The 72089-nt window shown below is 45.0% G+C and overlaps 3 protein-coding genes and 1 pseudogene across 3 annotated transcripts; 3 read left to right on the forward strand and 1 right to left on the reverse strand.

The window, feature by feature from the left end:
* Window positions 1-10526: 10526 nt before the first annotated feature.
* Window positions 10527-12634, forward strand: LOC138200644 (integumentary mucin C.1-like; the record flags this gene model as incomplete). The annotated part of the gene is made up of 2 exons (XM_069153524.1): window positions 10527-11861; window positions 12419-12634. Coding segments are annotated over 2 exons (1551 nt in total), but the record flags the coding sequence as incomplete, so codon positions are not given.
* A 13315-nt stretch (window positions 12635-25949) lies between these two features.
* LOC138200645 (mucin-2-like) lies at window positions 25950-32403 on the forward strand (annotated as a pseudogene).
* Window positions 32404-33440: 1037 nt separating this feature from the next.
* On the reverse strand, window positions 33441-36796 carry gpx7 (glutathione peroxidase 7). The gene is made up of 3 exons (XM_069152919.1): window positions 36612-36796; window positions 34860-35121; window positions 33441-33881 (listed from the first exon to the last, which is right to left on the reverse strand). Exons 1-3 carry the CDS (start codon window positions 36741-36743, stop codon window positions 33718-33720), a joined length of 558 nt encoding a protein of 185 aa, XP_069009020.1. The 5' UTR covers window positions 36744-36796; the 3' UTR covers window positions 33441-33717.
* A 1888-nt stretch (window positions 36797-38684) lies between these two features.
* On the forward strand, window positions 38685-55581 carry tut4 (terminal uridylyl transferase 4). Its single transcript, XM_069152916.1, has 30 exons — window positions 38685-38801; window positions 39037-39248; window positions 40927-41456; window positions 41544-41695; window positions 42349-42465; window positions 42557-42734; window positions 42903-42991; window positions 43119-43170; window positions 43434-43503; window positions 43891-44017; window positions 44301-44420; window positions 46313-46507; window positions 46627-46801; window positions 47423-47961; window positions 48328-48478; window positions 49018-49104; window positions 49333-49436; window positions 49556-49717; window positions 49822-49911; window positions 50839-50952; window positions 51036-51113; window positions 51221-51398; window positions 51477-51524; window positions 52091-52173; window positions 52262-52377; window positions 52968-53122; window positions 53276-53373; window positions 53681-54224; window positions 54755-54925; window positions 55032-55581. The coding sequence occupies exons 3-30, from the start codon at window positions 41006-41008 to the stop codon at window positions 55118-55120; spliced, it is 4533 nt and encodes a 1510-aa protein (XP_069009017.1). The 5' UTR covers window positions 38685-38801; window positions 39037-39248; window positions 40927-41005; the 3' UTR covers window positions 55121-55581.
* The last annotated feature ends 16508 nt before the right edge of the window (window positions 55582-72089 follow it).

The following is a 72089-nucleotide window of genomic DNA, read 5'->3' on the forward strand; positions in this document are numbered from 1 at the left end:
CGACAACTGCTGCCACAACAACCACTGCTGCTCCAGCTACAACAACTGCTGCAACAACAGTTGCTGCCACAACAACTGCTGCTCCACCTACAACAACTGTTGCCCCGACAACTGCCGCCACAACAACCACTGCTGCTCCAACTACAACAACTGCTGCCACAACACCTTCTGCTCCAACTACAACAACTGCTGCAACAACAGCTGCTGTCACAATAACTGCTGCTCCAACTACAACAACTGCTGCAACAACAGCTACTGCCACAACAGCTGCTGCCACAACAACTGCTGCTCCAACTACAACAACTTCTGCAACAACAGCTGCTCCAACTACAACAAGTGTTACCCCGACAACAACTGCTGCCACAACAACCACTGCTACACCAACTACAACAACTGCTGCCCCAACAACACCTATTGTCCCAACCACAACTGCGGCCATAACAACAAGAACTGCAGCAACAAATGCAGCCACAACAACTGCTGCTCCAACTACAACAACTGTTGCCCCGACAAATGCTGCCACAACAACCACTGCTGCTCCAACTACAACAACTGCTGCCACAACCACAACATTGGCCTCAACAGCAACAACTGCTGCAACAACAGCTGCTGCCACAACAACTGCTGCTCCAACTACAACAACTGTTGCCCCGACAACAGCTGCTGCCACAACAACTGCTGCTCCAACTACAACAACTCCTGCCACCACACCTTCTGCTCCTACTACAACTTCTGCAACAACAGCTGCTGCCACAACAACTGCTGCTCCAACTACAACAACTGTTGCCCCGACAACAACTGCTGCCACAAAAACTTCTGCTCTAACGACAACAACTGCTGCAACAACAGCTGCTGCCAAAATAACTGCTGCTCCAACTACAACAACTGTTGCCTCGACATCTGCTGCCACAACACCCACTACTGCAACAACAACAACTGCTGCAACAGCAGCTGCTGCCACAACAACTGCTGCTCCAACTACAACAACTGTTGCCCCGACAACTGCTGCCACAACAACCACTGCTGCTCCAACTTCAACAACTGCTGCCCCAACAACAACACTGGCCTCAACAGCAACAACTGTAGCCACAACAACAACTGCTGCTGCGAGCACCACCACTGTTGCCCCAACAACTGCTGCCACAACACCTTCTGCTCCAACGACAACAACTGCTGCAACAACAGCTGCTGCCACAACAACTGCTGCTCCAACTACAACAACTGTTGCCCCGACAACTGCTGCCACAACAACCACTGCTGCTCCAGCTACAACTGCTGCAACAACAGTTGCTGCCACAACAACTGCTGCTCCAACTACAACAACTGTTGCCCCAACAACTGCTGCCACAACAACCACTGCTGCTCCAACTACAACAACTGCTGCAACAACAGCTGCTGCCACAACAACCACTGCTGCTCCAGCTACAACAACTGCTGTAACAACAGTTGCTGCCACAACAACTGCTGCTCCACCTACAACAACTGTTGCCCCGACAACTGCCGCCACAACAACCACTGCTGCTCCAACTACAACAACTGCTGCCACAACACCTTCTGCTCCAACTACAACAACTGCTGCAACAACAGCTGCTGTCACAATAACTGCTGCTCCAACTACAACAACTGCTGCAACAACAGCTACTGCCACAACAGCTGCTGCCACAACAACTGCTGCTCCAACTACAACAACTTCTGCAACAACAGCTGCTCCAACTACAACAAGTGTTACCCCGACAACAACTGCTGCCACAACAACCACTGCTACACCAACTACAACAACTGCTGCCCCAACAACACCTATTGTCCCAACCACAACTGCGGCCATAACAACAAGAACTGCAGCAACAAATGCAGCCACAACAACTGCTGCTCCAACTACAACAACTGTTGCCCCGACAAATGCTGCCACAACAACCACTGCTGCTCCAACTACAACAACTGCTGCCACAACCACAACATTGGCCTCAACAGCAACAACTGCTGCAACAACAGCTGCTGCCACAACAACTGCTGCTCCAACTACAACAACTGTTGCCCCGACAACAGCTGCTGCCACAACAACTGCTGCTCCAACTACAACAACTCCTGCCACCACACCTTCTGCTCCTACTACAACTTCTGCAACAACAGCTGCTGCCACAACAACTGCTGCTCCAACTACAACAACTGTTGCCCCGACAACAACTGCTGCCACAAAAACTTCTGCTCTAACGACAACAACTGCTGCAACAACAGCTGCTGCCAAAATAACTGCTGCTCCAACTACAACAACTGTTGCCTCGACATCTGCTGCCACAACACCCACTACTGCAACAACAACAACTGCTGCAACAGCAGCTGCTGCCACAACAACTGCTGCTCCAACTACAACAACTGTTGCCCCGACAACTGCTGCCACAACAACCACTGCTGCTCCAACTTCAACAACTGCTGCCCCAACAACAACACTGGCCTCAACAGCAACAACTGTAGCCACAACAACAACTGCTGCTGCGAGCACCACCACTGTTGCCCCAACAACTGCTGCCACAACACCTTCTGCTCCAACGACAACAACTGCTGCAACAACAGCTGCTGCCACAACAACTGCTGCTCCAACTACAACAACTGTTGCCCCGACAACTGCTGCCACAACAACCACTGCTGCTCCAGCTACAACTGCTGCAACAACAGTTGCTGCCACAACAACTGCTGCTCCAACTACAACAACTGTTGCCCCAACAACTGCTGCCACAACAACCACTGCTGCTCCAACTACAACAACTGCTGCAACAACAGCTGCTGCCACAACAACTGCTGCTCCAACTACAACAACTGTTGCTCCGACAACAGCTGCTGCCACAACAACTGCTGCTCCAACTACAACAACTGCTGCCACAACACCTTCTGCTCCAACTACAACAACTGCTGCCACCACACCTTCTGCTCCTACTACAACAACTTCTGCAACAACAGCTGCTGCCACAACAACTGCTGGTCCAACTACAACAACTGTTGCCCCGACAACAACTGCTGCCACAAAAACTTCTGCTCTAACGACAACAACTGCTGCAACAACAGCTGCTGCCAAAACAACTGCTGCTCCAACTACAACAACTGCTTCAACAACAGCTGCTGCCAAAATAACTGCTGCTCCAACTACAACAACTGTTGTCTCGACAACTGCTGCCACAACACCCACTACTGCAACAACAACAACTGCTGCAACAGCAGCTGCTGCCACAACAACTGCTGCTCCAACTACAACAACTGTTGCCCCGACAACTGCTGCCACAACAACCACTGCTGCTCCAACTACAACAACTGCTGCCCCAACCACAACACTGGCCTCAACAGTAACAACTGTTGCCACAACAACAACTGCTGCTGCCAGCACCACCACTGTTGCCCCGACAACAACTGCTGCCACAACACCTTCTGCTCCAACTACAACAACTGCTGCAACAACAGCTGCTGCCACAACAACTGCTGCTCCAACTACAACAACTGCTGCCACAACCACAACAGTGGCCTCAACAGCAACAACTGCAGCAACAACTGTAGCCACAACAACAACTGCTGCTGCGAGCACCACCACTGTTGCCCCGACAACAACTGCTGCCACAACACCTTCTGCTCCAACTACAACAACTTCTGCAACAACAGCTGCTGCCACAACAACTGCTGCTCCAACTTCAACTACTGTTACACCGACAACAACTTCTGCTCCAACTACAACAACTGCTGCAACAACAGCTGCTGCCACAACAACTGCTGCTTCAACTACCACAACGGCTGCCACAACACCTTCTGCTCCAACTACAACAACTTCTGCAACAACAGTTGCTGCCACAACAACTGCTGCTCCAACTACAACAGCTGTTGCCCCGACAACTGCTGCCACAACAACCACTGCTGCTCCAACTACAACAACTGCTGCCCCAACAACAACACTGGCCTCAACATCAACAACTGCAGCAACAACTGTAGCCACAACAACAACTGCTGCTGCGAGAACCACCACTGTTGCCCCAACAACAACTGCTGCCACAACAACTGCTGCTCCAACTACAACAACTGTTGCCCCGACAACAGCTGCTCCCACAACAACTGCTGCTCCAACTACAACAACTGCTGCCACCACACCTTCTGCTCCTACTACAACAACTTCTGCAACAACAGCTGCTGCCACAACAACTGCTGCTCCAACTACAACAACTGTTGCCCCGACAACAACTGCTGCCACAAAAACTTCTGCTCTAACGACAACAACTGCTGCAACAACAGCTGCTGCCAAAACAACTGCTGCTCCAACTACAACAACTGCTGCAACAACAGCTGCTGCCAAAATAACTGCTGCTCCAACTACAACAACTGTTGCCCCGACAACTGCTGCCACAACAACCACTGCTGCTCCAACTACAACAACTGCTGCCCCAACCACAACACTGGCCTCAACAGTAACAACTGTTGCCACAACAACAACTGCTGCTGCCAGCACCACCACTGTTGCCCCGACAACAACTGCTGCCACAACACCTTCTGCTCCAACTACAACAACTGCTGCAACAACAGCTGCTGCCACAACAACTGCTGCTCCAACAACAACAACTGCTGCCACAACCACAACAGTGGCCTCAACAGCAACAACTGCAGCAACAACTGTAGCCACAACAACAACTGCTGCTGTGAGCACCACCACTGTTGCCCCGACAACAACTGCTGCCACAACACCTTCTGCTCCAACTACAACAACTTCTGCAACAACAATAGCTGCTGCCACAACAACTGCTGCTCCAACTTCAACTACTGTTACACCGACAACAACTACTGCTCCAACGACAACAACTGCTACAACAACAGCTGCTGCCACAACAACTGTTGCTCCAACTACAACAACTGTTGCCCCGACAACTGCTGCCACAACAACCACTGCTACTCCAACTACAACAACTGCTGCCCCAACAACAACTATTGTCCCAACCACAACTGCGGCCATAACAACAAGAACTGCAGCAACAAATGCAGCCACCACAACTTCTGCTCCAACGACAACAACTGCTGCAACAACAGCTGCTGCCAAAACAACTGCTGCTCCAACAGCAACTATTGTCCCAACCACAACTGCGGCCATGACAACAACAACTGCAGCAACAAATGCTGCCACCACGACAACTGCTGCTACAACTACAACAGTTGCTGCCACAACAGCTGCTGCTCCAACTACAACAACTGCTGCAACAACAGCTGCTCCAACTACAACAACTGCTGCAACAACAGCTGCTGCCACAACAACTGCTGCTCCATTTACAACAACTGCTGCCACAACACCTTCTGCTCCAACTACAACAACTGCTGCAACAACAGCTGCTGCCACAACAACTGCTGCTTCAACTACCACAACTGCTGCCACAACACCTTCTGCTCCAACTACAACAACTTCTGCCACAACAACTGCTGCTCCAACTACAACAACTGTTGCCCCGACAACAACTGCTGCCACAACAACTTCTGTTCCAATGACAACAACTGCTGCAACAACAGCTGTTGCCCCGACAACTGCTGCCACAACAACCACTGCTGCTCCAACTACAACAACTGCTGCCCCAACAACAACACTGGCCTCAACATCAACAACTGCAGCAACAACTGTAGCCACAACAACAACTGCTGCTGGGAGAACCACCACTGTTGCCCCAACAACAACTCCTGCCATAACAACTGCTGCTCCAACTACAACAACTGTTGCAACAACAGCTGCTGCCACAACAACTGCTGCCCAGACAACTGCTGCCACAACAACCACTGCTGCAACAACAACAACTGCTGCAACAACAGCTGCTGTCACAATAAATGCTGCTCCAACTACAACAACTGCTGCAACAACAGCTGCTGCCACAACAACTGCTGCTCCAACTACAACAACTGTTGCCCCGACAACAACTGCTGCCACAAAAACTTCTGCTCTAACGACAACAACTGCTGCAACAACAGCTGCTGCCAAAATAACTGCTGCACCAACTACAACAACTGTTGCATCAACAACTGCTGCCACAACAACCACTGCTGCTCCAACTACAACAACTGCTGCCCCAACAACAACACTGGCCTCAACAGCAACAACTGTATCCACAACAACAACTGCTGCTGCGAGCACCACCACTGTTGCCCCAACAACAACTGCTGCCACAACACCTTCTGCTCCAACGACAACAACTGCTGCAACAACAGCTGCTGCCACAACAACTGCTGCTCCAACTACAACAACTGTTGCCCCGACAACTGCTGCCACAACAACCACTGCTGCTCCAGCTACAACAACTGCTGCAACAACAGTTGCTGCCACAACAACTGCTGCTCCACCTACAACAACTGTTGCCCCGACAACTGCCGCCACAACAACCACTGCTGCTCCAACTACAACAACTGCTGCCACAACACCTTCTGCTCCAACTACAACAACTGCTGCAACAACAGCTGCTGTCACAATAACTGCTGCTCCAACTACAACAACTGCTGCAACAACAGCTACTGCCACAACAGCTGCTGCCACAACAACTGCTGCTCCAACTACAACAACTTCTGCAACAACAGCTGCTCCAACTACAACAAGTGTTACCCCGACAACAACTGCTGCCACAACAACCACTGCTACACCAACTACAACAACTGCTGCCCCAACAACACCTATTGTCCCAACCACAATTGCGGCCATAACAACAAGAACTGCAGCAACAAATGCAGCCACAACAACTGCTGCTCCAACTACAACAACTGTTGCCCCGACAAATGCTGCCACAACAACCACTGCTGCTCCAACTACAACAACTGCTGCCACAACCACAACATTGGCCTCAACAGCAACAACTGCTGCAACAACAGCTGCTGCCACAACAACTGCTGCTCCAACTACAACAACTGTTGCCCCGACAACAGCTGCTGCCACAACAACTGCTGCTCCAACTACAACAACTGCTGCCACCACACCTTCTGCTCCTACTACAACTTCTGCAACAACAGCTGCTGCCACAACAACTGCTGCTCCAACTACAACAACTGTTGCCCCGACAACAACTGCTGCCACAAAAACTTCTGCTCTAACGACAACAACTGCTGCAACAACAGCTGCTGCCAAAATAACTGCTGCTCCAACTACAACAACTGTTGCCTCGACATCTGCTGCCACAACACCCACTACTGCAACAACAACAACTGCTGCAACAGCAGCTGCTGCCACAACAACTGCTGCTCCAACTACAACAACTGTTGCCCCGACAACTGCTGCCACAACAACCACTGCTGCTCCAACTTCAACAACTGCTGCCCCAACAACAACACTGGCCTCAACAGCAACAACTGTAGCCACAACAACAACTGCTGCTGCGAGCACCACCACTGTTGCCCCAACAACTGCTGCCACAACACCTTCTGCTCCAACGACAACAACTGCTGCAACAACAGCTGCTGCCACAACAACTGCTGCTCCAACTACAACAACTGTTGCCCCGACAACTGCTGCCACAACAACCACTGCTGCTCCAGCTACAACTGCTGCAACAACAGTTGCTGCCACAACAACTGCTGCTCCAACTACAACAACTGTTGCCCCAACAACTGCTGCCACAACAACCACTGCTGCTCCAACTACAACAACTGCTGCAACAACAGCTGCTGCCACAACAACTGCTGCTCCAACTACAACAACTGTTGCTCCGACAACAGCTGCTGCCACAACAACTGCTGCTCCAACTACAACAACTGCTGCCACAACACCTTCTGCTCCAACTACAACAACTGCTGCCACCACACCTTCTGCTCCTACTACAACAACTTCTGCAACAACAGCTGCTGCCACAACAACTGCTGGTCCAACTACAACAACTGTTGCCCCGACAACAACTGCTGCCACAAAAACTTCTGCTCTAACGACAACAACTGCTGCAACAACAGCTGCTGCCAAAACAACTGCTGCTCCAACTACAACAACTGCTTCAACAACAGCTGCTGCCAAAATAACTGCTGCTCCAACTACAACAACTGTTGTCTCGACAACTGCTGCCACAACACCCACTACTGCAACAACAACAACTGCTGCAACAGCAGCTGCTGCCACAACAACTGCTGCTCCAACTACAACAACTGTTGCCCCGACAACTGCTGCCACAACAACCACTGCTGCTCCAACTACAACAACTGCTGCCCCAACCACAACACTGGCCTCAACAGTAACAACTGTTGCCACAACAACAACTGCTGCTGCCAGCACCACCACTGTTGCCCCGACAACAACTGCTGCCACAACACCTTCTGCTCCAACTACAACAACTGCTGCAACAACAGCTGCTGCCACAACAACTGCTGCTCCAACTACAACAACTGCTGCCACAACCACAACAGTGGCCTCAACAGCAACAACTGCAGCAACAACTGTAGCCACAACAACAACTGCTGCTGTGAGCACCACCACTGTTGCCCCGACAACAACTGCTGCCACAACACCTTCTGCTCCAACTACAACAACTTCTGCAACAACAGCTGCTGCCACAACAACTGCTGCTCCAACTTCAACTACTGTTACACCGACAACAACTTCTGCTCCAACTACAACAACTGCTGCAACAACAGCTGCTGCCACAACAACTGCTGCTTCAACTACCACAACGGCTGCCACAACACCTTCTGCTCCAACTACAACAACTTCTGCAACAACAGTTGCTGCCACAACAACTGCTGCTCCAACTACAACAGCTGTTGCCCCGACAACTGCTGCCACAACAACCACTGCTGCTCCAACTACAACAACTGCTGCCCCAACAACAACACTGGCCTCAACATCAACAACTGCAGCAACAACTGTAGCCACAACAACAACTGCTGCTGCGAGAACCACCACTGTTGCCCCAACAACAACTGCTGCCACAACAACTGCTGCTCCAACTACAACAACTGTTGCCCCGACAACAGCTGCTCCCACAACAACTGCTGCTCCAACTACAACAACTGCTGCCACCACACCTTCTGCTCCTACTACAACAACTTCTGCAACAACAGCTGCTGCCACAACAACTGCTGCTCCAACTACAACAACTGTTGCCCCGACAACAACTGCTGCCACAAAAACTTCTGCTCTAACGACAACAACTGCTGCAACAACAGCTGCTGCCAAAACAACTGCTGCTCCAACTACAACAACTGCTGCAACAACAGCTGCTGCCAAAATAACTGCTGCTCCAACTACAACAACTGTTGCCCCGACAACTGCTGCCACAACAACCACTGCTGCTCCAACTACAACAACTGCTGCCCCAACCACAACACTGGCCTCAACAGTAACAACTGTTGCCACAACAACAACTGCTGCTGCCAGCACCACCACTGTTGCCCCGACAACAACTGCTGCCACAACACCTTCTGCTCCAACTACAACAACTGCTGCAACAACAGCTGCTGCCACAACAACTGCTGCTCCAACTACAACAACTGCTGCCACAACCACAACAGTGGCCTCAACAGCAACAACTGCAGCAACAACTGTAGCCACAACAACAACTGCTGCTGTGAGCACCACCACTGTTGCCCCGACAACAACTGCTGCCACAACACCTTCTGCTCCAACTACAACAACTTCTGCAACAACAATAGCTGCTGCCACAACAACTGCTGCTCCAACTTCAACTACTGTTACACCGACAACAACTTCTGCTCCAACGACAACAACTGCTACAACAACAGCTGCTGCCACAACAACTGTTGCTCCAACTACAACAACTGTTGCCCCGACAACTGCTGCCACAACAACCACTGCTACTCCAACTACAACAACTGCTGCCCCAACAACAACTATTGTCCCAACCACAACTGCGGCCATAACAACAAGAACTGCAGTAACAAATGCAGCCACCACAACTTCTGCTCCAACGACAACAACTGCTGCAACAACAGCTGCTGCCAAAACAACTGCTGCTCCAACAGCAACTATTGTCCCAACCACAACTGCGGCCATGACAACAACAACTGCAGCAACAAATGCTGCCACAACGACAACTGCTGCTACAACTACAACAGTTGCTGCCACAACAGCTGCTGCTCCAACTACAACAACTGCTGCAACAACAGCTGCTCCAACTACAACAACTGCTGCAACAACAGCTGCTGCCACAACAACTGCTGCTCCATTTACAACAACTGCTGCCACAACACCTTCTGCTCCAACTACAACAACTGCTGCAACAACAGCTGCTGCCACAACAACTGCTGCTTCAACTACCACAACTGCTGCCACAACACCTTCTGCTCCAACTACAACAACTTCTGCCACAACAACTGCTGCTCCAACTACAACAACTGTTGCCCCGACAACAACTGCTGCCACAACAACTTCTGTTCCAATGACAACAACTGCTGCAACAACAGCTGTTGCCCCGACAACTGCTGCCACAACAACCACTGCTGCTCCAACTACAACAACTGCTGCCCCAACAACAACACTGGCCTCAACATCAACAACTGCAGCAACAACTGTAGCCACAACAACAACTGCTGCTGGGAGAACCACCACTGTTGCCCCAACAACAACTGCTGCCATAACAACTGCTGCTCCAACTACAACAACTGTTGCCCCGACAACAGCTGCTCCCACAACAACTGCTGCTCCAACTACAACAACTGCTGCCACCACACCTTCTGCTCCTACTACAACAACTTCTGCAACAACAGCTGCTGCCACAACAACTGCTGCTCCAACTACAACAACTGTTGCCCCGACAACAACTGCTGCCACAAAAACTTCTGCTCTAACGACAACAACTGCTGCAACAACAGCTGCTGCCAAAACAACTGCTGCTCCAATTACAACAACTGCTGCAACAACAGCTGCTGCCAAAATAACTGTTGCTCCAACTACAACTACTGTTGCCTCGACAACTGCTGCCACAACACCCACTACTGCAACAACAACAACTGCTGCCACAACAACTGTTGCTCCAACTACAACAACTGTTGCCCCGACAACTGCTGCCACAACAACCACTGCTACTCCAACTACAACAACTGCTGCCCCAACAACAACACTGGCCTCAACAGCAACAACTGTAGCCACAACAACAACTGCTGCTGCGAGCACCACCACTGTTGCCCCAACAACAACTGCAGCCACAACACCTTCTGCTCCAACGACAACAACTGCTGCTACAACAGCTGCTGCCACAACAACTGCTGCTCCAACTACAACAACTGTTGCCCCGACAACTGCTGCCACAACAACCACTGCTGCTCCAACTACAACAACTGCTGCCCCAACCACAACACTGGCCTCAACAGTAACAACTGTTGCCACAACAACAACTGCTGCTGCCAGCACCACCACTGTTGCCCCGACAACAACTGCTGCCACAACACCTTCTGCTCCAACTACAACAACTTCTGCAACCACAGCTGCTGCCACAACAACTGCTGCTCCAACTTCAACTACTGTTACACCGACAACAACTTCTGCTCCAACGACAACAACTGCTACAACAACAGCTGCTGCCACAACAACTGTTGCTCCAACTACAACAACTGTTGCCCCGACAACTGCTGCCACAACAACCACTGCTACTCCAACTACAACAACTGCTGCCCCAACAACAACACTGGCCTCAACAGCAACAACTGTAGCCACAACAACAACTGCTGCTGCGAGCACCACCACTGTTGCCCCAACAACAACTGCAGCCACAACACCTTCTGCTCCAACGACAACAACTGCTGCTACAACAGCTGCTGCCACAACAACTGCTGCTCCAACTACAACAACTGTTGCCCCGACAACTGCTGCCACAACAACCACTGCTGCTCCAACTACAACAACTGCTGCCCCAACCACAACACTGGCCTCAACAGTAACAACTGTTGCCACAACAACAACTGCTGCTGCCAGCACCACCACTGTTGCCCCGACAACAACTGCTGCCACAACACCTTCTGCTCCAACTACAACAACTTCTGCAACAACAGCTGCTGCCACAACAACTGCTGCTCCAACTTCAACTACTGTTACACCGACAACAACTTCTGCTCCAACGACAACAACTGCTACAACAACAGCTGCTGCCACAACAACTGTTGCTCCAACTACAACAACTGTTGCCCCGACAACTGCTGCCACAACAACCACTGCTACTCCAACTACAACAACTGCTGCCCCAACAACAAATGCTGCCACAACAACAACTGCTCCAACGACAACAACTGCTGCAACAACAGCTGCTGCCAAAACAACTGCTGCTCCAACAACAACTATTGTCCCAACCACAACTGCAGCCATGACAACAACAACTGCAGTAACAAATGCTGCCACAACGACAACTGCTGCTCCAACTACAACAACTGCTGCAACAACAGCTTCTGCCACAACAACTGCTGCTCCAACTACAACAACTGTTGCCCCGTCAACAAGTGCTGCCACAACAACAACTGCTGCCCCAACTCCAACAACTGCAGCAACAACTGTGGCCTCAGTTGCCATTACTACGACAACTGCAGCACCAACAGCAACAACAACAACAAAAACCGCTGCAACAACCACAACACCTGCGTCATCAACTGCGGTTCAAACTACCACAACTACAACAGTTTCTACTACAACAACTTCTCCCACATCATTATCAACTAAACCAACCTCCAGACCAGCAACGGTATCCTCCAACGAAGCTCTCCAACCAGCCACAGTTACAACCACAACTACAACTGCTACTACTGCCAATGATGCCAACTCTTTCAGACTGGGCGTTATCCATCTTTTGCTCGGACTCCTCATCTTTGCATTCATTTAGAAAACATATTGGAAAAGACAAAACACCTTTCAACCAGAGAAATCTAATTTAGCCTGGAATCTTATTTGCTGACTCCTGCCATTCATGTGCTGAGGCGCAACAAAAAAAAAAAAAAAAATGGCAGCAATTGAATAGACATAGACACAGCTAATCAAAAAAACGTTTTCACAAATTGAACATACTTCCTAAATATTTCATGGGGATTTTCTCTCCAATGACTTTGCATTGGACTGATTGTTGCATTTTTATTTAATGGAGTTTTTTTGTGAAATGTGCGAATATGATACTGCACTCAGAAAAAAAATCACACTGACGAGGAAAATTGACCCTTCTTTTGAAAGAATTTTTTTTTTTTATGGCATTGTTTCAAAAGTGAACTCGTAGTCATCTGATAACAAATTTACAAGCTGAATGTGATTTTTCTCATCTCCTCTCATCAAGCTGGTGGACCAGTCAAATTTCATTGACTTATTGGCATCACAGCAAAAAAATCACAAAACATTATTCTGGTGTTATTAATATTATAATCTACACTGTTGTTGTTAATTTATCTAATATCTTAAATTATTGTAATGTATAATTAATTTGAATCATTTTATGTTTTTCATCAAATTGGCACATGCCAATTATGAGCTTTCTGGTGGGTTATTTTAGTGACAGTATTTGCAATGGATCTGTTGGTGCTGTCTGAAACATCAGGAATAAGAATCCAATAGCCTCCTGCAGCACAATCTACTGTCACGCAATGTTATATGTTGTTCTATATATTCATATTTACGTTTTGGATGAATGTACAATTCACAAACAATGATAATTTACCCAACTTGTGACAATAAACTCTGAAATCTGTCAAGCTACAAGGATCCCGTGTTTTGTGTTTGTTTAGTTTATTTGCTCGTAATGTTACTGAAATACTGAACTACTGAAAAAGTCCTCCATGCGAAAAGAAAGAGAGGACGGAAGGCTGACTAGAGTTTCATTTTCTTTATGTTGACCGCATGTTTCTAAAATTACTTTATTTAGCTACTTGCATTTTACTGCCTTTCCATCATTCTATTCCAGAGATTTTATACGTGACATCATTGGCTTAAGATCACAGGGATGTTACAAAATTCAATCTACAGCAGCAGACATGTCATACAAATATAATAATGCAGACAATGCATTTTGAAAAGGTTGCTTTATTTTATTAATCAATAAATATATTGTCATATAAAAATAAAGAAAAGCGGATGTTCGTAAAAGAGCTTATGGAGAATCTGTTTTGAGAAAGGACATCATGAGTCAAACTGTCTTTGTATCTACTTGTGATGTCTGTTCCTAAATATTGCTGCGGTTCCTTTGACGGCTTCTGACGATCTTCCAGTCTTTCCTGAAGCACCACCCTTGTTTCACTGAATTTCTAGTCGCACGCAAGACAATGTCGTGACAACACCTACCTTATTCTTTTAACACCGTGACTCACACTCGGCACCTAAATGCCACTGTTTTTGTTGTTGTGTTATGGAATCAGATATTACGATGCTACCTGTTCTACTGGTACGGCTCCAATAATAGCAACATGATTGACATGCTAATAAACTCTTAACAACTTGCTTGTCAGGTTTGGGGTTCCACAGGTTATGCCAGTACTTGAAATAAAGGTGAGGATATGAAAAGGCACGCAATCGGCCTTCTGACTTCCCCTCCACCTCAGAAAAGGGTTTTAAGCAGGGTTTGTTTTGACGTGTAAACGTCTCTGTGTTTGTTCCAACCTAAACCAATGAGTCACTTCAGTTTTAAATCAGTGCTTATGGCGTGTGTTTGTTGAGATCAGTTGTACTTGTTGACTGTTTAGGATCCAACAGACTCTACTGCTGTATGCATAAAAATGTAAATAATACCTGTAAATTAACCTCTTTTTTTAAGGTGTTAGCTTTTCTTCAAATTTTGTTATTTTGTGACTATTAAAATCTATATACGTTTTAAGTGACAACTCTTTTTTTTGATGAAGCAAACAAAATGTCAGAATAAAACCTTTTTGTTTTATATGCTTTATAGTTTGCATATGAAAAAATATATACAGAGTTTTTGTTTGCTAAATAGTCCTTCAAAAACAAACAAATACAAAGTGTGTAATCCAACTACAACTGTATTTTCGTACCGATAAAAGTCCAGTAAAGTAGAAATCCATAAAGTCCTGCCAACAACACCAGGGGCCGTTTTTTTTTTTTTTTTACAATCGTTGCATAATAATACCAAAGAGTCTTAGCCGAAGAGTCATTTACATAATTCCTCAGATCAACTCTTAGTAAAGACGGAACAGAAATGTTTGTCTTACTCAGGAGGTGTGGTTGACCCCGCTGCTTGGTAAGATGCATCTGTTTAAGAGGTGTGATTCGTTGATTCAAAATAAATGCACTCCTTACGAAGTGGACAGTGACATTCAATTCAATTCAATTCAATTCAATTCAATTCAATTCAATTCAATTCAATTCAATTCAATTCAATTCAACTTTATTTACATAGCGCCAAATCACAACATAGGTTATTTCATGGCACTTAACACATTAAAGTCCTTACAGCAAGACATCCGATGGACATGCGAAGAACTGCGTCCCGTATAACATAGTGTCTAAGAGCTTTAACTGTTTGTGTGATCACTCGGCTGATGAGAGGGTGGCGACAGACCTGAGTCATCACTGCCGCATTTTCCCAAGTTCTCAAATATCTTCGGGCTGTGAACACTTTCAGTGTTCAGTGTGAGATGTGAATCTCTAATGAGATGGACCACACACATCATCAATTAACCATTCAAGTATCAAAATCAGTGCTGGAAAGTAACAAGTACATTTATTCAAGTATGTATCTAAAGGTACACGCACTTTATTTTAATATTTTCATTTGATACTACTTTAAACTTCCACTGCTCTACATTTCAGAGGAATCTATTTTCCTCCACTACATTCCCCTTTTCTTTCTTTTTTCAGATAAAGATTTGACACGCTGGACAAAAAAAGAAGCTTTTAAGATCCAATGAAACCAGTTGTTTCACACAAAATTCAGTGCAGTCGGATCACATTTCAGATTTCAGGGGACAGGGATTTGTTCTCTATAAACTTCTCACGGGTTTCTTTTCAATGAACATAGCTGAGCTCCACCAAACCAGCTGAATAAGCTTCTTTTGTGTGAGCAGAAACAAATTCTTACTCAATACACACATACTCACCCAGAGCTGCTGGTCGGAGACCGATGCCTCAGACACACCGCAGTTGCTTCATCTGGACAGTAGGTGTCAGTAGAGGATGAGATCGGTGAGTCTGAATGAGAGAATGTGTTTTTATGTTTGCACCGCTTCGACTGTGAGATGAAGCGTGACGCTTTAACATATAACATGTATGAACCTACAATGACAGTGCTTTGCGTTACACCTGCCACCTGTGAGGTTTGATAAAAAAAAAATTAAAAAAAACTTTCTGAACGTTTTTGTCTAAATCACAGTTATAAAATTCCCTCAACTCGTTCTTGAGTTATCACGTTCATGAGAACAGGACGGACGGACACACATTTCTTCAAACTTGACCAAAACACACTTCATACCAACTAAGATTTTTGGTGGCCAAAGGTCAAAGGTCAGTCTCTCATCACATTGACCCAACGCTCATGAACGTGATATTACAGGAACGCCAGGAAGCATTTTATTTTGTTTTCACATTTGGCACAAATGTTAAAGATGCATCAGCAATGCAGTGATTCGAATTTGGAGATCAAAGGTCAAGGTCACTGCAATTCATTTCATTCCCACTGGTTGTGACAGTTCATTCTGTGCCGTTATCACAAAGAGTGCTTTCACCACCCTTGCTCACAAAGATACAAATGTTCTATCCATTGTTTAGTTTCCAAAATCACTCTTAAGCTCCGACTCCTCGCTAGAAATGTGTATCCTAAGTTAGGAGTTCTGTGCGTCTCATGATGACTGTTAATACGCCCGCAGATCTCAATCCAGGATGTGGTGGAACAAGAGATTCCCACCATGAAAGGGCTGCTAACGAATCTGCAGCAACTGTGATTCTATAAAGTCAATGTGGATAAAAAAAAATCTTGTTTCCAGCACATTGTTGAATCAATGCATTAAGATAATTCTGAAGGTGTTATTAGTAAGGTGTCACTAATAACTCTGTCTTCTGCTTGTGTTATTTTGATATTATTTCTTGATGTCTGAAGTCTTTCTGCTCCTTCTGTCGTTTGCGTCAGATTCGATGTCGCACAGCAGGAACGGCAAAAGAAAATAATTTCCACTGGTTTTGAACGCTAATCATCCACTAAATCCACCATTTAGTTACGTTAAACTAAAAACTCTCTGGTGTCGAGGTGATGATATAAAAACAAACACTCCACACTGAAAAGTACTGACCGGTGCCGATTCTGATCTACAGCAGTCAAGTCAGTTTATGTATTTTGCACATTTATGTCTAATATCACACAATATTGAGCAGAATTAAAACAAATCACATAGACTTGAAAAAATTATTGTAAAACAAATTAAGCAATAAATAAATGAAAAGAATAAACTGACTTTGCTACAGTACCTGAAACATAACATTTTGTGATCACTTTAATTAAAGGGAAGAAAAAAAAACAGCCCCTGCATGTTAAGTGTGCGCATTTACATGTGCCCTGAGCATTTTATGGCATTTTAATTATCCTTGATTATGTGAATCATTGTTCATCCTGCTGTATTGTTATTTACACATAACTTTAGATGTACGAATAGTGAATAGATCATTAAGCATGTGTATGCCTCTTATTGAAACTACACATGATTGACAGAAATAATTATGAAATAAAGCCCTCGTTATTCCTCACACAATACATTGAGATACCTTGTCACTTAAAATAGTCACGAATGAGGTATTAGGAATGTATATGCAAGGCGTGTGTGGAGACACAAGGTATGCTTCATTGTCAGCATCTTATTATGAAGATAAAAATAAAGTTGTCAATGGTGTCAACGCAAGAACAGCAGGTATGTCAAAGTTACCAAAGAACGTCATGAAACTTAATAACCAGTTATTAAGACACCTAGAATTTGGCACAAGATGAAAAGTATGAACGATAAACGCCAGTCAGCCAGTTCTCTGGCTATATTATAATTTAAATAAATTAATATTTTTTTTTAAAGAAATACTATATAACACATATTGTATAATAGAAAGGATATTATATAACACGTCATATAACACAAGGAACCACACCAAAAATAGTAAATCAACCTTGAATATTCAGAAGAGCCGACTCCTCTAAAAGTGGATTTGAAATGTAGAAATGTTGTACAGTGAGCAAACCGACCGAAGTCGTTTACAGTTTATTCCAAAACTGAAACTTTAGCCAGCCCGGCGCCAACCCTCTATGGCATGATTTTTTTTAATTTTTTGGGGCATCAAATATTTCACCCTATTTTTTGTTGAAAAGAGAGTTTTTCCTTCCAGATGTCGCTCGTGGGAATTGTTCAAATGTTGCGTAATTATGTAGGATTTTACGATGTCAAGTGCCTTAAGATAACTTATGTACTACACTTTTTTACTGGTATTAGGACGCCTAGATGTTTCCTTTTAATAAAACACACTCTCGGCCACATTCTAAACTCATTACACCCTATACTTATTTACCAAATTAAAATTCGATCTAACTCAAATGAAATTAGTGCACATAACATGATATGAGCCATTCTTCTATGTAACAAAATACTTCAACTTTTGACAGTTTTACTGAAGTAAATGTTTAAGGCAGGAATTTTGATTCACTTGTAATGACTTAAACTACAAAAGTAAAACATAAACATGTCTTCCATCATTCCCCAGTACGCATCATGACACTGTTTTACCTTATTCATGTAAAATAACAGGGGTAAGAACAACATATTGTATTTAAGTATTGAACATTACAGAGACTGGCAGAATGTTAAATGACATATACATGCAGTATATTATATTACAAAGTCTGTATTATCACATCATTACAATTGGAGCTCCATTAAGATGTGAGACGTTAAATTAAAGCTTAAATTTGATTATCTTTAAAGTACTGCAAAGTTAAGTGTGCTTTCTGACAAACTGACTTTCTGCAACTTACAAACAATATCTTGCACAGTATGTTTTGAATTATAAATGTTTTTGACAGATTTGAATGTAAACAGGATCTCTGTTTAAGGAATGGAGATATATGAAACAAAACAAAACAACAAGTAAATGAATACAAATTATAATAGAACACATCAGATTTTCTTGGGGATTTTACAGGTAAAGTCTAGACTTGTTCCTTGTGTTTGCAAAGTAAACCAACCTTTGTCAACACAATTAAAAAGACGAACTGCAAACAAGAAAATAGTTTTTTTTTTAAAAAGAATCGATTAATAATCTTAAGAACTTTACCAAAAATGGTTTAAAAAGGGGAAACAGTGTAGCTCAAGTACAGAAAATGAAATAAGGAATGCTTTTTATATATAATACAAATTATATTGCTGATATTGAAAAAGGGTGTGGGGGAGTGTATACCAATTTCAAGAGACAAAAGATGAGAATAGTCATGCAGTAAAAATGGGAACACACCCAATACCTTGAGTTGTTACGCATGCATCAGACATAATTTACTCACCTGAACAGTATATAAAGTGAAGACCGGCTGACTGGGTTTCATATCGCGGACCGAGAAAATTGGCCTGGAGTACTCAGCTGTTCATCATGACGAAGCTAGTCCTGTCTCTGACTCTCATCTGGGCTCTGTCCAACACAGGTAATCCAGTTTATTCTTACAATATAGCTTTTGTTGTTGTAAAGAACATACATTAAAACTTTTCAAAAAAAGGACCTATTATCTATGCAACACTATATGCTAAACATTTTGAACTGTAATCTACCAAAACTAACTGCATTTGTGGTTTATATGAGATGAGATGAGATGAGATGAGATGAGATGAGATGAGATGAGATGAGATGAGATGAGATGAGATGAGATGAGATGAGATGAGATGAGATGAGATGAGATGAGATGAGATGAGATGAGATGAGATGGACTGATTTTAATTATCTCCAGAAAAGGGAATTCAAATGTTACACTGGTACACTGCTAAGAGGTACAACTTAATAGCTACTGAGAAAACAAGAAAATAAAAGATTTTTAAAAAATAAATTTCATTCAAAATCGATATGCATTTCAATATGTAGGTCATATATACATGCCAAGACTAGTCTGTGTAAATGCAGGATATAAAGGGTGTAAAGAGATACGGGGGTAAGACTTTTTATCCGTTACAAGCTTCGTCTTATAAAATCCTTTTGCAGAAGAAGAAAAAACATTTCAGCCCGTAAAAACTGGAACCACAAAGACTTCAGACTTTTGATTTGACATCTGAGATGTGCTCATCCTTTCACTGACTGTTTTTCTCCTGATTACAGCGGAAGCTCTTGACTGTCAAACCTGCACAGATCAGCAGTGTTCAAACACAACGCTACAAACATGTCCAACAGAGAACATGTGTATAACAGCGTCCATTCTAGGTAGACTTTTCTTCATGATATCAACTACTTTTCAGTGAAATACAAGTACTGCGAAGGTATGTGTGCTCTCCATTGACGCTAACAAATTTTACTTTGACTCTGCAGCCACTTCAGGAGGAAATCCTTCACAGCAAATCTACAAGGCGTGTGCACCGTCCTCTCTGTGTCCGGCCACATGCTCTCAGACATTTTCAGTTAACCTGGGTCTTTCAAGTGCTCTGGCATCTGCTCAGTGCTGCAACACAAACAACTGCAACTCACAAACTCTACCTTGTAAGTACGGATTAAAACGTTTTTTTGTTTTTTTTCAGACAGCATAGTTAAGATACACAGGAAATCATCTGATATAATGTATTTTCATGTTGGGATGCTGTGACCTTCTCTCTTCCTCTAATACATTTTGTTGTTCTGTTGTGTTTCAGACCCTGCTGCTCAGTCACCAAACGGTCGACAGTGTTTCACTTGTGACCCCACCACCTCTCAATGCACCTCGGAAGTACCATGCAGCGGAGTGGAGGACCGCTGCTTTCAAGCAACTGGTGAGTTTTGTTGTTAAATAATTTAGGCAAGATCATCTCCGAATAATTTTTTTTTTAAATTCCTACTTTTGAGATTTGGAACATCAATTAGATGAAAAAAGTCATGTAGAAAGATTTCCCAAGTACTAAACTGTTTACAGGACTTTGACTCATTTTTACTCTTAATCAAGTATCCTCACCTTGAAGAATTGAAAATCTTGAAATCTGTAAAGTTGAAAAACAGCGTTACAGATTTTTTTACCATGAAGATTAATCTGCCATAGTTGGTCAAAAACAAATGATTGATTCTGTAAAATTGTAAAAGGAAGTTTATTCAGTCATTATCTATGAGATTAAAAATGACATTTCAGAATCTTATAGCATTCAAAACGAGCCATTTTTACTTGGCAATCAACCGCAACAATTCTTCACCTGTTATTAAGTCAATATTTGGCCATCAATTTTCCTTTGCTCAACAGATCAGTTAATTGGTGGATGATAGCTCTAAAAGAGAATGCTCTCCTCTATGTTTAAAAACATGTCAAGCCTGATTTACCACTGTTAACATGCAACATTACAGTCAGGTGTGTTTGGATGTGTTTATGACTGTGCTCAATAGCACATGTAACCACATCCATGAGTGAAGTCATGAGGCTTACCGGTACATCTAGAGCAATGAGAGTTTGAAACAACAGAATTAGGTATACATAATAAAAACAAAGAATTGGTATGGGAGTGAAGTTCATCTTCAAGTAAATTTTTTTGAATATATCCTGAGATTTGTTAATTGAAATAAGAATTTTCAATTTAAAACAAATATTTTTGTTTTATTTACAGTTACTACTGGGTCCACCGTGTCTCCAGCAAGTGGCTGTGCTTCTGGAAACGTGTGTGCAGCTTCAGCGAACCTGAAAACCCTACCTTTCATGCAAAATGTTGGTACAATCAGCAGTGGACCAACGTGTTGTGACAATAATTTGTGCAATACTGTGGTACCTGTTACAACAACAACTGTTGCGGCAACAACTGCAGCAACAACAATGACAACTGTGTCCCCTACGACAACAACGTCTGGATCTACTATAACAACGGAAAACCCAACGACAACAACTACTGCCACAACGACTGCTTCTCCAACTTCAACAACTGCTGCCAAAACAACAACTGTTGCCCAGACAACAACTGCTGCTGCCAAAACAACTGTTGCCCCGACAACTGCTGCCACAACAACGACTGCTGCTCCAACTACAACAACTGTTACCACGACAACAACTGCTGCCACAACCACAACAGTGGCATCAACGACAACAACTGCACCAACAACTGTAGCCAAAACAACAACTGCTGCACCAACAGCTGCCGCCACAACAACTGCTGCTCCAACTACAACAACTGTTGCCCCGACAACTGCTGCCACAACAACAACTGCTGCTCCACTGACAACAACTGCTGCCAGAACAACAACTGCTGCCACAACGACTGCTGCTCCAACTACAACTGCTCCAACAACAGCTGCTGCCACAACAACTGCTGCTCCAACTACAACAACTGTTGCCCCGACAACTGCTGCCACAACAACTGCTGCTCCAACTACTACAACTGTTGCCCCGACAACTGCTGCCACAACCACAACACCGGCCACAACAGCAACAACTTTGGCCACAACAACTGCTGCTCCAACTTCAACTGTTGCCCCGACAACTGCTGCCACAACAACTACTGCTGCTCCAACTACAACTGTTACCCAGACAACAGCTGCTGCAACAACAACAACTGCTGCAACAACAGCTGCTGCCACAACAACTGCTGCTCCACCGACAACAACTGCTGCCAAAACAACAACTTCTGCAACAACAGCTGCCACCACAACAACTGCTGCTCCAACTACAACAACTGTTGCACAGACAACTGCTGCCACAACAACCACTGCTTCTCCAACTACAACAACTGTTACCCCGACAACAGCTGCTGCCACAACCACTGCTGCTGCAACTACAACAACTGCTGTAACAACAGCTGCTGCCACAACCACTGCTGCTACAACTACAACAACTGTTGCCCCGACAACTGCTGACACAACAACCACTGCAGGTCCAACTACAACAACTGCTGCCACAACCACAACAGCGGCCTCAACGGCAACAACTGCAGCAGCAACTGTAGCCACAACAACTGCTTCTCCACCGACAACAACTGCTGCCAAAACAACGACTGCTGCTCCACCGACAACAACTGCTGCCAAAACAACAACTGCTGCAACAACAGCTGCTGCCACAACGACTGCTACTCTAACTACAACAACTGTTGCCCCGACAACTGCTGCCACGACAACCACTGCTGCTTCAACTACAACGACTGCTGCAACAACAGCTGCCGCCACAACAACTGCTGCTCCAACTACAACAACTGTTGCCCCGACAACAACTGATGCCACAACAACTGCTGCTCCACCGACAACAACTGCTGCCAAAACAACAACTGCTGCTCCAACTTCAACTGTTGCCCCGACAGCTGCTGCCACAACAACTGCTGTTCCAACTACAACAACTGTTGCCCCGACAACAACTGATGCCACAACAACTGCTGCTCCACCGACAACAACTGCTGCCAAAACAACAACTGCTGCTCCAACTTCAACTGTTGCCCCGACAGCTGCTGCCACAACAACTGCTGTTCCAACAACAACAACTGTTGCCCCGACAACAACTGATGCCACAACAACTGCTGCTCCACCGACAACAACTGCTGCCAAAACAACAACTGCTGCAAAAACAGCTGCCGCCACAACAACTGCTGCTCCAACTTCAACTGTTGCCCCGACAATTGCTGCCACAACAACGACTGCTGCTCCAACTACTACAACTGCTGCCACAACCACAACAGCGGCCTCAACAGCAACAACTGCAGCAACAACTTTGGCCACAACAACTGCTGCTCCAACTTCAACTGTTGCCCCGACAACTGCTGCCACAACAACGACTGCTGCTCCAACTATAACAACTGTTACCCAGACAACAGCTGCTGCCACAACAACTTCTGCTGCAACAACAACAACTGCTGCAACAACAGCTGCTGCCACAACAACTGCTGCTCCAACTACAACAACTGTTGCCCCGACAACAACTGATGCCACAACAACTGCTGATCCACCGACAACAACTGCTGCCAAAACAACAACTGCTGCAACAACAGCTGCCGCCACAACAACTGCTGCTCCAACTACAACAACTGTTGCCCCGACAACTGCTGCCACAACAACCACTGCTTCTCCAACTACAACAGCTGCTGCCACAACCACTGCTGCTGCAACTACAACAACTGCTGTAACAACAGCTGCCGCCACAACAACTGCTGCTCCAACTACAACAACTGTTGACCCGACAACTGCTGCCACAACAACTGCTGCTCAAACTTCAACTGTTGCCCCGACAGCTGCTGCCACAACAACTGCTGCTCCAACTACAACAACTGTTGCCCCGACAACAACTGATGCCACAACAACTGCTGCTCCACCGACAACAACTGCTGCCGCCACAACAACTGCTGCAACAACAGCTGCCGCCACAACAACTGCTGCTCCAACTTCAACTGTTGCCCCGACAATTGCTGCCACAACAACGACTGCTGCTCCAACTACTACAACTGCTGCCACAACCACAACAGCGGCCTCAACAGCAACAACTGCAGCAACAACTTTGGCCACAACAACTGCTGCTCCAACTTCAACTGTTGCCCCGACAACTGCTGCCACAACAACGACTGCTGCTCCAACTATAACAACTGTTACCCAGACAACAGCTGCTGCCACAACAACTTCTGCTGCAACAACAACTGCTGCAACAACAGCTGCTGCCACAACAACTGCTGCTCCAACTACAACAACTGTTGCCCCGACAACAACTGATGCCACAACAACTGCTGATCCACCGACAACAACTGCTGCCAAAACAACAACTGCTGCAACAACAGCTGCCGCCACAACAACTGCTGCTCCAACTACAACAACTGTTGCCCCGACAACTGCTGCCACAACAACCACTGCTTCTCCAACTACAACAGCTGCTGCCACAACCACTGCTGCTGCAACTATAACAACTGCTGTAACAACAGCTGCCGCCACAACAACTGCTGCTCCAACTACAACAACTGTTGACCCGACAACTGCTGCCACAACAACTGCTGCTCCAACTACAACAACTGTTGACCCGACAACTGCTGCCACAACAACTGCTGCTCCAACTTCAACTGTTGCCCCGACAGCTGCTGCCACAACAACTGCTGCTCCAACTACAACTGTTGCCCCGACAACAACTGATGCCACAACAACTGCTGCTCCACCGACAACAACTGCTGCCAAATCAACAACTGCTGCAACAACAGCTGCCGCCACAACAACTGCTGCTTCAACTTCAACTGTTGCCCTGACAATTGCTGCCACAACAACGACTGCTGCTCCAACTACTACAACTGCTGCCACAACCACAACAGTGGCCTCAACAGCAACAACTGCAGCAACAACTTTGGCCACAACAACTGCTGCTCCAACTTCAACTGTTGCCCCGACAACTGCTGCCACAACAACGACTGCTGCTCCAACTATAACAACTGTTACCCAGACAACAGCTGCTGCCACAACAACTTCTGCTGCAACAACAACAACTGCTGCAACAACAGCTGCTGCCACAACAACTGCTGCTCCAACTACAACAACTGTTGCCCCGACAACTGCTGCCACAACAACCACTGCTTCTCCAACTACAACAGCTGCTGCCACAACCACTGCTGCTGCAACTACAACAACTGCTGTAACAACAGCTGCCGCCACAACAACTGCTGCTCCAACTACAACAACTGTTGACCCGACAACTGCTGCCACAACAACTGCTGCTCCAACTTCAACTGTTGCCCCGACAGCTGCTGCCACAACAACTGCTGCTCCAACTACAACAACTGTTGCCCCGACAACAACTGATGCCACAACAACTGCTGCTCCACCGACAACAACTGCTGCCGCCACAACAACTGCTGCAACAACAGCTGCCGCCACAACAACTGCTGCTCCAACTTCAACTGTTGCCCCGACAATTGCTGCCACAACAACGACTGCTGCTCCAACTACTACACCTGCTGCCACAACCACAACAGCGGCCTCAACAGCAACAACTGCAGCAACAACTTTGGCCACAACAACTGCTGCTCCAACTTCAACTGTTGCCCCGACAACTGCTGCCACAACAACGACTGCTGCTCCAACTATAACAACTGTTACCCAGACAACAGCTGCTGCCACAACAACTTCTGCTGCAACAACAACTGCTGCAACAACAGCTGCTGCCACAACAACTGCTGCTCCAACTACAACAACTGTTGCCCCGACAACAACTGATGCCACAACAACTGCTGATCCACCGACAACAACTGCTGCCAAAACAACAACTGCTGCAACAACAGCTGCCGCCACAACAACTGCTGCTCCAACTACAACAACTGTTGCCCCGACAACTGCTGCCACAACAACCACTGCTTCTCCAACTACAACAGCTGCTGCCACAACCACTGCTGCTGCAACTATAACAACTGCTGTAACAACAGCTGCCGCCACAACAACTGCTGCTCCAACTACAACAACTGTTGACCCGACAACTGCTGCCACAACAACTGCTGCTCCAACTACAACAACTGTTGACCCGACAACTGCTGCCACAACAACTGCTGCTCCAACTTCAACTGTTGCCCCGACAGCTGCTGCCACAACAACTGCTGCTCCAACTACAACTGTTGCCCCGACAACAACTGATGTCACAACAACTGCTGTTCCACCGACAACAACTGCTGCCAAAACAACAACTGCTGCAACAACAGCTGCCGCCACAACAACTGCTGCTCCAACTTCAACTGTTGCCCCGACAACTGCTACCACAACAACAATTGCTGCTCCAACTACAACAACTGCTGCCACAACCACAACAGCGGCCTCAACAGCAACAACTGCAGCAACAACTGTAGCCACAACAACTGCTGCTCCAACTTCAACTGTTGCCCTGACAGCTGCTGCCACAACAACTGCTGCTCCAACTACAACAACTGTTGCCCCGACAACAGCTGCTGCCACAACAACTTCTGCTGCAACTACAACAACTGTTCCAACAACAGCTGCCGCCACAACAACTGCTGCTCCAACTACAACAACTGTTGCCCCGACAACTGCTGCCACAACAACCACTGTTGCTCCAACCACAACAACTGCTGCCACAACCACAACAGCGGCCTCAACGGCAACAACTGCAGCAACAGCTGCTGCCACGACAACTGCTGCTCCAACTACAACAACTGTTGCCCCGACAACTGCTGCCGCAACAACGACTGCTGCTCCACCGACAACAACTGCTGCCAAAACAACAACTGCTGCAACAACAGCTGCTGCCACAACGACTGCTGCTCCAACTACAACAACTGTTGCCACGACAACTGCTGCCACGACAACCACTGCTGCAACAACAGCTTCCGCCACAACAACTGCTGCTCCAACTACAACAACTGCTGCCACAACCACAACAGCGGCCTTAACAGCAACAACTGCAGCAACAACTGTAGCCACAACAACTGCTGCTCCAACTACAACAACTGTTGCTCCAACTACAACAAATGCTGCCACAACCACAACAGCGGCCTCAACAGCAACAACTGCAGCAACAACAGTAGCCACAACAACTGCTGCTCCAACTTCAACTGTTGCCCTGACAACTGCTGCCACAACAACGACCGCTGCTCCAACTACAACAACTGTTACCCAGACAACAGCTGCTGCCACAACAACTTCTGCTGCAACAACAACAACTGCTGCAACAACAGCTGCTGCCACAACAACTGCTGCTCCAACTACAACAACTGTTGCCCCGACAACAACTGATGCCACAACAACTGCTGCTCCACCGACAACAACTGCTGCCAAAACAACAACTGCTGCAACAACAGCTGCCGCCACAACAACTGCTGCTCCAACTACAACAACTGTTGCCCCGACAACTGCTGCCACAACAACCACTGCTTCTCCAACTACAACAACTGTTACCCCGACAACAGCTGCTGCCACAACCACTGCTGCTGCAACTACAACAACTGCTGTAACAACAGCTGCCGCCACAACAACTGCTGCTCCCATTACAACAACTGTTGCCCCGACAACTGCTGCCACAACAACTGCTGCTCCAACTACAACAACTGTTGCCCCGACAACTGCTGCCACAACAACCACTGCTGCTCCAACTACAACAACTGCTGTCACAACCACAACAGCGGCCTCAACAGCAACAACTGCAGCAACAACTGTAGCCACAACAACTGCTTCTCCAACTTCAACTGTTGCCCCGACAACTGCTGCCACAACAACCACCTCTGCTCCAACTACAACAACTGTTGCCCCGACAACTGCTGCCACAACAACCACTGCTGCTCCAACTACAACAACTTCTGCCACAACCACAACAGCGGCCTCAACAGCAACAACTGCAGCAACAACTGTAGCCACAACAACTGCTGCTCCAACTACAACTGTTGCCCCGACAACTGCTGCCACAACAACGACTGCTGTTCCAACTACAACAACTGTTACCCCGACAACAACTGCTGCCACAACCACAACAGCGGCCTCAACAGCAACAACTGCAGCAACAACTGTAGCCACAACAACTGCTGCTCCAACTACAACAACTGTTGCCCTGACAACTGCTGCCACAACAACCACTGTTGCTCCAACTACAACAACTGCTGCCACAACCACAACAGCTGCCTCAACAGCAGCAACTGCAGCAACAACTGTAGACACAACAACTGCTTCTCCAACTACAACAACTGTTGCCCCGACAACTGCTGCCACAACAACCACTGTTGCTCCAACTACAACAACTGCTGCCACAACCACAACAGCTGCCTCAACAGCAACAACTGCAGCAACAACTGTAGCCACAACAACTGCTGCTCCAACTACAACAACTGTTCAACCAACAACAGCTGCCGCCACAACAACTGCTGCTCCAACTACAACAACTGTTGCCTCGACAACTGCTGCCACAACAACGACTGCTGCTCCAACTACAACAACTGTTATCCCGACAACAGCTGCTGCTACAACAACAACAACTGCTGCGACAACAGCTGCTGCCACAACAACTTCTGCTGCAACAACAACCACTGCTGCTCCAACTACAACAACTGTTGCCCCGACAACTGCTGCCACAACAACCACTGCTGCTCCAACTACAACAACTTCTGCCACAACCACAACAGCGGCCTCAACAGCAACAACTGCAGCAACAACTGTAGCCACAACAACTGCTGCTCCAACTACAACTGTTGCCCCGACAACTGCTGCCACAACAACGACTGCTGTTCCAACTACAACAACTGTTACCCCGACAACAGCTGCTGCCACACCAACTGCTGCTCCAACTACAACAACTGTTGCCCCGACAACAACTGATGCCACAACAACTGCTGCTCCACCGACAACAACTGCTGCCAAAACAACAACTGCTGCAACAACAGCTGCCGCCACAACAACTGCTGCTCCAACTACAACAACTGTTGCCCCGACAACTGCTGCCACAACAACCACTGCTTCTCCAACTACAACAACTGTTACCCCGACAACAGCTGCTGCCACAACCACTGCTGCTGCAACTACAACAACTGCTGTAACAACAGCTGCCGCCACAACAACTGCTGCTCCCACTACAACAACTGTTGCCCCGACAACTGCTGCCACAACAACTGCTGCTCCAACTACAACAACTGTTGCCCTGACAACTGCTGCCACAACAACCACTGCTGCTCCAACTACAACAACTGCTGTCACAACCACAACAGCGGCCTCAACAGCAACAACTGCAGCAACAACTGTAGCCACAACAACTGCTGCTCCAACTACAACTGTTGCCCCGACAACTGCTGCCACAACAACGACTGCTGTTCCAACTACAACAACTGTTACCCCGACAACAACTGCTGCCACAACCACAACAGCGGCCTCAACAGCAACAACTGCAGCAACAACTGTAGCCACAACAACTGCTGCTCCAACTACAACTGTTGCCCCGACAACTGCTGCCACAACAACGACTGCTGTTCCAACTACAACAACTGTTACCCCGACAACAACTGCTGCCACAACCACAACAGCTGCCTCAACAGCAGCAACTGCAGCAACAACTGTAGACACAACAACTGCTTCTCCAACTACAACAACTGTTGCCCCGACAACTGCTGCCACAACAACCACTGTTGCTCCAACTACAACAACTGCTGCCACAACCACAACAGCTGCCTCAACAGCAACAACTGCAGCAACAACTGTAGCCACAACAACTGCTGCTCCAACTACAACAACTGTTCAACCAACAACAGCTGCCGCCACAACAACTGCTGCTCCAACTACAACAACTGTTGCCTCGACAACTGCTGCCACAACAACGACTGCTGCTCCAACTACAACAACTGTTATCCCGACAACAGCTGCTGCTACAACAACTTCTGCTGCAACAACAACAACTGCTGCGACAACAGCTGCTGCCACAACAACTTCTGCTGCAACAACAACAACTGCTGCTCCAACTACAACAACTGTTGCCCCGACAACTGCTGCCACAACAACCACTGCTGCTCCAACTACAACAACTGCTGTCACAACCACAACAGCGGCCTCAACAGCAACAACTGCAGCAACAACTGTAGCCACAACAACTGCTTCTCCAACTTCAACTGTTGCCCCGACAACTGCTGCCACAACAACCACTGCTGCTCCAACTACAACAACTGTTGCCCCGACAACTGCTGCCACAACAACCACTGCTGCTCCAACTACAACAACTTCTGCCACAACCACAACAGCGGCCTCAACAGCAACAACTGCAGCAACAACTGTAGCCACAACAACTGCTGCTCCAACTACAACTGTTGCCCCGACAACTGCTGCCACAACAACGACTGCTGTTCCAACTACAACAACTGTTACCCCGACAACAACTGCTGCCACAACCAGAACAGCGGCCTCAACAGCAACAACTGCAGCAACAACTGTAGCCACAACAACTGCTGCTCCAACTACAACTGTTGCCCCGACAACTGCTGCCACAACAACCACTGTTGCTCCAACTACAACAACTGCTGCCACAACCACAACAGCGGCCTCAACAGCAACAACTGCAGCAACAACTGTAGCCACAACAACTGCTGCTCCAACTACAACAACTGTTGCCCCGACAACTGCTGCCACAACAACCACTGTTGCTCCAACTACAACAACTGCTGCCACAACCACAACAGCTGCCTCAACAGCAACAACTGCAGCAACAACTGTAGCCACAACAACTGCTTCTCCAACTACAACAACTGTTGCCCCGACAACTGCTGCCACAACAACCACTGTTGCTCCAACTACAACAACTGCTGCCACAACCACAACAGCTGCCTCAACAGCAACAACTGAAGCAACAACTGTAGCCACAACAACTGCTGCTCCAACTACAACAACTGTTCAACCAACAACAGCTGCCGCCACAACAACTGCTGCTCCAACTACAACAACTGTTGCCTCGACAACTGCTACCACAACAACGACTGCTGCTCCAACTACAACAACTGTTATCCCGACAACAGCTGCTGCTACAACAACTTCTGCTGCAACAACAACAACTGCTGCGACAACAGCTGCTGCCACAACAACTTCTGCTGCAACAACAACTACTGCACCAACAGCTGCCGCCACAACAACTGCTGCTCCAACTACAACAACTGTTGCCTCGACAACTGCTGCCACAACAACGACTGCTGCTCCAACTACAACAACTGTTACCCCGACAACAGCTGCTGCTACAACAACTTCTGCTGCAACAACAACAACTGCTGCGACAACAGCTGCTGCCTCAACAACTGCTGCTCCAACTACAACAACTGTTGCCTCGACAACTGCTGCCACAACAACGACTGCTGCTCCAACTACAACAACTGTTACCCCGACAACAGCTGCTGCTACAACAACTTCTGCTGCAACAACAACAACTGCTGCGACAACAGCTGCTGCCACAACAACTTCTGCTCAATCTACAACAACTGTTGCCCCAACAACTGCTGCCACAACAACCACTGTTGCTCCAACTCCAACAACTGCTGCCAAAACAACAACTGTTGCCCCAACATCAACTGCTGCCACAACAACTGCTGCCACAAGTACAACTGCTCCACAATCATCAACAACTCCAATAACCATCGTTCCAGAAACAGTTGCAACTACAACTGCAACTACTACCAGTGGCGCCTGCTCTTTCAGGCTTGGCATGATCCATATTTTGCTCGGACTCCTGATCTTAGCCGTGTATTAGAAACCTTAAAACAACAGACAAAACACAATGAGCTGAACGTTATTATTTTCATAACCTCAAGTCAAGTTGGGGGACCGAACAAATTTCATTTACTCATTGGCATCACAGCAAAGTACACAAAGCATTATTTTGGTGTTATTGGTGTTGTAATCTACACTGTAATGGCGTTGCTCTTCTTGGACAGCCTCTGAAGTTATTTAAGACTTTTTAAGAGCACCTATTTACGACAATGTCATGTATTTTTCCATTTGTGTTCAACAATAATTCTTAATTTATATATTACCTTAAATTATTATGAATTTATTTAAATTATTTTTTTTTCTCAATTTGGCACATGCCAAGAATCAGCTTTCCAGGTACTATGGTTATTTATTTTAAGACAATATTTGCAGCAGGTCTGACGGTTCTGTTTGAAACGTCAGAAATAAGGATTGAACAGCCTCCAGCAGCAAAATCTACTTTCACAATATGTTGTTCTATATATTCATATTTATGTTCTTGAGGCATGCATAATGCACACCTAATTCTAATTTCCCCAACTGGGGACAATAAAGTCTGAAATCTCTCCAGCAACAAGAGTCCTGATTTTGGTTTATGTGTTTCATGCTTTAATTTATTTTACATTATTGCCTCCAGCAGCCGAGAGAAAATGCTGTTGACTTTTGAATACCTGCAGATAGCCTGTATTTATATCATGCTCACTAAATGTGAATAACTTGCCTTTTAGGTTTGGGTAGGGTTCCACCGGTTCGACCTGTATTAGCATATAACAAAGCAGTCAGCCTTCTGCCTCTCCTGCCACCTCAGAAAAAAAGCCTCAAGGGATTTTTTAATTTTTTTTCATTATAATTATCCGGGTCCATCCCAACCTTAAGATAGCAATGAAGGACTCATGAAATCACCTAAAAGTTGAATTATTGTGTTGAAATTTGTTTTACTTTCTGACTGATTAGGATCCAACAGACTGATGTCTGTGTAAAAATATAAATAATAACTGCCAAATGAACCTTTTTTTTCCTGTGAGCTCAGTTCGCTTTTTGCCAAACTTTATCCATTTTTTTTTTATTTTAAATTGATTATGAAATGACTTCATGTTTTACATATTATAGATAGATAGATAGATAGATAGATAGATAGATAGATAGATAGATAGATAGATAGATAGATAGATAGATGTGAAAACATCAAACGGTGGAACATAAACTCAACAGCAACGTATCGCTGTGATCACAGTAAAAGTTTATTCCACAAATCAGAATGAATAAAAAAAACAAAATAAAACACGTAATTGACACTGACTGACAGATTTGGAAACAGAAGCTCTTTGGTTTAAAATGTCGCACACCTGATACAAAACCTGACATTGAATTAAGAAAAAACGCGTAGTGGTGCTTCATCAGTGCTTTCAGAAAGCAGAAAGAATCTGCTTTGGTTTCTGTGAACTGTTCTCTAACTAGCATGTCCCTTTAGTTGCTGCACTAACGCGGCAGAGCTGTTAAAGCTCCTCTTTCTTCTTTAAGATGATCTGCCGCACCATGTCGGCTATTTTGGGTCGGATTTCTTTGACGGAAACTTTCGGTCCCCACGCGTCCACCACTTTGCCGTCTACGTCGACGAGGTACTTCCAGAAATTCCAGTCGGGCTCCTTTCCGGACGACTCTGTGGAGAATAAATAAGTATCAAGATATTTGTGTGTGTGTGTGTGTGTGGCGGGGGGGGTGGGGGGGCATATATTTAAACAGTGAAATAATTTTAAAATGTAGACCTTGTCACTTCCTACTTTTTTTCATGTAATTTATGTCATGTAGTTTATTGGCTCCTTCCTTTATTCAAAACTAGTTTGACCTTTGTTTGACCTTCGCACTTCCTCCGTTTCTTCTCTTTGAAATTTTTGCTTCACTCTTCTTTTTCTTTCTTTCCTGTATTTTTCCTCTTTATTATTCTTTTCGGTTTAATGTCACTCTTCTTTCTGACATCAGTTTTTCTTCTCTTCTTTCATCCCTGCGATAAGTTTCCTGTTTTGACTCCTTCCATTCTTTTTCCTTTGTCGTTCTTTTAAAACTCCTTTCAATTCCTCTTGTTGCTTCAAATTTGACATTTCAGAAGTCTCACTTTTTGGCAAACCTGCCTTTCCACCAAAAAAGGTGCCTTAAATAAATTCAACAATACTCTGAATATGACTTCAATATCAAATCTTACATTTTCTGAAATTTGAAATTCTGAGTTCATTTAAGACATGCCTATCTTTCCTTTCCTTCATGCAATGAGAACAAACCCACTGCAGCCTATCAACATCATTACAGCTGCAACAATCAGTCAATTAAGTGGTTCGTTGATCGACAGAAAATTTATCTTCAACAAATTTAATAATGTAATATTCCTTTTAGTCATTTTTAAAGCAAAGATTTTCAAATATTTGCTGCTTCTTACTCCTAAAAAAAAGATGTAATGTGTGTTACACATGACTGTAAAATAAAGACTATTGGCTCAAACAAATACAAAACATAAGAAATGTATGGAAGATGAAGATGTCAGCTTGGTCTGTAGGAATCACGAACATTGTTTTTGGTTTGCTGGCATTTTACAGACAAAACAAGTCATTGGAAAATGATTTGTTAGTGCAGCCACGTCACTCACCGACGAGGTACTTGTAGACATTGTTAGTTCCAGTTCCGACGACGGCGATTTTGCTGAACAGGGGGAAGGAGACTCCGTAGACTCGGCGCACGAAGCTGTCGATCTCCTTGTCGCTGCCGGGCTCCTGCTGGCCGAACTGGTTGCAGGGGAAGGCCAGCACGTTGAAGTGATACGGGCCGAAGTCCCGCTGCAGCTGCTGCAGGTCTTTGTAGTGCTCCTCGGTGAAGCCGCACTCGCTGGCCACGTTCACCACCAGGGACACCTGCAGCCGCAGACACACACTGTAACGCACTGCAGCACAGCACTGAGTATTTCCATTTTATGCTCATTTATAGTTGGACTTCTTTGCATTTCAGAGGGAAATATAATATTTGTCACATTCATGGTTTCATTTAAATCACCTAAAAATCCAACATTTTACAAGAGGAAGCAAAAATGCAGCTTTGCAGCGCTACACGATGGAAACTGATGAGTGTGTTAGTGGAGATTAATACGTGTTACATGTCAAAGCGTCATGCTTCAGCTCACTCAAAGCAGAGCAAACATAAGCACGTGCATTCTCATTCTCCCTCAATCAGAGCGGCAATTCAGTGATCTCATCCTCTACTGACACCTACTGTCAACATAAAGCAACTGCACTGACTGCAACCGACTTTTTAATAAAAAACCTATGTTAATGTACATTTTCGTTTGTTTATTTTCATATTGTTTAATTTGATCATCAGGTGATGTATTTTTTTATCAGTGCTGAAAGAAATGTTCCCATTATTCAGTAAAGTAAAAAAAAAAATACTCAAGTAAAAGTCCTGCATTAAAAAGTAACAGCAATTTTATTTTTTTATTAGCAATAAAATGTCATTAAAGTATGAAAATAAAAAAATCCTGGTTTCATCCCCCTGGTTAATATATTATTATATATGACGACATCAGATTATTAATAGTGCAGCATCAATGTGTCAGCAGCATGTTTACTGTTAGAGCTGCTGCAGCTGGAGCTGGTTTATTTCCAGGAACAGCTGATAAATAAATGTGAGGGGTCATCAGATGATTACTGGGAGAGGAAAGAAGAAAAAAAACAAATCCACAAATCTGTTCTCAGTTTCTTTTCTCTGATTTATTGAAATTAAACCATGTGAAAAGTTTACACTCTGCTTTTTGTAAGATTTCCGAAGATAAACAGGTTGGAAAATCTTCTATTATCCACACCGTCAAATCTTCATTTTTAAAAAGAGCTGTCGTGTCGTTAAAGACTGCAACATCTCCCTCAAATGGAAAAACACTCAAGCAACATGACTTAAAATGGTTAAATAACAACAAGTAGAAAACCCACCTTGTGTTTTATTTAACAAGTTAAACAAAGTCTGCAAGAAGTTGCAGGAGGTGAACTCGCAGCAGCGGTCTGCGTGGACAGACTGCAGCTGATCCGCACCGTGTTTGAATGGAAGCTGCGGAGCTCGCGCGGCTGCAGGCCTCTTTGCCACGTAGGCTCGCGCAGGGGGCTTACGAGCCGGGACGTCGCGAGCGGGCTGCAGCCGAACTGACCCGCGGCCGGCAGGGTGTTAAGTGTTAGTTCCAGCTACGAGCAAAACGTTAGGCTGAGAGAGAAGGAAGAGGATGAATCATCAACCATGCAGCATTCATGCATTCATGCATGCAAGATGACGTGCAAGAGAGGCTGCGTACAGTAAAAAAAACTTCTTCTTTTTTTTTTTTTCTTTTTTTTTTAAATCAGCTGTTCTGATCCGGACTTACCGAACCGCGGTACTTTTCCAGGGAGACCAGCTTCCCTCTGCTGTTCACTACTTTAAAAGAATAAAAGTCTTTCTGTTTGCTCTCGGTGAGACTGAATAAAGTCAGGAACACGGTGAGAGCTGCTGGAAGCATCTTTACGGTTCAAACTGCCAACGCAGCAGCGGAGAAAACTTCTTCAGGGTCTCCAGCTGTCACGTTACGAACGGAAAGTCAACACTTCCGGCACCGGCCGACACTTTCAAAATAAAAGAAATTGTGCCACGATGGGCTTTTACTAAAATTGCACCTTCATTGTGTCCAACAACCAGAAACCACCCCAGTATTTTAGAGCATAAATGATCAGATGATGACAGGCCTAGCTCATTAACTAAAATCTGGTTTAAAATTTTTTTTTTTTTAAAAAGTCACATACAAATGAAAATGAAAACATTTGCTAGTTTTCTGTGTTTTCTTTAATAGTAAACTCAACACCTTTTGGGGGATTTTTGACAGTTACCTGGCAAAAACATTAAAAAAATAAATAAATAAATTCAGGGACCTTTTACATTTTACAGTAAGCGATAGCATAAAATTAAGATAGAATACAAAGCTTGTAAATGATGTTATTGTCATTAAAAAAAAACCAGTGCAGGATATTTTTGTCGTTAACTGGACGTTATGATTGTCTTGTTGTAGATGAGGAGTCTCCAGCTTTTATTTTGAAGGCATTTTGGATACAAAAGAACTGGAGCACAAACCTTTCCACCTTAAACTCTCGGCTCATTAGGCAAATGAAGGCCTGCTCACCATGGCCTACTTATTATAAAAGCCCAACAAATGAACACAAGCCAAAACTGCAGAACAAAACCTGAACTCTCTGCGGACTGAAAACAAGCTTGTTCCTCCCAAAGAGAAGTTTTCACAAACTGGGTCCCAGAGGGTCACATATTTTTCAGCCCCCCCGCTCCTGTATCCAAACTATTATTGAGGAAGGCCAGCAGAATGGAAATGGTGCAACATTTTTAAAGATTAATTGTGTTTTCTCTTCATTGTAAAAGAGCATTTCTGCCTGAGACATCATGGGAAGTTAAGGTTGAAAGATATATAATATGACTTGCTGACATCAGCATGTTCACAAATATTAATTCCTTTTTGGTACTTATACCCTTTTAAAGTTTTATCTTTGAATATAATCGTACCGTATGTGCTAAAAAAAAATAAAGCAAAGATACAAGATCACAAACCAAGGGAGGTAAAGGCTGTTCATTTCTACATTTTGACTGAGATAATAAAGCGTATGTCTACGGTGGCCGCAGAGGACCATTTATATAATAGTATTCAGTATCAGCCCTTGTCAGAACAAAAAAAGAACAAAAAACTATGGCCTTCCACATCTTTAACAAAATCACCTTTCATTTTTTTAACTTTACTTTTGAAAATGTTTTTTCAAACGCACAAAAACCCAAACAACATCAACAAAACAAAAATAAAATAATTAAAAACATTCAAGCACAAATTTTAAAAAAAAGTCGAACAAAAATAAAACATTAAATAATCTTTAAAAAAAAAAAAAAAAACTTAAACCAAAAGCAAAATTGAAATTAAAATAAAATTAAACTACATCTCTGACACAAACAGGTACAATAGTGACATAAAACAACAACCAGAACATAAAAGACATCATTGATCCATAAGTCACCGCAAAGAGGTACGAAATTATTTTTTAAAAAGTTGAGCTCTAACTCTGTTGGTTATTTGTGAATTATATGAATTATAATATGATATATAACTCAAATCGGTTACACTCAGGGCGAGAGGCCTTCTCACATTAACGGAGCAACTTTATTGTTAAATAATCTTGAAATTATGCAGACAAATATTTGTATGTCGGTCTATATTTTATTTCAAACGTGGACTGAAAATGTTTTAAACAGAACAAAAAGATAAAAAAAAAAATAATAATAAAGACAAAGACAAAGACTACTGTATTTAGAGTAACATATTTATCCGAGCGGTCCTTGAACGCGGCACGCTTCACGCCCCTCTTCATCATCAACTCGGCAACTCCCACAATGCAGCGGGGCGATGTATTAAACATGGCGTCAGTGGTTGCTGTTTTGAGCAGGGCCGTGGGATTAGAAAACCATAATGTGGACGCGAGCCGCGGAGACAGCTGAACGGGGATCCGGAGATCGAGCTCAGAGCCCCGAAGTGAGTCAACACGCGCTCCCGTGCGCCTGGAGCGGTCGAAGTCGGTTCGTTTATCCGCTTTTTAATGACTTGCTTGCTGTGGTGGCAACTGAGTGCCAGTATTATTTACCCCCCCTCCCCCTCTCCTCCTCCCTCTCCTCCTCCCTCCCCTCCTCCCTCTCCTCCTCCCCCCCCTCCTCCCTCTCCTCCTCCCTCCCCTCCCTCCTCTCCTCCTCCCCCCCCTCCCCCCTCCGAGGCTTCAACCGGACGACCGGGCGCAGCGGCGGCTAACGACAGTTAGCCCGACGGAGACGGGCTGACCGCGGCCAAGAGGAAAACGTCGCTCCTGGAAAGTCAACGCGAATCCCTCCTCCTCCTCCACCACCTCCTCCTCCTCCTCCTCCACCACCTCCTCCTCCTCCTCCACCCGCAGCACAAGGAAACACATTCGGGTTTTTGTATTTAATGGTGAGTGTTTCCGTTCGTCGGTGATGTGTGTGTGTGTGTGTGTGTGTGTGTGTGTGTGTGTGTGTGTGTGTGTAATCCCCCCCCCCCCCTCTCCTCCTCCTCCCCCTCCCCCCCCCCCCCCCCTCTACTTTTCGTGTCTGTTGTGGAAGTTGAGCTAACCAGTGTTGTGGTGACGTCATCCCTTGCCGTGACGACCTCTAACCCGTGAGCAGGAAGGTGGATGTATGTTTGGACACCTGACGTCTTCCCGGACTCTGTTTACGTATGAGCTGTGTTCGTGATTATTAATAACAACAACAACAACAACAACAACAATAATACCATTTATTTGTATACCATCCTTTCATACAGGAAATGCAATATTACGTTTCCGGTGAAGCTTTTGAGAAGTTTAAAAACCGTACAAGGTTTCTTATTTTAGCTTTATGAACATATGACCTATTAATAGAATAGTTAGAGGTGTAATTGGCTAGTTTCTTCTGCAGCTGCAACAACCAGCCATATAATAGATTTGTTAATCAACAGATAATTAACTGTAAATTATGTCAATAACAAATTCTTTGAGGATATGTTTTTCTCTGTTTTATAAAATTGACTGCTGTTGGAACAAAAGAAGACATTTGAAAGTTCAGCACGGATTAATCTGATGGCTTTTTTTATGTTGTTTTTGACACTTTATATACCAAATAATGAATTAAGAAAATGGTCTGCAGAATAATCAATAATGTTGATTTTTTTTTTTTTTTTTTGGGGGGGGGGGGGTTAAATATGTTTTTAGACTATTTTCACTGTACTAAACAAACCTAAGTTCGATAACTGCTTTCTGTTAGTTATAGGCCCAAATTCTCTTTCTGAATCTGAACTGCGGTTTTTATTTGCTAGATTTTAAAGGATCTGGAAGAAAATGTTTTGGTAATTATACAGTTTATTATATTGGTTGGTTTATTAGAGTGCGACCCGATGTCCGAATGGTCGTGGTTGGAGTAGCGAGTCCCAGGTTCGAGTCCCAGGTGACCTGTCAAACTCCGCTGTCAAATCAATACATACAAATGCATAAAAAAAGAATAAATCAAAAAGGACTTTGGGAGAATGTGCTGCTCGTTCTCAGCTTCCTGTTCTTGGTTTTGTACATTTTTATTGATCTTAAGTTCTCGGAAACCACAACGAGCGTTTTCACTTCTGTATGACACTTTATTGTGACGGGAGTTATTATCTGTTAATATAGTCAATAATAACCACATTAACTAACGAAGAGAAAATATTCACGAGTCAGAACTTATATTTTGAAAAATGCATGTAGACGATTTAAAAAACAAAATGTGTGGACTGATCAAGGAAACCATCTCCCACTGCTTCTGTCACTCTGAAATCATTCTGGTCTCATTTGATTTGAAAATAATCCAAATTCAACATATGTTGTTAATCTTTTATAATAAATTTAAAACTTGCACCAAAACCGTTTGTAAAATGAAAAATACAAGAACAATCAGAAGCTTTTCTTGTTCTTTGGATTACTAAAGATTTCTGTAGCAGAGACTGAGCAGATCACAAGTAGTTTCACATCTGTATTTAGTTCCTGAAAGTGTCACCATTTATTATTGCAGCACTATTTGTTCTGTAATCTTGCTAGTAAAACCGATAGTCATGATTTCTTTTTTTTCTTTTTTTTTGTGCCCAGAATTTAGGTGGCCTGCCTCCCTGGTCATCTTCAGTGTGGTGTTGACTCCACCGGGGACGAGAGCAGCAGGACAGGAGGGATGGATGAGTCCGTAAGTCCGGTCAAATCAGTGAAACACTCTCAGCCCAGAGGAGCCAAAGCTTTGTCCGGTGAGAAGCCCAATGCGCCCCGCAGCAGGGAAAACCTCACCGCTGCAAAGGATGAACACGGTGTAGGCAGCCAGGTAAGCCGCGGGCCGGGCAAGACTTCTGCAGACACCCACCAGGACAAGAGGAGAGGCCGGCCCTCCCGACTGACCCGGCTGACCGGAAGAACGAGCTCCGGGGACCGAGGCAAAGGAAGAGCGGCGAGCTCGCAGCAGCAGCAGCTGGCGACACAAGCTCCCGACTCCAGGTGGTCCGTCTCCGCGGACAGCAGCCCTTCAGCAAACAGAGAGACCCGCTCTCCTGTCGTGTCCGGCACACCCAAGAGAGGCCTCGCAGAGCAGGCCAAGAGCTCCACCGGAGCCCCGGCGAAGGACAAGTCCCATGGTGGGTTTACCAGGAGTTCCTCCCGAGACGATCCAAGCCGCTCTTCTGCATCTCCGGTAAACTCCTCCCGTCTTTGCTCTCTTGCAGCGGTGAAAGCTGCAGCATCGATGCATCGGCCCGTCGAAGAGGGCACCGAGGCGATGCCCGCCGCGGAGGACGGACCCCTGACGGAGCAGCAGCTGGGCCTCCGGCAGGCGGAGGAGCGCCTCCACAGAGACTACATCCACCGGCTGTTGAAGGTAAGGAAGAGGCCTCATCGCCTCTGATCTGCTCGGTGCTCGTTTGCAACTGAATATATCTGCCAAACAACTTCGGATCTCAGTAATTTGCACGCCTATTCAGAAACATGAGGAGGACCAAGACCTCTTCTCTGCTTTAGTTCTTTCAAAGAGAGTTTGATTTGTGGGGGATGTGTCGTTAAATCAGGCAGAAACAGAGAGAAAGTTAAGCTGACGTTTTGATGGCCTATTTTATTTTTATTTTTTTAAGTCATTTATCAGTTAAATATATTTAGCTGGCTTCAGCCTTTCCTTTATGAGAATTTGCTGCTTTTTTCTGAATACATTTTATACCATTGCATGTTGAAACTACAGTCAGTCAATCTCAACCCAAATTAAAGTCAGTTATGTCAAACAGTTGTTTGGTATTAAGACAAAATAAACTAAGGTGTTTTTTGTTTTGTTTTTGAATAATAAGTATGAGAATAGAAACTTAGCCTTTCCATTTTTCACTTTCACTTTTGTTTCATGTCTCCACCATCTGGTTGATCTGGATGTGAGAATAGAAACTGGACGCTGGAGAACAAAAAGGATAAATCCCCATTTTCTGTGGAAAAACTACGAGAAACAGAAACTGATCCCTTTCACCTGCTTTTCTTTTTTGTTTTTTACAGCAGTCGCCCGAGTACCCGAACTACCAATACTTATGCAAGCTGTGCTCGGTGCACATCGAGAACATTCAAGGAGCACACAAACACATCAAGGAGAAGAGGCACAAGAAGAACATCACGGTGCGTTCCCCGGGATTTCTTTCTTTGTTTGTTTGTTTTAAAGTGGGATTTGAACTGATGCTTTTCGCCTCCGCGGTCGCGATGTAATTAGGAGAAACAGGAGGAGAACGAGCTGCGCGCCCTGCCGCCCCCCTCCCCCGCCCAGCTGAGGGCCGTGGACGCCGCCGTCCTGGAGACCGCCCGGCTGCACGGCATCTCGGAGGAGGACTTTGAGGTCCGAAGGCACATGGTCGTCAGGATGGAGGAGATCATAAAGAGGCACCTCTCCGGTACGTCCGCGGCGTCGCTCATCCCGGGTTTATAACGACGTCACGAAACACTTCTGCAGTACCACTGAAATTAGACCTCGCTGATCTTCGGCATCGAGTGTTCACCCGCACGGTTTCGGTCTCGCTGAGTGTGAAACGTCCTGTATGACGTCTTCTCTGGTTTTGCAGCTTGCTCTCTCCGTCTCTACGGTTCCTGTCTCACCCGGTTTGCCTTCAAGACGAGTGACATCAACATCGACGTCACCCACCCTTCCTCGGTGAGTCGGCTTCTGCCGTTTCACCAAATCCTCATGTTTTTTGTTTTTTTTCTGTAATAACATTAAAGGACATTGCAAGTCCACAGTGACATTAGAGTCTCAGTTCATTTTATATTTCTCTTTTCAGATGACACAACCTGAAGTCCTGATCCAAGTGCTGGAAATCCTCAAAAAAAGCCGTAAGTTTAGCTCGGTGTATTTTGAATTTGAACTCTAGCTGATTAATCGGGATTAAGTTGCATAAACCTGCAGATTAAGATGTAGCAGGACTCCGTCTCGCTCCCGATCCGCTTGTGTCCCCAACTCAAGATAAAATGTTTCTCTTTAAGGATTTTATAGAAGCAGTTCGGATATTTAATGTTATTTTGTGTGAAGGTGTTTGTGCAGCCTTCTTCAAAGTCCTTCACTTTGTTTTTTTGTTTTTTTTGTTTCTCTCTTCCAGCTGAATTTTCTGAGGTCGAGTCAGATTTTCATGCCAAAGTTCCTGCAGTGTTTTGTCGGGATGTCAGCAGGTCAGTGCCGGTTCAAATTTTTGCTATCTCTTCATGTATAATTCTATTTTTAGAATGATATCTGCGTTTCCTCTGACTGATTATTGAGATTGAGTTTGTAACTTTAATTAAGAGAATGAAATCTTTTCCGTGATTGGGTCCATCTCCGACAGCACCGCGGCGCTGTGTTAGGTGATTGTTAACGTTCTTGCTGTGTGTCAGACGCCACCAGAAAAAGTCCTCTTGTAAAGAAAGAGCAGTGCATCACATATCAAGCCTGCAGCCGTGTATATGTGTGGTTTTTTTTTGTTTCTAATTATTTTATTTTTTTTAACAAATCCCATATCAAAGCTCTTATACAAGCCAATTACCTCGTAATGAAGTCACTCCTCACTTGTTTCTGCACAGCGGCCTGTTGTGCAAAGTGAGTGCGGGCAATGAAGTTGCCTCTCTGACCACCAATCACCTGGCAGCGCTGGCTAAACTGGAGCCCAGGCTGGTTCCTCTGGTGCTGGCCTTCCGCTACTGGGCGAGGGTAAGACTGGGACTCAGCACCGACAACACATCTGACAGGAGAGACCCATAAAGAAAATCATTCTGCTGATCGCTAAGTCTTAGAAACGAGCCTTTGGTTTGGGTCTTTTACTCATCAGTTGGTTTATTAGATAACACGTGATGACACCGATTCAACGGGTAAATAATTATGGACTTAAACTGATTCAGGGAGGATTTACTTTCAGTTTTACATTTTGGATCAAAGCTAAAATACAGTCTGAAAGCTGTTTTTTTTTTGTTTTTTGTTTTTTTAATCTTTGCAGCTGTGTCACATCGACTGCCAGGCTGAAGGCGGGATCCCTTCGTACTCCTTCGCCCTCATGGTCATCTTCTTCCTGCAGCAGAGGAAAGAGCCCATCCTCCCCGTCTACCTGGGCCACTGGGTGAGTGAATGATTTCAACTGCGTCCTCTGCGTTCACCTCCTCTTTACATGTTTCTCTCTATAATTCTATAAATGACAAACCTGTTTTGAGCAATCGAGGAAAAAAATGATCACGATGACGTGACTGAAATGACTTCACATCCGAGTTGTCTGCTCAAACTTTCTTCAGGCGGCAGTCGGACTCATTTTACTGCATGCAAATTGACACCTGAACACCTGGTACACAGACTCTAAACACAGACTCACCTCTGGCAAAATCCATCACATAACAATAACACTGTTGACTGTGTTTCTTGGTTGTTTGCATATAATATATATAGATATATACTGTACTGTATATACTGTGCATTTTATATTTTTTACTGCTATTTTATTGCTTTTCTATTATTCTATTATTATCTATTGCTGCTGTAGCGAAAATATTTCCCCTCGGGGATTAATAAAGTAACTACCTAACCTATCCTAACCTAAAGGTAAACATGTTTGAACCCAAGATGTGGAGGGAAAACTGAGTCTTTATTATTATGAGCAGACACGTTAACTCTGCTGCTGTTTAGAAAATTGAATTCGATTTAAAAAAAACATCTATTTTTAGAAGACTATGTGGCATACATTTGCATAACGATGAGGAAAAACAGAGCTGACGCTGCAATAAATCTTTAAATTCTTTAAAGATGCAAAATTTATATTTATTCAGTTTGAAATATGAGATTGACCCATTTCACAAAGACTTAATTTATAAAAAAAAAAAAAAAAAATCTGAAACCTCTGTTAACACTTCAGTGCACGCAGCATCGAGGAATAACTGGCCTGTACTGTTTCGATAAGCGGAGGTGGAAACGTGTTGCTGAAGTGAACTTCCTTGTTTATAAGACCTGCAGGCAGTTTGTGCCTCGAGAGACTCGTGATGACAGAGAAGAATAGGAAGTATGTCATTCAGGTTCACAGAGGCTGCTTGTTAACAGATCATTAGCTGTTTTTATTGTAAAGTCTAAAAACCGAGCAGCGAATAAATCAGAGGAAGTCAAGTGTTAAAATGGCACCTGTCATTATGATAAGTGACACGGCGACTCGCTGAGCTGGTTCATCCAGATGTGGGACATCGAGTCACGCCGACGACACGCTGACGACATTCCTTAAAGCTCACTTCCTTTCCGCAGACGGATATTTAGAGGACGCAATAACTGCGCCTCTTTTTTGTTTTTTTTCTTCTTTCTTTTTTTTTTTGTCATCCCATAAGCCACTATGTGTTGGTAAATTGTTCAGTGGGGCGCCATGGCAACCCCTCGCCAACCCGAAGTGTTGTGTGACTGCATGTTCGCATTCAGGGGAGCTTATTAAGTAGCCGTCAATAAATTAAACGCAGTGGTTTGATTTTTAAATCCATTAAACGTGGATGTAAGTTGTTTGTTTTGTTTTTTTGTTTTTTTGTTTTTTGTTTTGTTCACGTGTGAAGTCTGAATTATGTTTGTTGGATTTCATGGAACTTGTCGAGTCAGATTGTTGTTTACACCTCGTCAGACTGAGGGAATTTCTGTTGTTGTTGTTGTTGTTGCGGAGATGTTTTGCTGTTGCTAGGCAACATGTGGCAATTATGTAACCAATGACAACATAGTAAAAATTAAAAAAAATGTAACAAATCTAAAATTGGAGAGACCCAAATGTTCCCGTTCTGTGAAATGAAACATCTCCAGCTGTGCAAGTAAACAAGAACGAGTCTACTTCCTCTTCTGTGTCTATAATATCAGTCTGTGAAGGCTGAAAACCACATGAAGTGGCCCAGAAAGAACAGAAACGATTATCTGAAGAATAAATCAAACAGCCACGTCTTTTTTGCTTCTTTTTTTTTCCCCACCTCTCGTGACGTGTTCGGCTTCACGTTTCTCCTGCAGATCGAAGACTTCGACGTGAAGCGCGTGGACGAGTATCATCTCACCGGAATCACGTCGGACACGTTCGTCCGGTGGGAGCGCCGACCTCCGACCTCCACGGACGGACGGGGGGAGAACCGGAACGAGCCCCGGGGGGAAGGCCGACACAAGCCGGAGCAGAACAAACCCAACGATGCTCATTACTCGAAGGGCTTGGTGAGTCATCCTGCAGCACGCGCTCACATGCGGTGGACGAGAATTTATTGTGGGCGGGGCCAGAGTTGATCTTTCTGCTTTGCTGGATTTAGCAGATCTCTCGTTACTGTCCCTTACAGACCCGCCTGACCTTGGACCAGGGTAAAGGCGTGTCCCTCGGCCAGTTGTGGCTGGAGCTCTTGCGTTTCTACACACTGGAGTTTGCTCTGGAGGAATACATCATCAGCATCCGCCTGAAGGAGCTCCTCTCCAGGGAGGTGAAGAACTGGCCTCGCCGCCGGCTCGCTATCGAAGGTAAGAGACCACTCTGTTGTAAAAGTCGTCCTAAAAGGTCTGGAGCATAAAAGTGTTCATAGCTTCCGGCTACGAAAAATGAGGCTGATGCAGAAGTGTCCTTAAAGCTGCAATACCAGCGGGTGCCACTAGAGGTCGGCTCCAAAAAGCCTCCGGCTCCATAGACTCCCATTCAACTTCTCTCATCAAATCCAAAGTGAATAAAATGTGTCCATCAGTTATCTCGGTGTTGTTAGCTAAAGTCACTCCTTCTTATTAGTTTTCTGGAGGTCCATCTGAAAATAATCCCTCATTCATTAGAAAAGAAGATTCAAGAAGACCTGTTTTTGGGGGCGTGTCTGTTTGATTGACAGGCCTGTGGTGCAGTCAGGTTACAGCTATCGGTGGGCGGGACGTAGTATCGTCAGGTTTCCAATCAGATCACTCAGATCCACCTGCTGGCTCCTCCCCCAGCTCGTCCAAATATGGTCACTTCCTGTTTCAAACTGCTCCGAACTAGCAAAGATGGTGAAAATCTGAACTGGAGGATTCATAACGTTCATAAAGTGACGGGTGACGTCGCTGCTGGTTGCCGGTTGTTCTGGAGGAATATCAGAAACTCACTTTTTTTTCTTTTTCTAGATCCTTTTGCCCTGAAGAGGAACGTCGCACGAAGCCTGAACAGCCAAATGGTGTTCGAGTACATTCAGGAGCGCTTCCGCTCGGCCTACAAATACTTCGCTTGCCCCCAGAAAAGAGGAGCCGGAGGACGGCAGAGGAACAAGAAGGCAGCGGGACAGGCCGCCACACTGGAAGAGGCAGAGAAGAAAGAGGCTGCATGTGTGGACGAGGAGGACGAGGACAAAAAAAGTCTGAGCGCTCAGAAGGAGCAGCGGCCGTCGAAGGAGGACGAGGAGCCCGACAGCGACGACGAAGGTGGTTCGAATCCGTCCAGAAAAAGAGATGAGAAGAGTTTAGACGCCAGCCTCACGGACATGGCGCTCAGCGAGGGGAGCAAACCGTCCTTCTCCCCCAACGGCCTGCCGGACAGTGACAAGGACGGGGAGGAGGACGAGGAGGAGGAAGAAGAGGAGGAAGGCAGTGTTTCGCTGAAGGACGGGCCTGTTGCATCAGACGATCTGCACTACGTGTTTGATAGGATGATTTTCACTGGCGGGAAGGTAACGAACACGAACACCACTCACTTCCTGTCTAGATGTTCTTGTCGTCAGTCAGACAGAAAAATCAGTTTTATACCGTTTCTGGGCTGTTTTTTAAAATAAGAGAGAAAATAAACGTTTGAGCTTTTCACTGTTTTTATAACAACATCTGGAAGCATCGTCTCACCTGTGGGAGCAGATGAGGTTTTATCGGCTGGTTTTCGGAGTCAGTGGTTGTGAGACGGCACGATAACGCAGAACAACTGTTGTTCTGTAAACTAGTGTAGGAAGGTTGAGGTTTTTCATTCACGCAATCATCCCGCGCTCACTCTGTCCAATTGCTCCTCTAATATTTGGACTTTTTTCTTTTGAATTCTTTTGTTCCAGCCTCCGACTGTCGTGTGCAGCATCTGCAAACGAGACGGTCACCTGAAGGACGAGTGTCCCGAGGACTTCAAGAAGATCGAGCTGAAGCCTCTGCCTCCGATGAACGAGCGCTTCAGGGAAATCCTCGACGGGCTCTGCAAGCTGTGCTACTGTACGTCTTCATCCTCGCTCCACGGCTCTGCAGCTGCACTCGAACGTTTTGCTTGAAATTTACATTTAGGAGAAAAAAAGTTGTGTTTTAACAGGATTATTTCCTGGGCGGCTGTTGGCTCATATTCATGAATTAGTCATTCAAATATAGATTATTTCACCTTTTCTTTTTTTGTTGTTGTGTAGTTTGAGCTGAAAAAGGGGGTTCAGTATGTTTATTCTTATTCAATCAATAGCACACGATTAATACCGACACAAACAACAATCTGCTGAGTAAACGATTCACTCGTCTTAAGAAGTAGAAGAAAACTGTGTTAAAAGTCCTTTCGTAATATCCTCGAGCACAAAGTGTTTAGTTTGAAACAACATATTAATTTCACAACATAACTGAGACGAATAAAAGCAGCAGATTGTCACGTTTCTGTTCCTGGAACCGTGACTTTATTTATTTCTTCTTCTTCTTGAAAATGACTTAAAATGGTCTCTTCATTATTGGATAAATGGAGCGATCATCTGTGGGACTGAATGTGTTGTTTGCAGATGAACTGTCGCCCACTCACGCCGAGCAGCAGAAGAGGGAGCAGATCCTCGCCAGCCTGGAGAGGTTCATAAGGAAGGAGTTCAACGGTGAGCGTGAAGCATAAACTACCGCAGAAACCACAAAGTCTCAAATATTTCCTGTTTGTAAACTGAAACCTGAACATTTCAGGTCGAGTCTTCCAGCTCTGATGAGACATTTATTGTGAGACATCTGCAGGGATTTTCGTGTTATTTCTCTACAAACCCCAGAGTTTTGATTTAAGCGTTTTATTTTCGGAGTTTATTTGACATCTCCTTCTGGTTTCGGGTCCACAGATAAATCCCAGCTCTGCTTGTTCGGCTCCTCCAAAAACGGCTTCGGCTTCCGCGACAGCGACCTCGACATCTGCATGACTCTGGAGGGTCACGAGACCGCCGAGGTCGGCAGAATACGCATCCTTCCCGTGATCGAACCCCATTACGTTCCTATATTTAGGCGTTTGTTTGTTTTTTTCCTCCATTTATGTTTTAAAATTATTTTTTGTATGTGTCCGAATAGAAGCTGAACTGCAAAGAGATCATCGAAGGCCTCGCGAAAGTGCTGAAGAAGCACACGGGTCTGAAGAACATCCTGCCTATCACCACCGCTAAAGTGCCTATCGTGAAGTTCGAACACCGACAGAGCGGCTTGGAGGGCGACATCAGCCTCTACAACACCCTGGTGAGCGGACGAGGCGCCTCCTGCTCAGAAAGCGCCGAGTCGTGCATTTTTTTTTTTTTTTTTAATCTGTTGTGAGTTAATGTGGACGGACGGTCTCTCTGCAGGCTCAACACAACACCAGGATGCTGGCTGCGTACGCGGCTCTGGATCCACGCGTGCAGTTCCTGGGATACACCATGAAGGTCTTCGCAAAGGTACGGTCACACAATAACACTTCGTTTCTAGTTCCTCCTTCGAGTGTGTATTTATGCCCTAATTTAATTGATATTCTCAGAATCGTTCCAGAAAACGTCCCCGTTTCTCACATTCAAGAAAACATTTTTGATATCTGGGCTTGTTCGCATTTAAATACAATTATTATAAAGATTTAATGCGTAACGGTGTAAACAACAAATCAGACGCTCAGATTCAAAGTAAACCAGAGTTTGTTCTTCAGAGGTCGGAAGTTTAAAGCTTTATACAAAAACACCTTTTATTAAAGCAGCTTTCTCATTTCTGAGACTTTGTCTGATTATGAATCTTTTGCTCAGCGTAAAGAGGGAAGCTTGTTTTTTGTCACGAGCTTGTTTTTGCTGGTTGCTTCAGTCGAGCTGTTCAACACTTCGGTCTAAAGTGTTCTGAGTGTCTATATTTAGTGACATCATCATCATCATCATCATGTTTTTGTGTAAGAACTGAACGGCACAGTAAAAAGCATTTTAATGTAACAACATGCCAAATCTCCACTTAAGCCCCATTTGATGGGATTAACATTACGGTGGTGGAGGGGGGGGGGGGGGGGTTACTGTTTTTAACATTCAGAAACAGACATGAAACACATCGATGAGTACTTCCAGAAAATATAATTATCTCTGATGATCATTGTCACTGGAAAAAAAAAAAACAGTTTAGATCTCGGCAGAGATTTTAAAGTTTGCTTCAGTTTTCAAATTGCAAACAAGAACTGCTGGAAGCTTATTTGGCAAAAATATAACATCAAAAAAATGGAAATAGAAGCCGTGTCCAACCTGCTGATATCCTAACAAAGCTAATTTTGAACTTAAGAACAGCTCTCTGATTTTAAACTGAAGTTTGATTGACATTGTGTCCTGCTCTAACTCCACCCGCCCGGGTGCTCACAGCGCTGCGACATCGGCGACGCGTCCAGAGGAAGCCTCTCGTCGTACGCCTACATCCTGATGGTGCTTTACTTCCTGCAGCAGCGGCAGCCGCCGGTCATCCCCGTCCTGCAGGAGGTACCGACCGCACAATAATCACCGCAGAGACCAGATCGAACGAATAGAATTAAATTGAAATATCTTTCTTTCTTTTTTTTTAGATCTTTGACGGGCGGACGGTTCCCCAGCGGATGGTGGACGGCTGGAACGCTTTCTTTTTTGATGATCTTGAGGATCTGGTAAGTTGAATCTTTTTTCTCCCGTGTCCTGCTTCCTGCTGTCTCCGGCCCAATTAAAGTCCCGTGTTTTTTTGTTTTTTTTAACGTTTCGTCTCTCCTCCCCACAGCGCCGGCGTCTCTCCGAGCATCCGCCGAACACGGAGTCGGTGGGCGAGCTGTGGCTCGGACTCCTCCGCTTCTACACCGAGGAGTTCGACTTCAAAGAGCACGTCATCAGCATCCGCCAGAGGAAGCGGCTCACCACCTTTGAAAAACAGTGGACCAGCAAATGCATCGCGATCGAAGGTGCGTCTCCGCTCGTCGCCTCCGAACTTCACCGCCAGACTCGTTGTCTTCTACTCACTCGTCTGCTCTCCTTCTCAGATCCCTTCGATTTGAATCATAACCTCGGTGCCGGAGTTTCTCGCAAAAGTAAGTGCTTTTGTTCATTTGTCTTTTATTTTTGACCCAAAAATATGTTGTTTGTTTTTGGGGTCTTTGCTAAATCAATCAATCAATCAATCGATCAATCGATCGAACTTTGTTTGCAGAGCACTTTTTGTACATTTTGGTGCTTGTCAGTTGATTGACAGGCCAATAATAAGACAGACTGTTGTAGACCAGAAAAGTTGATTAGAATTTAAGCACAATTTAAAGACAATTAAAAGAAAGGGGAAAAAAAAAAAAGAAGCCAATTTCAAAAAGACCAATGCATGCAAAACAATAGAGATAATAGAAATGTAGAAGGTAGATTAAAAGCTAAAATAACAGTAAGAGTAAAATAGAGTCAAAAAAGAAGTCAGAATTTTTGATAAGTCATCGTCCATGTTGTGGCTAAAAGCAAATGACGGTCAGTTCAGTAAAACACGTCACGTCACAACATTTAAAACCAGGTAGAGAAAACAATTATGTCATATCCTGATATTATATTATCTAAGACGACATCAAACTGTGACGATGCCCCGCCCCCTTTACGCCGCCTCTTCTTCCTCCTCCAGTGACGAACTTCATCATGAAGGCCTTTATAAACGGCAGGAAGTTGTTTGGGACTCCCTTCTATCCGGTTCCCGGCACCGAAGTGGTACGTCGCTCACCAGCCGTCTCCTCCACGCTCACATTCACGCCATTAAATGTTTTTGTTTGTGTTTAAAACACGCTTTCCGCCACAGGATTACTTCTTCGACTCGAAGGTGCTGACGGACGGCGAGCTGGCGCCCAACGACCGCTGCTGCCGGATCTGCGGGAAGATCGGACACTACATGAAGGACTGTCCGAAGAGACGCAGGTTGTCCCCGCTTCATTCCTGAAGGTTTTACTCCCGCTGTGGTAGAATAAAAAAAAAAGAAAAGAAAAGAGAAATGCCTGAGAAATAATAAACACGCTGCAAATTCAACTTCCGATCTGTGTTCTCATAACTTCTCGTAACCCCGATAGTGTTCAAAGTTATTTAACACATTTTTCCATCAAATCCATCTAAAATCAGCTGAAAGGATTTTTTTGGGGTTTTTTTACTCGAAGCTGTCGGCGTTTATTTTCTCGCCAGTACCGACGACGGCCGTCCGACACGAGACATAGACGCCGTTAGATATCAGCAGCACGGTGAGAAAAAGGTTCAGGGAAACTTAGAAAACCATCTCGGCTTTCAGAGTGAACGCAGAGCAGCAGCGAGGTCACTTATTCCTGCAGCTCCGGTAACAGTCCAGAGAAACAGCATTTCTACGGCGTGTATCGTACCGAGTGTCGATGCCAGAGATTTCCTGAACAGGAAATCATTGTAGTTTGTATAAATGTGTTGTTGACGTTCTTTTATTATTATGATGATTATTTTTTAATTTTTTGATTTTTTTTTTTGATTTTTTTTTTTTTTTCTGCCAGGATGAAGAAGAAGGAGAACGACAAAGACGAGGACATCAAAGAGGAAGAGCGAGAGCTGAAGGACCGCCGGTGCTTCCAGTGCGGGGACATGGGTCACGTACGGAGAGACTGTCCCGAGTACCGCCACCTCAAACAAAGAGCCACCGGGGCTCCAGGTGAGAGGAGCTCGTTAAACACCGAATATTATCAAAGGAGGAATGACAGTTCTTGGTGTTTACTGGATTTATTTTTTTTTTTTTTAAACTTTAAAATCCCTTTTCCAAACTTCATATTCTCAGCATTAAAAACAGCCCGTTGTGTTCCCGCAGCTCCTCACATGGTACGAAGCATCGTGAGCTCCCAGTCCATCCCGATCCCCCAGGGAGCCGCAGACTGTCCCGGGAGGTCCAGGCAGCCGTCTGAATGTGTGAGTATCACTTCAGTAATCATGTTTCAGACCTTCGTCCTTCTGTCTAATTGAGCTCCCAGAGGTTGTTGTTGTTGTTGTTGTTGATAAAATGAGTGCAAATTGGAAAAACTATTCAGATTTCTTTGGTGTGCATTAACTAATGTCACAATTAAAATCAGAAACACCGTCATATCTTTAAATTTGGGAAGTAAAGTCACAACTAATTTGGGTGAACTGCTCCTTTAGTCCTCTCGGTGTTTCTACGGTTCGGACATCAGTTAAATAAATCAAAGTGTGACTTTTGTCTGATTGTTTCTGTTTTCAGTCGGACAGTCGTCAGACTCCGCCCTACTCCCCGCAGCCCACCGCTGTCCCCCCGAGCGCCTCCCAGGCCTCCAGTTCCCCCCAGCCCTCCCACAATAAGAGCGGTTCTGCCGGTCCTCAGAAGCCGCCCGGTCTCCCCGCGGTGCCGCTGTCTCTCTTCAGCTTTCCTACCTCCCACCCGGGTCAGTATCACCCAGCGGCGCTCACTGCACTGGGGCTTCTGCCCGCCCACCAGCACCAGTCCCCGGGGCACCCGGTCCACCTCCCCTCCACCTCCTGGCCCATCCACGGACCGGTCCTCACCGCGGCCTCTCCCGCCGCTCCCTCCCCGCCCGGCCTCAAATTCGCCCTGCGCTCGGCGTCGGGCAACGGGAGTCCGACGGGCTCCGGGGGAAACCCCATGAACCTGAACGACCCCAGCATCATCTTCGCCCAGCCGGCGGGGAGGCAGCTGGGCATCGGGGGGCCGGGACGGGACGGACACTGGCACAACCACCTCGCACAACCGGGCTCACTGATGGGAAACGGCACTGTGGTGAAGTCAGGTAGTTACTGGGTGAACTGTGGTGGCTCCGTCTGGCTGCTTCTTCCTCTAGCTTTGTCTTTAAAGAGCAACTTCACACTGACCCGAAGCAACCGGCAAGAATTTAAAATCTTTAAGATAAGATAAGACTTTATTAATCCTGCAGTCATCACAGCAGTTTAACAATATAGGTAGAATTATTTTTTTAAATAGAACAAACTGAATTTTTTTCTAAGAAAAGTGTGAAAAGAAATTACAGATTACATTTATTTACAGATAATAAAAAAAAAAAATTGAACAACAGGACTTTGAATTTCAGACATGAAGGTTGTTTAAGCTACAATTTGGTGTTAAGTTGCTCACGAAGAACATTTCACAGTTAGTCGTTAAAACGGTGAGACGCACCACTTAAAAAAACCTTTTTATTAAACCACAGATTTTCCTTTCAAAAACTGGACTCAACTTTTTCAAATGCAGCTCTTCTTCTCCTCTTTATCTTTCACTGGAGTCACTGTACATGTGTGGTGTTTCTTCTTCTTCCTGTCTGAACAGAGTCCGGCCACCCGGCTCAGTTCGTCGGTGTGAACCAAGGCTCTCGGTCGTGGGAGCACAACAAAACGCCCCAGTACGCCCTGTCTCCATCCTGGCCCTACAGGATGCCCCAGAGCTTCATCCAGCAGGGCAACGGAGGCTTCCAGCCCGGCAAACCCTTCGTGGCCCAAGGTCCGACGCGATAAACACTTTGTTCTGTTATAACTGCTGATAAGTACGTTGTCTCGCGTTCTCCAATAGCGCCGACTTTGTTGTAATTCTTTTCTCGGTCCTTCAGGTTCTGTTGTGCATCCGAACCCCAACTTCCCGCTGGTCCCACACGTCCGGCATCCAGTCAATCTGAATTTCATCCAACAGAAGAAGTAAAACCTGCATCTCCGATCAATTAGGTTCCTGGTCAGTAACATAACAAACGGAAATTATGTACTCTTCGCATCATTTGACCACAAGAACAATTTTTAAAGTGAATTTTATCGGTTTTTTTGTACAGTTTTTATGTTTTATTTTCTGTGTCATTACATTGATTTGTGATACAAATGTTAAATATTTTAATACCCCCATTTTTGAGGGGGTCCAAAAAAGTGTTTTTATTTTATGTGTAAAGTAAGGAGGAAAAGATGTAAACCTTTATTTTTATTAGCTGTATTCATACTTTGCTTGCCACGAGATGAAGGCTTTGAAATAGATGTTTGTTTTAAAAACAATCTAACGTGTCACCCTCAGTATGTAGTGCCAAACGCAGGGATAGCAAGAAAAAAGGGAAAAAAAATAATAAATATTAAAAAAAAAAAAAAAGGCTACAAAAAATAAAGAAAAAGCAAACAAAAGCCGACTGTCGTGTGGGTTCATATCGCCGTGTGGATTTATACACATTAATAATGCCGAATGACCATTCAGGTAAACCGGGACTGTTGCATCTTCGGTTCTTTGAAACGGTTCTCCGCCTGGAAACTGGGTTCACCTCGCCGTCGGGGAGCGCAGACGCTCGTATGAACTGTAGGAGATTTCTCTAATGAATCTGCAACGACGCAAAGTGAATAACTGAAGTTAATGCAGTTTTAAAGCTTCTTTTTTTTCCTTCGAGTGAGAAAGGAAAAGTGGGAAACGGCGTCTGGTTTCACAAACATGAAACCTTCATGAACTACAAATTAATATTAGAGACTGTAAAAACTGACTGTATTTTTTGAGGTGTCCTGTCAGTCAGGTTTACAACACATTTCTTTTAAAATGGAGGATTATGGGGGGAAATGCTTTTTTTTAGGCCAAAAGAGGGTGTTTTAGTTGCAACACCACGAGTGACCACTAGGCGGCTGCTCGTGAGTTCCCACTGGGCTCGTCGAATTTACGTTGAGATAACGTCAGGAAATGTGCACGAACAGGAAACCTTTGATTCAAAATGGGATCAACGGGAAGGTGGTTAATGGGAAAAGTGCTTTTTGGGCTGCAGGGGGTTGTATTTTGGCCTGTGGCCAGCAGGTGGCAGTGCAGCGCTGCGACCTTTATATCTGTGCTCCACTGGACGAGAGGACTTTTGAATGAGAAGCCGCTGACTCATCATTTCTCCCTTTTTCTCAGGTTGGTGATCTGTAAAATCCTTAAAAGCTGAATGTTTTACTCCTTTGTGTTGGTTGAAATGAGTCTTTTTGTATTTTTTTAGCAGCTACGAGCGTTTTTTTTTTTAGTTTTCGTTTCGTGTTTTTGTTATGAAGCAGCAAATCAACCAAATATGCTTTTAATGGCTTATTTAATGTTAAATCTGTTTAGAATACAACGTTTAATCTGCTGCCAAGTTTAATAGTCACTAAACGGCAAGTGTGGTTTAAATACCATTTTATAACATAAAGTAGTGAATCTTAATAGCTTTATTTTGGTAACTTTTTGATGCCATTTAATCCGGACTCATTTCTTACATTAGATGTATTTTTGTCGTGATGCATTTTGCTACTTGAAATACTTTAGATATTTCTTAAACGTGGATATAATCAACACAGTATTAATACAGTGAACATTACGCAATGATTTCAGCACTGGAAAATTGTGGATATTGTTTTTAATAAATATACAGCGCACACATCTGGCTGCAGCTGTAACGCACTGATTCATAGCTTTTATTTGACATATATGTGTGTGTGTTTGTATGTATGTGTGTAACTTTACCTGTGCCAGATCCTTTTCATCAGAGAACGTCCTCCGTCAGGTCGGTCCAGCGTCCCTCTGACGGGTGTCCTCCAGCCACGTCAGAGAGGAGAGCTGTCAATCGGACAGCTCGTCTCCGACGGCCGACGAGAGCTCGGCCTTATCTCCGTCGTCAAGGCGCACCTTTCTAGAAAAAAAAAAAAGACCACAGGAATGTGAGTTTATCTCCGGTCACCGTGGCAACGGTCCAGTTTAACACTTATGAATCTGCGATGTGGCTCGTAGATCTGGAAATGCAGCACGAGAGACCCAAAGAAATTGAAATTGGCTTTATGTGTTTTAACTAAAGCTTAATTTCTGTGGTGAAACGCAGAGATTTAAGGATTTGGGAGTATTTCGATCACGGGAGATTTCTGTCTGACTTTGGTGCTTTTTATCTGCTTCTTCACTACACAGGAGTTGTGCAGTAAAAAACAAAACGGAGATTTCCTCTCTACACGACCTTCAAAAGGTCAGAATCAGCATCTGCGGCAGGTTTCGTCTGTTTGTTTCTACGCGTTACGAGCGAGGACTCATTCACGTCTCTTTTACTGAAATAAAATGATATTAAAATGTATTTTTTTTTGGAAAGCTTGTGTTTTTGCAGGTGAACCTGTTCTGTTGCGTCCGGTGCTTCAGCTGCTCTGGTGTCTGGTGGGGAGTCTTCGGGTGAATGTAGGACCTGGAGCGGTCACCAGAGGGCGCCGTCACACTCACTCTGTCAGGAACCTGAGGATGGAGAGGTCAGCAGTGCAGAGGAATCCCAGACACCATAAAACACCAGAGGAGGTGAGAGGAGTAAATTCACTGGAAGGACGTCTGTAAGAACACTTTGGAAGTTTGAATACATCTGTATCTTTGGTCGACTACGTTTCACTTTTAGTTTTATGTGATGATTACTTTGCAGATTCTACAAAATGTGATGGTTTTGGGTTGAAAAGAGAAAATAAAAGGAAATAATTTCACTTTCCAGTGACTGAACAGAAGTTTAAGATGTTTACACGCGGCTGGATTCACAAAACACAAAATACCAGCAGTACCTCCTAACGCTTGAAAATAAAGGGAGATTTCTTGAGAAGAAAATAGACGTTTAGTCATTCTTGTTTTTAATCTGAAAGTAAATCACGTTGCAGTTTAGGTCTGAAAGAAGCTTCTGACTCTGAGAGAAGTGGTCTCTTATTAACTTAGCTTTGAATATCTGAGTCGTCTCAGAAATATTAATCAACCTAAAATGCAATACTGAGGTTATTAAGTGTTAACGACAGCATCAACTGTAATATAAAGAAAACGAGCTGCTTTCAAGGCCATCAGTGGATTTCAAGACGGCTCTAAAGCTGCATGTACAACTTGTCCTGCTAACACTTTAAGCCGCGGACTAAATTCAGTCAGGAATTGTGACGCCAAAATGAAACAACGCTGGGCTCTGAAGAAGAGACTCCTGGGAAAATGATGAAATATGATGAAATATGATATAAGTTGATACAAAGCGCTGCATCTGATTTGATGCTAGTTTTACCAGGAGGCCTCTTCACTGACGGACCCCTAGAGGATGCTTTGTGAACTGGACTTTCATATACAAACTGCTGCTTTTCATACACAATCCAGCATCTCAATCTGACACCTGTCACTTAATGTCGGTGATGTGATCGGGATTCCCTGGAGAAGGAGGAAAAAAACCCAACGCATCAATCACACGGCTGACGGACGGATGCTGCGTCGGAGCCTGTCGGGCTTCCTGTTTACCTCTTCCGTCACCATGGTTACCGCCGAGCTGCAACGCCTGCCGACAACGGGGAGCCACTTTCAGCGCAACGCACTCGAGAGGAGAACCAGCAGGTAAAGAAGCAACGGAGGGATTAAGACGTGACAGCGAAAACATACGACGGTGTAATTTATACAGAAAAATAAAAAATAAAAGATCTCGTAGCATCACGCAGTTTTCAAAAGGGTCCGTTAATCCAAACAAACTGACAACAACCTTTGACGAAGGTTAAAATCTTTCAGCTGTTATTATTTCCACTCTACAGCAGCTGGTCTCTAACTAGCACAGTGGACTTGTATAAAAACAGCTGATTAAAGCAGACAGGAAGTGAGCCATGAACCCGAGAATCTCTGTAGAGCCGCTACACGTGAGGATTTTTCTGCTGGCTCAGCACTGTGAAGGTCTTTTTTTGCTTCGTTAACCTGGAGTTCCCCGACTCATTTTTTTTTATTGGCTCTAATCTACAGTTCTTAGATTTTGAAATCGGCCTGCCGACGAGGAGATGGAAGATCCTCCCGAGTGTCTCTGATCCAAAGAGTATGACCTCCCACTTCTGGACCTTGATTCAATGTTTTGTTTTTTCTAAAAGTCGTCTCGGGTTACAGATTGAATATGAATCGATATGGATTAGCAGAGTTTAAAGTATATAAGTAATGTTACGGATGTTATTCCTTTCCGTCCTGCGTCCAGCTGCCTCTGGCCAACGATTAACCAGGGAATCATCTGGTTGAAGTTAACTTTAATTTCACAAAATCATTAATGAGAAAGATTTTTTTTCTAATTAAATTTCCAGGAGCGATAAGGAAACGTCTTTGATAAGCTGCCTGAGCAGAGATAGAGGGCCTAATTACATTAATTACTCTATACCTGGAGGAGAAATCTGAGTCAATAAGTTTCTGCAGCCCTTCTAATCTTTCCACAAAATAAAAGCAGGAGGTTGGACGACTGTACGGCTCTCGGTCGGAGGCTGGCGCGCCGCCAGCCTCAGCCACGGGAGATCGGCCTCTCGCCGTTTGATTCGAAAGGAATTAAGTTATTAAACGGTCTTAATAACCATGGAAATAGCCGCTCATTCTTCACGGCATCGTCAGTCCCTCCACGTCACACGGTGTCCTGCCGCAGTCGAAGTGTGAAAGTCAAAATGCGAAAGTCTGAATCTTTGTGATCAAACAAGCAGCAATAAAGCAGCTGTTGGATGTTTTGCAGCTCGCAGGGGAAAAACCTCAAAGACCCATCTGCTGCTGCTGCCGTGAAATCACGTCCGGTGTGTCGGAGGAGCATCAGCAGCGGTCCGGGAGGGCGGGAGCACCAAGAATTACAAATGTTCAAGTCCCTTTAAATCTGACTTTAAGCCCTGATAGTTTTCCAGAATTAAAAAAAATATATTTTTGTTTCAAACCATCTCACGACAGACGATCTTTCCTCGAATCGTATTTCATTTTCTTCTTAGATGCTCTAAAGTCACAAAGCAAAATGATTACGTGTAGTGCAGCTAAAAATAGTACGTAACATTACTTTTACAGGAATGTACAACAGAGTGCTGTTAAGCTTCCCCCCCAAAAAATGTGTTGAATTCCATTGACCTGCATTATGGTATTCTCTCTCTTGCTGCGCCGTAAACTGCAATACCAGCGAGTGCCACTAGAGGTCGGCTCCAAAAAGCCTCCGGCTCCATAGACTCCCATTCAACTTCTCTCATCAAATCCAAAGTGAATAAAATGTGTCCATCAGTTATCTCGGTGTTGTTAGCTAAAGTCACTCCTTCTTATTAGTTTTCTGGAGGTCCATCTGAAAATAATCCCTCATTCATTAGAAAAGAAGATTCAAGAAGACCTGTTTTTGGGGGCGTGTCTGTTTGATTGACAGGCCTGTGGTGCAGTCAGGTTACAGCTATCGGTGGGCGGGACGTAGTATCGTCAGGTTTCCGATCAGATCGGTCAGATCCACCGCTGGCTCCTCCCCCAGCTCGTCCAAATATGGTCACTTCCTGCTCCAAACTGCTCCAAACTAGCAAAGATGGTGACGGACAGAATCTGAACTGGAGGATTCATAACGTTCACAAACCAACGATGACATCACTGATGGATGATGACATCACTGATGGTTGATGACATCACTGATGGTCCAGTCAGAATAAGAAATCAAGGCAGTGACACACAGATAAAAGAAAATGTAGAAAATAATGGCAAGACGCCTGTTTCTGACGATAATTTCTGCAAAATATTAAAATTACGATTACGCAGATTAAAGAGAAGTGTTTTAAATTATTCTGAAATTGTATTTTAGATGTAGACATTAATTTTTGATCCGCGTTGCTTCATCCAGATTCATGTTTGGCCCTTCATAGAAAAGAATTTGTGCACCTCTGGTTTTGTGCGTACTCCCACCTCCATGCTTTTACATCTAAAACGCTCTATTTACAAATAGATTTAAAGGAGGAGGAAGAGCAGGAGGAAGAGGATGCTGGGAAGGCAAGGATTAGCTTCTAAAGGTTCTCTTAACCCTCTTTTCACACTCTGAACACATTAGCCCGATCGGGGATCTTAAGATCATTAACCAGAGCTTCACTTCACAATAATCCTCCAGAAACAAGTTCCACGTAAACAGAAAGTGGCAGCAGTCATTTAAAAAAATAAAACAAACATTTTCTGAGCAGGTTTTAATGTGAGGTAAATGTGATTTTGTTTTTCTCCCCTTTCGGTGTCTCACAGGTTCGACTGTCCGCCTCCTTGACGCACTCAGGCCCAGATGGTCTTTTTTTCTTCTTTTTTTTTTGCACACTGGCCTTAATTGATTAGCGGCTCCATTTAAAGAGCAGCGAGTGGAGGAGGAGGAGGAGGAGGAGGAGGAAGAGGAGGAGGAGGTGACAGAATCACAGCGCTCTCCTCTCCTCCCGACTAATTCTTTTATTGAGGTCCTAAATCAGGTTTGCCTCAGACCGATAATGGATGTCCGGGCTATCTAAACATGCGCCCGAAAAGCCGGCGCCCAAATTCCTCCGATCCAGATGAAGCAGACAAATTACACGAAGAGGGAAAGTACAAGGAGTAAAACAAAAAAAAACAACCTGCAGGGTTTTTATCAGAAGTTTTTGAAGATGTCTGGTGGAGTCGCTGCACCTGTGTGGTTTATTTTAGGAGCGAAAAAGGAGGAAATCGTAGATAAGTTCCAGAGCGATGAATCGACGGTTGAATGGCTTTCCTCTCGTCTCGCTAACCTTCGATGTGTTGGATTAAACGATGAGGTCTGAACACGGCAGGCGCTTCATCTCCGGACGCATTGATCAAAGCGTCAGCTGCAGGATCCCCAACGACGCCGCGGCGCTCCGGCCCATCCGTCACCGCTGCCCTCCTCACACGTGTAGTTTGGTTATTTTTATATAGAAATGTCCTTCAGCGGTCAGAAAACACTCGAATCTGTTGACACGCCTGTAAAACCTGCGACGCCCACTTGAGTCTGTTTCATCCATCTTTCTTTTTTCCTCATCGTTTGGTCTGAAGTTTTTCAAAGCAGCTTCTTTTCACGTAACTTTTCCACGTGTTCCTCCGAACAGACGAAGCGTCGTAACTCCGTCCCGCGTCGTGTTTCTCGAACGCCGCCGACATCGTTCTCTGCAACACAAAACCCACGCGGGACCCCAAAAAATGCAACGTAACCCGATTCTGCGACGCAAAGACGACGACCTGTTTTTATCTGAACCTTCTGTTTGTAGATATTTGCTATCCAAAAAGATTCCAGGAAAAATATGATTTATTCAAGTTTAAGTTTAGGATTTAATCGCTTTTAGTCGTGAGCCTGGATTCTGACCGCCTTCGAGGTCACATCGTGTTCAAATAAACAGAACGATGAACAGCGACGTGGAATAAATCACAAGGCGTGTATCAGTACAGGATTATAAATTGAGCTTTTTGGTTTTTGGTTTGGCCGGCTGCAGCCTCTCCATTAGGAGGCTCTGCGCCGCCCTTCAGGGAGCTCCGGGAGCAGCGACGCTCCACTCGCACTGTTCCCCGTGTTAAAATGCAAATTGCTTTTTCCCTGACCCCTCTGCGGTGGACAGGGAGGGCCCGTAGCTTTCAAAGTGACCTGCTTCTTCTTCTTTCTTTTTTTTTTTTGCCCTCAAAAGGCCGCACACTACGACGCAGCTCCCGCGCTGACAGCTTAGCAGATAACATCGTCCATGGCAACAGAGCAGGCGGCAAAGCGGACGGAAAAAAAAAACAGCACAACATAAAGAGAATCTTTTAACCCCGCAGTCCGAGGTCACGTTCGCTATTTGGCTTCACATCGTCAAGGAAACAGAGGCTCATTATTTTCACATTAAAAGCTCCTTAAACATCCCAGAAGATAAGAATGAAAAGTGCAGAAAGTCGGCATCTTCAGGGACAAAAGAAGAACTGAATTTCATCCTTAAAATACTGAAATGAAGCCGCAGATGTTGCTTATGTTCGTGACCGGAGGCGTTTGGGATAATCCTGCACGATGTCACATCTGCTGCTGCGTTCAAGTGAAACTCGTGAGCTCGGTGTTACAGTGTGGGGAGATGTAGCTGCTGAGTTCAAACTGCACAATATCAACATTTCTAAAGATGTTGTTACGAAGTTTCAAATTCAGATTCTGTCCGTCACCATCTTTGCTAGTTCGGAGCGGTTTGGAGCAGGAAGTGACCATATTTGGACGAGCTGGGGGAGGAGCCAGAGGTGGATCTGACCGATCTGATTGGAAACCTGACGATACTACGTCCCGCCCACCGATAGCTGTAACCTGACTGCACCACAGGCCTGTCAATCAAACAGACACGCCCCCAAAAACAGGTCTTCTTGAATCTTCTTTTCTAATGAATGAGGGATTATTTTCAGATGGACCTCCAGAAAACTAATAAGAAGGAGTGACTTTAGCTAACAACACCGAGATAACTGATGGACACATTTTATTCACTTTGGATTTGATGAGAGAAGTTGAATGGGAGTCTATGGAGCCGGAGGCTTTTTGGAGCCGACCTCTAGTGGCACTCGCTGGTATTGCATCTTAAGGTCACTTCCACATCTGTCATTTTTCGGACCCGGAAGCTACGAACACTTTTATAAATAGCCTGTGGTATTTTTGTTTTAGTTTTTTCCCAACACAACCAGCTGCTGTTTGTTTACTCTCTTGTTGTCAGTTGTGGTGTTGATTACAGGTTACACCGTCCATCTACAGACTCATTTCTCCGACGCTACATTACACAAATAAAGTCACCTTCCTCACGCAGAAGTGTTAAACTATCACGTCGTGCGAGCCCCGAGGAAGAATGACGCAAAAATCTGGTCCGAATTTCTGGAGCTGACAATCATCTACGGCAGAGAGCCTTTCTGGGCTTCTTCTGCCGCCTCTTATCTGTCTGCCGGAGGAAACCCAGGAGACAGACTCACATATAATATATATATATATATATATGTGTGTGTGTCCCCAGAGACTGTTTCTATGCGGCGGCAAAACAAAGCCGTCCTCGGATGTTGCAGAGAACAGTTTAAATAAAAAAGAGGAATGATGAAGGTAAAATCAGGATGCAGTGAAATTTAAAAAGCAGGTGATAGATTACATCGGCCACAGTTTCATGTCATGATACCATCAGTGTGGCATAAAATATATATTTTTTATAGAAAGCTAAAAAAAAATTTCAAATTAAATGTTCATACTGGTTGCATTTTTGTAGTCGGGTCATATCATCAGGTGTCCAAGATAACATACCCGGATCCTCATTAAACGGTATTCTCACATTGCCTAACATTTGATAAAAGGAAAATCACAACAATGCAGGTTAGTAGTTAGTGCAGAACGGATTATGATCGAAATAATACGCAGATTAGAACGATTTCCCCTTTTAAATCCGTATTGTGGATTATTATATTAGTCGGGGATCTGATCAACGCTTTCTTCAGAAATGGACGTCGGCCCATTTTAAACATGTTTAACAGCAGGTGTAAAAAGAGGTCAAGAGGTCGGACAGTTTAGTTGCATATGAATTCGTTCACATCCAGCTGATTGAAAACAACGATGGCCGCCCAGAAACCCGGCTTTTTTCATTTCGATCGTCCGACCTTGAAATGAAGATATCTTCAACTTTTTAGAGGTTGTAAAATAATAATATTTCCATGTCGGGACATTTCACCACCCTGGACTTGGATTCATCTCCAAGTCAATCAATTAGCTCCTTCAGAGGAGAGAAAGAAAAAAAAAAAAAGATTATTCATCTGCTGTCAGGCGACAACAAACGTTGGACTCTGAGCGTCCAGCCAAGTCGGCCTGTTTGTCGGAGACGCGGCGTCGTGGGGGGAAAAAGGTTAATAAGGACGTCTCCGCTTTCACCGGAGAGACGGCGCCGTCACTTCGCCTGCGAGGGAGCCTCCAACGGGTCTCCGCCACATGCGGCGCAGGAATATTTTAGGAATATTAATTGCACACTTAGTATGCCGCTGTCATTTGGCTTTTATTAGTATTCCATCAACTCGATGAGGCGTGAAAGGGCCAGATGCTTCGCTCTCATCTATCCTACATGTATTCTTGTCTTTTGTCAGTTGTTGGCGCGGCGAGTGTCGGTCCGCTCGTCACTCCGCTGATCTGATGTCATGTATTTATTAATTGGACCAGCGAGTTCAAAATTGGATTAATAAACAGTCGGGCTGATCTACGTGTTCAAACTGGGGCGGCGGCATTCGTTTCAGTGGTTGGTGTTAGTTCCTGTACTTGTGAGGACACCGTTGACCTGGATTAATCATCTGGAGGCTGAACATTACGTCATCCTTTTTCTAACACACATTCCTTTCATCATTTAATCCACTTCCGTGTCGGTCGAGTCGGTTTCACGGCAAAGCGTGTGAAGCACTTGCCCGTCCACTAGAGGGAAGCGTATCAATGTCGCGTCCATAGACTGCGTCTAAAAGTGGATGCGACCTCCGTGTCTGAAGAACGAAGTGCCATACGTTGTAATACCACCGACGGCCACAAGGGGCCGACTCCACGGACTTCCATTCAACTTTAAGCGAATTAAACTGTTGTTAGCAAAAGTCACTCCTGTCTGTTTGATTGACAGGCCTGTGGTGCAGTCAGGTTACAGCTATCGGTGGGCGGGACGTAGTATCGTCATGGTTTCCAATCAGATCGGTCAGATCCGCCGCTGGCTCCTCCCCCAGCTCGTTCCAAATACGGTCACTTCCTGCTTTCAAACCGCTCCGAACTGGCAAGATGGCGACGGCCGTCACGGTCACAAACCGACGGGTGACATCGCCGTTGGCTGTCGTTGCCTTGTGAGACTCATAAACTCAAAAACAAAACCTACGTGTTGACGGTTGAGTTTGTCACCTCCCGGTTCAAATTCTCGTGACCTCCACACGTCGTCACACGACCTCCGTCTCGGTACCTTCGTGTTCCTCTCACTTTTAGAAAAACGTCACGCTTCCCTTTAATGGACGTGATTGTATTTATACGCTTTGCCGTGACGCTGGGCTGAATCCTGACAGACAGACAGACAGACAGACAGACAGACAGACGCCCGTTCACGCTCACGATCACACTAACAACCCATTAAGAACCGCCAATCAACCTAACAGGCATATCTTTGTCCTGTCGGAGGATCCAGACAAAACACAAGACCAACCCAGGAGGAAGGAAACAACGACACTCGAGTACTTTACATCACGCTGCTCAATTTATGTTTCATGAAGTTGGAAGAGACTTCCTGTTTGATCTCATTTTAGATCGTTTTTTTTTTTTTTTAATGAAGCCATCAAAATCCCCCAGAAGACACTGTGTGAAGTCTTACGAGAACAAGCCGGTGATCTCGTTGGAGTCCGTCGGATCTTTATCAGCTCGTTCTGGAAATGAAACTCATAAATTCACATTTCATCGTCATCGGTTAGAAAAGTTCCGTCTTTTGGGGACTTTTTGGAGCTTCGTGTTCATCTTCGTCTCTTCATTGACGTTTCTGTCAGTTTAAAGGTCGTTGTTTACGTTTCCTGACGCTGACGTGGCATTACATTTTTTTCACTCTTGCACCGTCCCCCCCCCCCTCCCATACCTTCCTCTCCCCTCACCTCCTCTTCCCGGTGATTTACCTCCAGCGGGGAGTGACTTTTACGACTGCGTTGGAGGTGAGAGTCAATGAAGCACATGAGTGGAGGTCTTGGATAACATTATAACTCTATTTTACTGCCCGTCGGGGCGGCGGGGGTGGTGGGGCGGTGGGCCGTCGGGGCGGCGGGGGCGGTGGGGCGGTGGGCAGGCGGGGCGGCGGGGCGGTGGGCCGGTGGGCCATCGGGGTGGCGGGGCGGCGGGGCGGTGGGGGTGGCGGGGCGGTGGGCCGGTGGGCCGTCGGGGCGGTGGGCTGTTGGGGCGTCAGGGCAGTGGGCCGGTGGGGCGGTGGGGCGGTGGGCCGGCGGGGGCGGCGGGGCGGTGGGCCGGTGGGCCGTCGGGGCGGTGGGCCGTCGGGGGTGGCGGGGGCGGTGGGCTGTTGGGCCGTCGGGGCGGTGGGCCGGTGGCTGGGAGCCATGCAGCGCCTCCGTTTCTCCTTCAACACCGGCGCTATCATCTCCGGAAGAGCTGAACACCATCTGCAGCACTTTTTTTTTTTTTATTTAAATTTTTTTATCTGTGATTTCCTCACTCTTCACACCCGTCGAACTTTAGGTCTGTGTCTCTTAATAACGATGATTTAGGGGGAATGTTGTTGAGTTTTTAACTTAACTTTAACTTAGTTAAAAGAGCTTTATTTCATAAAAGGTTCCTAAAATGTTGCAGCAGATCTCCGATATATTTTTCACTTTCCTTAACTTTGCAAGAGATAGCGTTCGGCCTACTAACTGCTAAACATTTCAACATCCAGTAGGTGGCAGTAAAGTTGATAATAAAACATTCTAGAAACACGACGACTCCATAACACAACTCACATTCACTGTAACCAGCAGTTGACCAACAAAAACCTGGTTTTCATTCAATGCTGCTTTTATTTTTCTGCAATTTAAAGGCCACATTGTCCAGAAAATGGCCTTAAAGTAATATTAATATTATCAAGAGACCGTTTTTGAACCAGGCACCGAGACCTACCACTCCTCCAACTTTGGAAAACAGTAGTTTCGTTGGGAACAGCTGATTCGCTTTAACAAGGCACAAGTGTCTTTTTATCATTCTGATATAGTTTTAGAAATATATTCAAACGTGAATCTTTTCACTATAAAAATATAACCGCTTCATTCAAAACACAATTCCTGTCAAAGCTGTCGTAAACATGAAGGCTTTTAAAAGAATCTCGTGCTCCTTTTTAAATTCATTGCTTCTTCCACTTTTATACTGGACGGACACACACACACACACACACACACACACACACACACACACACACACACACACACACATACACACACATACACACACACACACACACACACACACACACACACACACACACACACACACACACACACACACACACACAAGGCGAGACAGTAAAGTCCCTCAGTTCATTAGAGGTTTGATTGGAATCCGTGGCGGCGCCGGATGTGGCAGCTCCACTTTGTCCTCGGCAGAATTGGACGGGAAGGAAAATTGAAAGCACAACCTCTGGACGAGCGGACATTTAGGGCCACGTCAGACTGAGATAGGGCTCCGTGGCCCTGCCAAACCCTGACGGCCAAACTCGTATCACTCTCCATATCCTCGCTCGTACTCACAGCAGCCTCCCCGCAAAACAAAAGGAGACGCGGAGGACAGATAGCAGCTCGGAGACATTTGCCATTGTCTTCACCCTCTTTTTTTTTTGTTGTTGTCTGTTTTAACAAAAATGTGCCCAATCCAGTCTTATAGAAATTGTATTTATATGTTACATAATGGAAGCGTAAAATCTGAGTAAATGAAGCGCCAGTTCTGAGGAGGTGGTCGGGGTGGATGGTGGGCGAAGAAATCCCTGGACTTTGACTGCAGGCAGCAGGTTTCACGTCCTCCTGTGGTTTTGCTCAGGCAACAAAATAAGGTCGGTTAAAGGTTCTGTCGGTTTCAGCAGCGGTCTTCTCAGTCGTCGTAGTTCCTTATTTTCTCTTGGCTGGTTAGTAGTGGGCGGGGCTTAACAATAAACCTGGTGGGTGAGAAACTAATGTGCATATTAACTGAAACCAGAATCGCAACCGTCAGGAAGTGAACGCTGCTGTCTGGAGATGAAGTCCAGAGTTGTTGTTTTTAAAAGCGAAAGGTGATTTATTTATTTATTTTTTACATGATACCAATTTGTTAAACTGACGTCAGATTGATTGCGACGGCACGCACGGATGGACGGGACTCCGTTCGCTCTTATTGTGAAATAAACTTTTCATTTGCACGTTTTGTTGCAGAGCTCTGCATCACCACACAAACACAAGAAGACCCACTGCAGCAACGCAGCGCCGCATGCATCACATTAAGACGTTAATGCTCGTTGGGGAGATCATTGACATTTATGGCTGCGGCTCCAACAGAGGAAGAGATCAAATATGAGTTATATTCCCGGTCGCGAGGTCAGTGATAGTTATTTTCATCAGTGTCACCGTAATAAAATCAAACCAATGTCATTGCTGTGAGTAAATCCATATTACTGAACATTGTTATTATTATTATTATTATTTTTAGGGTAGCGACATCCTGTTCGGTGCCGCTCGCCTGTTTCACTTCCTCCCGTCGTTATCCTGCTTCGGATGAATCGAGGCCGGAGAGGAGGAGCGCTCATCGTTCAGCTCGAGGGAACACGACTCTGAAGGATGCACAACAACCACGGCAAGGTTAGATGTTCATCCACGATACAAACAACAACAACAACAACAACAGCAGCAGCAGCAGTCCTCCTCCTCTTCCTCCTCCTCCTCCTCCTCCTCCCTGCAGAAACTGATCAGTGGCATCGTAACGCAGAATGAGCTGGAGTCATATAAACAATAAAACACCCTCCGGCGAAACGCTTTTATGATTCATCAGATTTAAAAACAGCAGAATTTGTTTGTTAGTCGGTGACTTTCATAATAAATAAGTTGTTGTGTTATTGTTGTCTGCTGCTCCACATTCGGTCAAATTTAGGCCCCTAAAGCTATTTGGCACTGGTCAACAACACAAGGTCCAAACTCTTGACTCTTTACGAATTGTTATGGTGCTTTTAATTTGAAAATGAGGGCTTTTAATTTGTAACAGATACAGGAAGTTGCAGCATTTTGGCTGACAGATGATGTTACTTTGATCGTTTGGAGGACTGTGGACTCGTTCAGCCAAAACAAAGACGTGTTTTACTCCTTAACGGATAATTCTGGTTTATATTCTGACTCATGATTTCCCGTCAGCGCGTCTCTCTGCGTCGGGCTGTTTCTCGCTCTCCACCTCCGTTAAAAACTAGCGTTAGCGCCCCCTGCTGCTTTTCTAAGGAATGTGATTCACACGTTAAACATTTTAATAGTTTGTTTTTAAATCGGACTCAAATTAAACAGAAAATAGCGGTCTGGAACTGTGATTTTTTTTGCCACCGGCTTTAATGGTTTTTAAAGATTTTCCTGGTAAACTGATCATTTTATTGTAAAACTCGGCCAATAAGTGAGGATTTAATTCCACGCTAGCGACATAACAGTTATCAGGTGTCCAGTTTGAAACCCAGCCAGCAGGTAGAGGAGCCCAGTTTAACTTCCCGGAGCAGGTTTCAGTAGGACGTCTGTCTGTGTTGAGGTTTCGGGGGGAATCTCCCTCCGTCCTCTGCCTGTGAAAGCCCCGGCTCCTCCAGCAAACCATTTGTGATAATTAAATTTTCAGAGAACAGATTTTGTCTCTCTGACACATCGAAGGGGGGGAAGCTGTGAAAAGACACTTTTTTCCGCGCAAGGACGTCCGCGGAGGGAAAAGCAGCAGAAAACAAATGCGTTTCATCAGAGAGGAAAGACAGCCTGGAAAATACAAATCAATCCCATTTGCTGGAGGTTTCCATTATCACGTCTGTGATGGAGGACGATCGCAAAATAAATCTCCTCTAAAGCGATAAACGTATTCTGCGATAATTCGGACTTCTAAAAGGAAAACTTGGCGTTTTCAACGGTGTCGGGTTGCGTAAAGAATCCTGATTGTAATGAGAGTTTTAATGAGACCTTTCTTCTACTTTTCTCAGGCGGTAAACTCACACCTGTCGACATTAAGCTGGAATTTGCTGCGAAGAAAACTTGAGCTTTCAATTTAAAAAACGGAATCAGCCGGATCCCCCGATGATGTCGGGGAAACCCCCCCGACACGTCGCAGCGGCGGCAGAGAGATGGACCGCTTAATGATTCATGACGGCGGCGGCTGAAGAACTGGAGTGACTTTGCTGAGCTGGCGGAGGCGGGTACCCTTGGAGTCCACGGGAAGGAGAGAGCATGAGGGGAATGCATTAATGTGGTATTGATCAGTGACATTACTATCAGCTGAGACCAACAGAAAAGAACTGACATAAAAATACCGAAAAACTGTCCCTCAGTAGTGAAAAAAAGTATCAAATTAATTCAAATTATACATTTTAAAAGTTTGTGTTACCAGCATAGATTGTATATAAACGTGTTCATAGCTTCAGGTCTGTAAAATGGTTCTGATCCAGAAGTGTCTTCAGCTGCAATACCAGCGAGTGCCACTAGAGGTCGGCTCCAAAAAGCCTCCGGCTCCATAGACTCCCATTCAACTTCTCTCATCAAATCCAAAGTGAATAAAATGTGTCCATCAGTTATCTCGGTGTTGTTAGCTAAAGTCACTCCTTCTTATTAGTTTTCTGGAGGCGCCGGCCAATATACGAACTTGAGGCTTTACTTATTTATTTATTTATTTGTACGATAATCTGTTGTCATGTACTGACGAGACTGTTATGATATCATTTTGAGACCTACTGGTTTAATTGTGGAGAACGAAGCCAATTACAGAGTTTAACCACAGTCGATGTCCATAAATTATCCCCCCAAATAAAAAGATTTAGTTTGAAACTGGATCTTGAAGCTCATTTGCTCGTCTTTAATCCCCCTAAAAACTGGAGGTTCAAAGTTACACAGTTCAGCGGTCAAACGACAGCACAGCTAACATTTTTTTTAATCTGGGTAACAGGCTTTTGTGATGATTTATGGCCGCACACCATCTTTAGAAATTAATTGCATATTATTATTAGCACCTCGAGAGGAGAGGAGAGGAGGAGATGAGGAGATGAGGAGAGAGGAGATGAGGAGACAGCACACTCCTGAAGGAGATTTGAAAAGCAAACCGTCGGTGTGATTGATGGTCAGCTGATCTGAGGAGTTCCTGTTGTGGAAACAGTTTTACTGACACTGAATGCTTTTTGATAGTTTTGGTAAAATGTGGGTTGAAAACAGAAAAAGTCTCCAAAGTTATTCAGAAAACAAACACTGAAACACACTT

The sequence above is a fragment of the Embiotoca jacksoni genome, unplaced genomic scaffold (genome assembly GCF_022577435.1).
Source record: "Embiotoca jacksoni isolate LCO1_2020_lvr unplaced genomic scaffold, fEmbJac1.0.p SCAF_19, whole genome shotgun sequence".
NCBI classification, from domain to species: domain Eukaryota; kingdom Metazoa; phylum Chordata; class Actinopteri; family Embiotocidae; genus Embiotoca; species Embiotoca jacksoni.

Bases quoted from the DNA above. Each gene is read 5' to 3' on its own strand.
- tut4 (XM_069152916.1), top strand. From the start codon at position 41,006: ATGGATGAGTCCGTAAGTCCGGTCAAATCAGTGAAACACTCTCAGCCC. The intron at 43,504-43,890 runs GTCAGTGCCGGT...GTTTCTGCACAG, and splicing joins TTTTGTCGGGATGTCAGCAG to CGGCCTGTTGTGCAAAGTGA. The intron at 51,114-51,220 runs GTAAGTTGAATC...TCCTCCCCACAG, and splicing joins TTGATGATCTTGAGGATCTG to CGCCGGCGTCTCTCCGAGCA.
- gpx7 (XM_069152919.1), bottom strand. From the start codon at position 36,743: ATGCTTCCAGCAGCTCTCACCGTGTTCCTGACTTTATTCAGTCTCACC. The intron at 35,122-36,611 runs GTAAGTCCGGAT...CTGCGGCTGCAG, and splicing joins TGGAAAAGTACCGCGGTTCG to GTGTCCCTGGTGGTGAACGT. The intron at 33,882-34,859 runs GTGAGTGACGTG...TATTCTCCACAG, and splicing joins TGTCTACAAGTACCTCGTCG to AGTCGTCCGGAAAGGAGCCC.